Source organism: Panulirus ornatus, chromosome 1 (assembly GCF_036320965.1).
Source record: "Panulirus ornatus isolate Po-2019 chromosome 1, ASM3632096v1, whole genome shotgun sequence".
In the NCBI taxonomy this organism is placed as follows: Eukaryota; Metazoa; Arthropoda; class Malacostraca; order Decapoda; family Palinuridae; genus Panulirus; species Panulirus ornatus.
The window spans coordinates 89,783,784-89,838,478 of NC_092224.1; the positions used below are offsets into that span (position 1 = coordinate 89,783,784).

At 40.3% G+C, this 54,695-nt stretch overlaps 2 protein-coding genes across 4 annotated transcripts in view; one reads left to right on the plus strand and one right to left on the minus strand.

Moving 5' to 3' along the window:
* The window catches only part of LOC139750355 (uncharacterized), a 722,120-nt gene extending 710,773 nt beyond the window's left edge, over nt 1-11,347 (minus strand). The window contains exon 1 of the mRNA XM_071665103.1: nt 10,932-11,347. The gene's annotated coding sequence lies outside the window, so the exon portion shown is untranslated. The remainder of the gene's footprint in view (nt 1-10,931) is intronic.
* Nucleotides 11,348-19,069: 7,722 nt separating this feature from the next.
* LOC139750784 (small ribosomal subunit protein uS5) lies at nt 19,070-53,828 on the plus strand. Of its 3 annotated transcripts, none has more exons than XM_071665539.1 (5): nt 19,070-19,075; nt 43,980-44,193; nt 45,870-45,977; nt 48,218-48,391; nt 53,468-53,828. In XM_071665539.1, exons 2-5 carry the CDS (start codon nt 43,981-43,983, stop codon nt 53,789-53,791), a joined length of 819 nt encoding a protein of 272 aa, XP_071521640.1. In that variant the 5' UTR covers nt 19,070-19,075; nt 43,980; the 3' UTR covers nt 53,792-53,828. The 3 variants fall into 3 exon arrangements, with proteins under 3 accessions (XP_071521640.1, XP_071521633.1, XP_071521623.1); XM_071665532.1 differs by lacking the exon at nt 19,070-19,075 and adding an exon at nt 38,184-38,324; XM_071665522.1 differs by lacking the exon at nt 19,070-19,075 and adding an exon at nt 38,625-38,795.
* The last annotated feature ends 867 nt before the right edge of the window (nt 53,829-54,695 follow it).

Consider the following 54,695-nt stretch of genomic DNA (forward strand, 5'->3'; position numbering starts at 1 on the left):
CCTTCGAAGAATTGTTAACTCTCAAAGTCATCAGTCTGGTTTAAACCCTTCAAGGTCGTGAGTGGGTAACTCATTACTGGAGCCATTCCCTTCAAGTCAGCTTTTTTTGATTTAGCTACCACCTCTGTTGCCCTCCTCTACACCTCCTCTACCTGGCTGAGGTTAGTGTGTGTGTGTGTGTGTGTGTGTGTGTGTGTGTGTGTGTGTGTGTGTGTGCCCAGCCGTGCACTGGCACGCTTCATCTGGTGCCTTCAACATCAAGACGTTTATCTCGTCTTCCACGTAAGAGCAATCCAAGGGTTGCTTACAATCTCTCTATCTTATCTAATCATCTCGTCTCTAGAGTCAGGATCCTATCATGTCTGTCATTATAAAAAAAAAAAAACTTCACCGGCTTAATGATCAAGTTTACTGAATTGATTACAAGATTCTCAGCCAAGTTTGACAATGATATTTCTCGTGTTTACATCCCGCCAGAATAACCCGGATGTTGTGGTTACGCAGGTCTACGGACCGAGTCCTCCAGCAGCATGATTGAACAAAAGCGCAGCAAGCCAACTTAGTCCCAAACCGAACTGGTGACGCAAAAGACCTCCAAATCCATGGGTATTTGTAAGGTAAAGTAAGGTCCCAGGCCCAGCTGTGGGGGTAGAAGACCTCCCAAACCATCGTAAGCTATACGTAAGGTTAGGTAAGGTGCCAGACCCAGCTGTGGGGGTAGAAGACCTCCGAAACCATCGTAAGGTATACGTAAGATAAGGTGTGTTCCAGCCCCAGCTGTGGGGGTAGAAGACCTCCCAAACCATCGTAAGGTATACGTAAGGTAAGGTAAGGTCCCAGACCCAGCTGTGGGGGTAGAAGACCTCCGAAACCATCGTAAGGTATACGTAAGGTAAGGTAAGATGCCAGCCCCAGCTGTGGGGGTAGAAGACCTCCCAAACCATGGTAAATCCTACGTAAGGTGAGGCAAACCCCATAACCTGGCTGTTCTGGTACACTGTAAATACGTGTACTTAATCAGTCCTCTTACATTTCTCCATCGTCCACCCCAAAGTGTTTCTGATGGTTGTAGGCGATGTACTGGAAGGTCTTTGGGGTCAAAATATCTCTCTTTTTCTGTGCTTTTCGCGCCTTTATATTACAGGGGTAACACCTACCAGCTGCTTGACCACTTTGACAACACTGTAAACGCTCCGGCTAACAAATATAAAGTTGATGTGTTACGATACAGCCTTTGCAAAAAAAAAATCTCTAAATATGGCAACATAAAATGCAAAAGACGGGGAAAACCGGTAAGATCGTAAGATGTGTATACAGCTTTTCACATAACTGACCACAGTACGTCATTGTGAGTCGGGCCATTTTCAGCGCCTCCACAGTAAAAAGCTTAAGTCCTCCAAGGGAGTGTGCTTGCGCCCCTCCTGTTTCCTCATTCTTTCGTCTGACATTGACCTAAACAGGCGTCACGTTCAACTGCAGAGAATACGAGAATAAGTATGAAAATGTCTTCTCAGTAGTAGAAGACATCGATAAACTACAAACTGATATAAACCAAGTCTTCCACTGGGCCACCGAGGACAACATGGTCTTCACTGGGGATAAGCACCAGCTCCTCCGGTGTGGGGAGGATGAAGATATCAAGGGCAGCACAGAACACCAGACGGACACACACAGAGACACTGTCATATCAACGACTGAACAATGTGGAAGACCTGGGAGTAATAGCAGTTATCTCTTCCAAAATCACGGTACGTCGGATCTTGCGGTCTTTCAAAACGAGAGAGGATAAGCCAATAATGAGGCTCTTCAAGGCAGTAATACCCTCACAAATGGAATACTGCCGAAGTTGCCCGACAAGGAAGGTGAAACCGCAGAACAAAAGTGTTCAAAACACTTTCTTGGGCCGTCGTGATACGGTGAACGAACTGAACTAATGAGAAGGACTGGAATCACCTGAGGCTATACTTTCTTGAGCGCTAACGGGAGACGTGTATAGGCTAGGCGGCTTGGCGCCCCCAACCTCAACAGACAAAAAAATAGTTTCCCTACTGGCACGACAGAACAATTACCCCTCAAATTAAAAGGTGACATAAACACGAAAAGAGAAAAATCCATGGCCATCCCAGTCCACGACAAGTGAGCGCATTCCTTGCACCCGTCTGAAACATTCTGGGAGACACAGTAGGGAAATCTACGGAGGCCATGCCAAACCAGCCAGGCTACGCTGTTTACAAGTGTCGGCCGAGGTTTCCAACAGTTTGGTCGACCAACGACCCAACCCCGCAGCAGCTTGGGACCAGCCCGAGCTGTCGGGGCAGTAAACCCCGACGTATACGCCAGGTATACAGTGTCCTGGGGACTGATAATACTTAAGTCACAGTCCCGAAGGACTCTAGACACCTGTCACAGTCTCCTGGGGGCTCCTGACACTCGCTAATCTCACAGGAGGCTCCAGACACATGTCACAGGCTCCTGGGGACTTCCGACACTTGTCACAGTCCCCTCGCGACTCCCGAAACTCGGTCAAAGTCTCCTGGGGACTCTCAAAATGTGTCACGGCCCCCTGGGGACTCCCGACACTTGTCAAGTCTCTTAAGGACTCCTAAAACTTGGAGCACTTTCATGGGGACTCCTAACATTTGTCTGGTGAATACCTGAAGTCTTCGGAGGTCTTCCTCCCGACAGCCCAGGCTGCTGCACTGGGTCGTTGGTCGACCAAGCTCTTGGAAGCCAAAGCCCTCAAGCCTACATAGCCCCCCACAACCAAGCTGGTCCTGTCCAGCGCAATCTTGAACTTCTCTACTGTGCATTCCATGCTGTTTCTCATGGTAGATGGCAAGGTGTTGAAGAATCTTGGGCCGCAGATGTTTAAGGTGCTCTCTCTTTTTGTGCCTATCGCACCTTTGGATTTCAGAGCCAGTATTCAACAAAAGTCTACCAACCCTGCAGTGCCAGAAGGGTGTTATTTCCGAATGTAAGGAGGGACCCATACCTTGCAAGGATTTTTCAGGTATAGATGGAGAAATATCTCTCCCGTCTGCGCTTCAGGAAGTATAGCCTCAGAGGTTTCAGCCATTCCCAGTCATTTAACTCCTTTGCCACATCAGTATGAGCCGTGAGAGATCTCTGAACACTTCCTAATCCCGCAAGTTCGCCTGTCTTGTCAGAACTCAACATTAATCAATTCGTGAAAGAATCACAGCCTTGAATAATATCATCACTGGCTTTTCATTTCTTGTTTTGAAGGTCCGCAGGATCCAGCCTGCCATCCTTCTGCATGAAGCAACCGTTGTTTTGTTGTGTTCGCCGACTTTATTACAACGCAGTCTTGCACAATAATCAAGCAGTTTATGATAGCGTACGTCCCGTATTCTACGTTGATTTTGATTTCTTCATTTCCTCCATGCCGGAGGAGTCCAAACTTATCTGGGCAAAAGACTGTGTATATATGTCTCTCTCTTTGTAGCCTTTCCGAATCTTCTCTTGGTGTGATCTTCACACTTACTCTTGTATCACGTGCAAAAAAGACGATATGAAATTGTCTCGTGTCTGCATCAATGTCAGATATAAGAGTGGGGGACAGGAAGGGTGCAAGTACAATTCCATAGGGCCTGAGCTTTTTACCTTGGAGGAACTGAAGAGGGCATGGCTGCGAGTTATTAGTTAAAAGTTGCATATCCATCTCCCCTGGGAGCTCCTGACACTCTGGTAGCGTCTTCTGGGAACTCCAGACACTTGGAGGAGTCTTCTCGGGGAATCGCGACACTTGGCACGGGTCACTATGAGACAAATCTGAAACTTTCAAAACTTTCCGAAGTTCAAGATTCCTGCAAACATCCCCACCTCCCCTCTCCCAATACACTCCCCCCACACACCTACTCCCCAACCCGTCTCCTTCCACACCCCCCGACCCATCCCTCTCTCCTTCTACTCCCACTTCCCGTCCCTACCCCACCCCACCATCATCTTCCCTTCCCATCCACCTACCACTCTCCACTCCCCCCCCTCCTCCAGTTCCCATCCACCTAACACTCCCCTTCCCTTCCTCCCCAAGCACCGTAAATACCCAGCGCAGACCAGGTATATTTAGTGCCTTCCCAGGTACCACCAGGATGGAGGGAGGACGAACTACTTGGGCACTACTACTACTATAGCTTGAGCTGGGCTTGAGCTTAGCTGCCTCGCCCTCTGTTCTAGGAGGGGGGGAGGGAGGGGGGGGAGGGGGGGTCCTTTCCATTCTTATCTCTCCCCCCCTCCCTCCCGATCCTCAACCAACCCCCTCCCCCCCCCAACAACATCACCCTCTACCTAAACTCTGACGTGGAGCCTAAGCGCCATCTTCGAAGCCGCTGCTGGTGTGAGCGGCGATGATCGGAGACCAACCTGTTCATGGCGGCTGCGGTGGCTGCGGTGTCTGCGGCGGCGGCGGCGGAGCCGCAGCCTGCACGCCCGTAAGTCACAAAAGCTTAAAAGAAAAAAAAGAAGTGTTTGGGCTGTGTACTTCCAAAGGGACGTCATGCCAAACCAAAGGGGTAACCTTCGCTCCCCAAGTCCGGGTAATTCGTGACTCAAAACATCGTCTAGGTAACTCGCGCCCAGGTAACTCGATATTCAAGGTCAAGGTACCTCGCTACCAACACTGTGGTCCAGTAACTCGCTACCAAATCCTGGTCCAGTAACTCGCTATCCAAGTCAAAGTAACTCGCTACCCTACATCGTGGTCCAGTAACTCGCTGTCCAAGTCGAGCTAACTCGCTACCAACATCCTGGTCCAGTAACTCGCTACCATCATCCTGGTCCAGTAACTCGCTATCCAAGTCTAGGTAACTCGCTACCCACACCGTGGCACCAAATAACCCAACCGGAGGTAACTGCCGACCCAAATTCGGGTAATTACTTACCCAAATCAAGGGTCGTACCGTCGTGCTCAAGGGTCGTTACATCGTTGGCCATGTTCCTACTGTCGTGCTCAAGGCGTAACCCCTTGCTCACGGGTCGCTAAGTCGTGCTCACGACCTTAGACATCTATGGCAATATGACCGAGCAATCAATATAATTACTGTGGTAAATGCCGGTCACCAATTATGACACTAATTGCATATCAGTTAAAATTTCTAAAGAAAAAACAAAAAAACAAAAAAAAAAAATATATATATATATATATATATATATATATATATATATATATATATATATATATATATATATATATATGTATATATTGGAAAGGATCACAATTTTGAGCGTGCTCAAGATATTCCTAAAAGTCCACGGGGAAAATGAAACACGATAAGTTGCCAAGTGCACTTTCGTGTAATAATCACATCATTTTCCCCATGGACTCATAGGAATATATATATATATATATATATATATATATACACGACACCTAAGATGTTACGATACCACCAGTGATGTAACGACAATGATACACCTCTGCAAATGACAGATGCAAGAATGAGGAACAGGAGGGGTGCACGTACAGTTCCTTGGGGGAACAGAGCTTCATACCGTGAAGACGTTGATGAAATGACCTGAATCACATCATTATGATATATATCCATCTTACCAATGTCACAGGTTACTCCCATCTTAGGCATTTTTCATCTGCTATCACACCATGGTCACACTTACGAAAAACTTTCGCCAAATCTACTGTGTTATTTCTCAAGAGACTCGACATACTGGTCAAGCAATAGAGAGACAAGATGTTCCCGCCCTGTAACCATGCTGCCCTGGGTTACGTAGACTGTTCACTTGAATAAAGTCAGGTCAATATGCCTAGGAAGACAACTCAAAGATTCTGATAATGAGTGTGTTGGTTGCTTTGCTTCCAAACCTGTGTGTGTGGAGCTGGGCGATGAGAGTCATTCTCAAACTTTAAGATGATGCACAAAAAAAAAAAATCTTTGACCATAGGATATTCATTGTTTACACATGAGGTGTGTGGTCTACAATTCTATGGACGCAATTCGATGAGTTTGGCCCACGGGGGACAGAGCGCATGCGCATGTTCTCAATGACCTTCTCGAAATGCTGTGGCGAGGGCGGGGATGTTCGTTCTATGCAACACACAAGTGCATTACTCTTTTACGGTGAAGTCGGTCTGGGTCGTGAGCTGTGTGGTGATTTTTGCCTCTGGTCGATTACCATTTCCTATTGCTATTCTGGTACAGAGCATCCCGCTCATTTCCTTGCCATCATCCACGGATGTGTCATCTGGGATCATGCCGGACCAGCGGGACTTGTGGGTCTCTGTTTGCCACACGATCGAAAGTTATTTTGCGTTTCATGTTGTTTGACGGATGGCTCTTTCTTCTTCTTCCTGTTCCCGAGTCTCGTAAGATATTCCGAATCTGAGCTCTTATGTCCGTCAGTTCGTCTTATCTTTCCACAGCCAAGTAAGCCGATTCTTCACTAGATGAGTAATGTGTTTACGCCTCCTGTGTAAGGAGACTCTGATTCATTCTCCGGTAGACCTTCTGTGTTGTGTACGTCTTGGTGTACGTCTGTGGCATGTCTGGAATGCTCCGGTGGTCATGCATCAGACAACACAGTCCCCTTAATAATTTCTGGTACTCAGTAGGGTTTCCCATCGTTTCGCAGACCATCTCGTCGATAACATCCTCCTATTTCATTCACATTTTATCGATAAGATAATTCACCTCAATGGCTACGTATTGGCTAGGACGGTTTTAGCATCCATAATTGTTTTCTTTCAATCAGGTTGTGATCAGTGCTTAGGGCGTTTGAGAAGGTGAAGTCATGGGTTAGGTGCACATTCTTTGTAAGGAGGAGTTTGAATGCGTTATTGTTTCCGGATGATTCCGTTGTTTGTCGACTTGAAGGATAACTTGTCTAAATAGTTCTCCTTTTTGCAGCCAGCCAACCTGTGAAAGGCTACGGGATCCTGCGAGCTGGGACTTCCCACAGCTTGCTCGACCAATAACATCGTTCAGCAGTCTTGCCCCATCCCGAGGTGAAGGGGTTTAAGACATCATAAGACCAGCACACATCACCAACACTTAATCCGAGCTGCTTCCAGTAGAATTTTCAGCTATTACGTCTGCCTATCTTCATCTTGGGTTTGGTAAGTCGAAGTTCCCCAGGGACAATTATGTTTGCGACTAAGTTTTGAAGAAGGTCAAGACAAGAATCTATAATTCTTCCGTAAATTCTCGTGGCCTTCTATTTGGTGGCCTGCATATCAATTGCGATGGCCAGATTTTGGTTTTCACCCTTGACGATAAAACACATTCACTGCATCATTTCAAAAAGTTCAAGAAAAATTTCAAATGGTCTACGACAAACACCTGTACTCTGTACCAAACCAGCCAACAAAAGTGGTTGGTTACGTGGTTATGCAGACCTATGAATTGCGTCCATCATCAGCCAGACGAGGGAGAGGAGCAACAAGGTAGCTTTGTCCTTGGGGGAAAGAAGACCCCCAAACCATCGCAAGGTATACGTAAAGCAAGATAGGGTCCAAGACCCAGCTGTGTGGGGGTAGAAGACCAATGAAAATATCGTAAGGTGCACGTAAGGTAAGGTAAGATCCCAGACCCAGCTGTGTGGGGGTAGAAGACCAATGAAAATATCGTAAGGTGCACGTAAGGTAAGGTAAGGTCCCAGACCCAGCTGTGTGGGGGTAGAAGACCAATGAAAATATCGTAAGGTGCACGTAAGGTAAGGTAAGATCCCAGACCCAGCTGTGTGGGGGTAGAAGACCAATGAAAATATCGTAAGGTGCACGTAAGGTAAGGTAAGGTCCCAGACCCAGCTGTGTGGGGGTAGAAGACCAATGAAAATATCGTAAGGTGTACGTAAGGTAAGGTAAGGTCCCAAACCCAGCTGTGGGGGTAGAAGACCAATGAAAATATCGTAAGGTGTACGTAAGGTAAGGTAAGGTCCCAAACCCAGCTGTGGGGGTAGAAGACTTCCAAAACCATCTTAAGGTAATCGTAGGGTAACATAATGTCCCAAACCCAGTTGTGAGGGTAGCAGACTTCCGAAACCATCGTTAGGTATACGAAAGATAAGGTGATGTGTTTCTAGTGCCTCTACAGTAAAATGTTCAGTCCCACAAGGTACTATACAAGCACCTCTTCCGTTCTTCATTCTCGTATCGGCCACTGGCGAGAGCACGTGTCACAGTTTGACATCATCCTTAGCAGACGATATACTAAGAGTTACGTCACTTCATCAACAGGAAACAACGAGAAACCACAGAAACATGTATATAAACAAACTCTTCCGCCAGAGTGCTGAAAACATGCTTTTAAACAGAGAAACCTTCCATCCCTGGGATGTGGCCAGTGAAGAAACAGAACAATCAGTGAAGTAGAGATTATCGTCACGTCACGGAAGAACACCCGTAACAGACCGCGGAGTAATACCGTCAGACGACCTAACGTTATACTTCAGAGAACACAAGATAACAGTCGCCTCTTCCAAATAGAAAAAGAAAAAAAAAATGGCAGACTGGGTCTTCTGGAATTTCAAGACGGTAGAGGTAAATCCAGCGATGACTCAATTAAAGACACTAACACTCTCACCAGTTGAATATTGTTCTGCGCTAACGTAACCTTTCAAGAGAGGTCGAAAATGGAGAGAGTATGTTTGCACAGACATATCACCACGGCCCACAGTGACGCTGTAAATACTCCCTGGAGCGCGGACAAAAGATTTACGTCATTACATACACCTGGAAAATCCTGGGAGGTATGGTGACCTACCTACACTCAAAAACGTTCCCCCTTGGCACGACAGGCATGGAAGACGCTAAAACAGTATTACTGAAATCAAAATGTGCGATAATAACATGAGAAAACGGCTTGAAGGTCCGGGATTCCCAAGACAATACAACGAGAACCATCAGCAACACAATATGATGTGCAGTGGAGAAATTTAAGATGGTTCTGCAAACGCATTTACGAAGTATATTAGACCAGCCAGGTGGAGGCGGGCTGCCTGGGGTATGTGGGACGTGTTCTCCAACACCTTGGCTGACTTACAACCCCAGCTCAGGATCAGAGGAAAAAAAAATGACCTTTAAAGTGACACATGACCGAGCAGTGGGTGCAGAAGACCTTTTAAGCCATCGTAAAGAGTTACTTTAGGTCACATGCTACTAAACCATCTTATCATCAGAAGTAACTGATCCATATCATCGTTCGTACCCTGATAACTTCGCGGCACAATATATTTCACATGAACATACTATTATCATTAATGTAAAAGTCGTCAATAAATGATTACAAAGCCCTTCACTGCAATAGGCAATAGAATCCTTAGCTGCACATTTACTTACAAAGGTAATTTTTTTTTTTTTGTAACCCCTCATCTCTAAAGTTTATAACCAGATATACATATATATTTCCCAAGAAGTTGCCATCCTGTTTCACGTACATGTTATCACTGAGCAGACATCTTTTATATTTCGCTCTTTACTATGCACTACTTGACGTTTGTATCTGAGCTCAAAAGAAATTTAAAAAAAAAAAAAAAAAATATATATATATATATATATATATATATATATATATATATATATATATATATATATACATATAAGCAATCGATAATGTTTCGTGCGTTTTCACGACACCTGTCGGGCTAAAAATGAACAAAATTACGCGGTCGAGATATATCAATGTGTGACCTGATACAACCTAACCTCTTGTGTAAACGTTACTGGAAGAAAAACGACTTCGTATCACGGAGTAACAACCATTTCTCAATAACAAGAAATACAAGAAATATACATACTTAAACATGCACACATATAATGAAGAATTATAATGGGCGCAGACAAAGTCTTGAGCCGAACGTAGCAAATGTCAAAATACCTTTTATCACAGAGCTGCATTTCTCTTGGAGGTAGATGTGGGGTGCTAATTCTTGCTTTACCACGTCCTATTGTTACTAAATTTCCACTGCAGAGCTGCAGTATAATAAAGTTACATAGGGCAAAAAAGGGGATGGGGAGAAGGAGAGGAGACTTAGCATATGAATATATATATCTATATATCAACTTTTTAATATCATCATACTCAAAGGTTTAAGTCATCGTCCTCAAATCTTGCATCGTCGCACAACACAGATGCAAAGTCTACAAAATCAAGGGTTAAGTCCTTATCAAGGGGGTTCGGTCGTCCTACTCAAAGTTGTCATCGTGTTCAAATGGCAAAAATCGTCGAGCAAAAGGTGCTATTGTTAAGTCAGGTGGCCATTTGGGAGACCGTCAATCGCCAAATTTAAACTCAAACAATGTGGCACTAAATTTAAATGGTTTACATCATTACCAGTACTGTGCACATAGTTTCAATTTGTTTGTTTTCTTAAAAGAAAAAAAAAGTTCTTATCAAATATCCATCTACGCACAACAGTACGACTTCTGATGAGGTCAAAGGTTAAGCCACCACACCAAAAGGTCGTATCGTCGTGTTCAAGATGAATGTGATAACAGGTTTTTCTACCAATGCTTCATCTAACTACTACGACTAAATCTTTCCTAACCTGACCTTGTCTTTCTAATTTTACCTAACAACCTAACTTAAACTGCTGAGACACCGGAATGGTGAATAAAAATAAAAAATTGCAATTGTCTGACATAAGTACACAGATAAATGAGTGGCTGTGTGTTGGTGCATAACTTACAAGAACACATATACTGTACATGTAAAGTGACTCTCCGTACGACTTATTCTATCCCAGGACTTTACTTGCATCCATGCTTGAACAACTGTCCTTTCAAACATTCCTGTCCCATCCCTTCCATCTGTTGCCTTGGTAACAGTACCTGAATGATACAGTACCGAAACAACGAACCATTCGAAAACTTAATAACTCACTCATACTTACCAGGGATTGCTTAAGTACATATGTAACTCACGTGACACTTAATAGAGACAAGAAAGTGGTATACTCACCTCTTCATAATGCAACAGGAAGATGTATTTCAAACGCTGTTCCACGGTAGAATGTCCTCCTTACTCGGGAGGTTTTACAGCAGCCTCGTTAACTTTGACAATGGTCAGAATCACAGTCACAACGAACCAGGTATCACGTGCTATATCTTAATTTTGGGATGTTATTCCCGTTAACAGGGAATTTAGACAGCTGGCCTATGAAAAAATACAAACATATCCTGATATTTCTGATGAAAAGCAAAAATGGATCTCAACAGTATTATTTGTATCTAAAATAATACGTTATGTGGTGCAACTGTTACTCAAAGGCCAAAAGATTATTCAAGAGAATATATCTGATTAGGAAAAATTTCGATTGAGCATTCACATTAACTACACGACGGGAACACGACTCACAGTAACACTCTCACACAAAGGCTGAGCGACAACTGGGGCCCCCGACGGCGGCCGCCAACAACAACAGTTCCAATAATATAGTATATTCATTATCGTTGACGATTCACCTTGATTTTATGTAAACAATAATACTATATGATAATGTCTTACTTGTGTCATTTATGTTTATTCAAAAACATCGGAACTTATGGGTATAAACGAATGAATATAGACTTTCAGAGGTTTTATTGATACCTGCGTGGAAAGCTGTGTGTAATATCTCATTTCGTGTATTTTCGTCATGAAAGTTACAAAAAGACTAGTTCTGACATTCGCCTACTCGTCATAGCAAACCAGCACACAGCAAAAGATCCAAACTGCACAGGTAGTCTTTAAAATAAATTAAAGAAGGGAAACTAAGGACGGCATTCCAGAGCAGTTGCCAGTTAGTTGCTTTTCAAACAAAGCGGACAGCTGCAGCAGGTACGCCTGCCCTTTCAATTTCGGTTATGGTGTTTCCAATGCTATAATCGCTTCTACGATGCCTCTGAATAATCACCATCTCCAACACTATAGACTTAACACGTTACATCACCATCTCCAACACTATAGACTTAACACGTTACATCACCATCTCCAACACTATAGACTTAACACGTTACATCACCATCTCCAACACTATAGACTTAACACGTTACATCACCATCTCCAACACTATAGACTTAACACGTTACATCACCATCTCCAACACTATAGACTTAACACGTTACATCACCATCTCCAACACTATAGACTTAACACGTTACATCACCATCTCCAACACTATAGACTTAACACGTTACATCACCATCTCCAACACTATAGATTTAACACCTTACATCACCATCTCCAACACTATAGACTTAACACGTTACATCACCATCTCCAACACTATAGACTTAACACGTTACATCACCATCTCCAACACTATAGACTTAACACGTTACATCACCATCTCCAACACTATAGACTTAACACGTTACATCACCATCTCCAACACTATAGACTTAACACGTTACATCACCATCTCCAACACTATAGACTTAACACGTTACATCACCATCTCCAACACTATAGACTTAACACGTTACATCACCATCTCCAACACTATAGACTTAACACGTTACATCACCATCTCCAACACTATAGACTTAACACGTTACATCACCATCTCCAACACTATAGACTTAACACGTTACATCACCATCTCCAACACTATAGACTTAACACGTTACATCACCATCTCCAACACTATAGACTTAACACGTTACATCACCATCTCCAACACTATAGACTTAACACGTTACATCACCATCTCCAACACTATAGACTTAACACGTTACATCACCATCTCCAACACTATAGACTTAACACGTTACATCACCATCTCCAACACTATAGACTTAACACGTTACATCACCATCTCCAACACTATAGACTTAACACGTTACATCACCATCTCCAACACTATAGACTTAACACGTTACATCACCATCTCCAACCCTATAGACTTAACACGTTACATCACCATCTCCAACACTATAGACTTAACACGTTACATCACCATCTCCAACACTATAGACTTAACACGTTACATCACCATCTCCAACACTATAGACTTAACACGTTACATCACCATCTCCAACACTATAGACTTAACACGTTACATCACCATCTCCAACACTATAGACTTAACACGTTACATCACCATCTCCAACACTATAGACTTAACACGTTACATCACCATCTCCAACACTATAGACTTAACACGTTACATCACCATCTCCAACACTATAGACTTAACACGTTACATCACCATCTCCAACACTATAGACTTAACACGTTACATCACCATCTCCAACACTATAGATTTAACACCTTACATCACCATCTCCAACACTATAGACTTAACACGTTACATCACCATCTCCAACACTATAGACTTAACACGTTACATCACCATCTCCAACACTATAGACTTAACACGTTACATCACCATCTCCAACACTATAGATTTAACACCTTACATCACCATCTCCAACACTATAGACTTAACACGTTACATCACCATCTCCAACACTATAGACTTAACACGTTACATCACCATCTCCAACACTATAGACTTAACACGTTACATCACCATCTCCAACACTATAGACTTAACACGTTACATCACCATCTCCAACACTATAGATTTAACACCTTACATCACCATCTCCAACACTATAGACTTAACACGTTACATCACCATCTCCAACACTATAGATTTAACACCTTACATCACCATCTCCAACACTATAGACTTAACACGTTACATCACCATCTCCAACACTATAGACTTAACACGTTACATCACCATCTCCAACACTATAGACTTAACACGTTACATCACCATCTCCAACACTATAGACTTAACACGTTACATCACCATCTCCAACACTATAGACTTAACACGTTACATCACCATCTCCAACACTATAGACTTAACACGTTACATCACCATCTCCAACACTATAGACTTAACACGTTACATCACCATCTCCAACACTATAGACTTAACACGTTACATCACCATCTCCAACACTATAGACTTAACACGTTACATCACCATCTCCAACACTATAGACTTAACACGTTACATCACCATCTCCAACACTATAGACTTAACACGTTACATCACCATCTCCAACACTATAGATTTAACACCTTACATCACCATCTCCAACACTATAGACTTAACACGTTACATCACCATCTCCAACACTATAGATTTAACACCTTACATCACCATCTCCAACCCTATAGACTTAACACGTTACATCACCATCTCCAACACTATAGACTTAACACGTTACATCACCATCTCCAACACTATAGACTTAACACGTTACATCACCATCTCCAACACTATAGACTTAACACGTTACATCACCATCTCCAACACTATAGACTTAACACGTTACATCACCATCTCCAACCCTATAGACTTAACACGTTACATCACCATCTCCAACACTATAGACTTAACACGTTACATCACCATCTCCAACACTATAGACTTAACACGTTACATCACCATCTCCAACACTATAGACTTAACACGTTACATCACCATCTCCAACACTATAGACTTAACACGTTACATCACCATCTCCAACACTATAGACTTAACACGTTACATCACCATCTCCAACACTATAGACTTAACACGTTACATCACCATCTCCAACACTATAGACTTAACACGTTACATCACCATCTCCAACACTATAGACTTAACACGTTACATCACCATCTCCAACACTATAGACTTAACACGTTACATCACCATCTCCAACACTATAGACTTAACACGTTACATCACCATCTCCAACACTATAGACTTAACACGTTACATCACCATCTCCAACACTATAGACTTAACACGTTACATCACCATCTCCAACACTATAGACTTAACACGTTACATCACCATCTCCAACACTATAGACTTAACACGTTACATCACCATCTCCAACACTATAGACTTAACACGTTACATCACCATCTCCAACACTATAGACTTAACACGTTACATCACCATCTCCAACACTATAGACTTAACACGTTACATCACCATCTCCAACACTATAGACTTAACACGTTACATCACCATCTCCAACACTATAGACTTAACACGTTACATCACCATCTCCAACACTATAGACTTAACACGTTACATCACCATCTCCAACACTATAGACTTAACACGTTACATCACCATCTCCAACACTATAGACTTAACACGTTACATCACCATCTCCAACACTATAGACTTAACACGTTACATCACCATCTCCAACCCTATAGACTTAACACGTTACATCACCATCTCCAACACTATAGACTTAACACGTTACATCACCATCTCCAACACTATAGATTTAACACCTTACATCACCATCTCCAACACTATAGACTTAACACGTTACATCACCATCTCCAACACTATAGACTTAACACGTTACATCACCATCTCCAACACTATAGACTTAACACGTTACATCACCATCTCCAACACTATAGACTTAACACGTTACATCACCATCTCCAACACTATAGACTTAACACGTTACATCACCATCTCCAACACTATAGACTTAACACGTTACATCACCATCTCCAACACTATAGACTTAACACGTTACATCACCATCTCCAACACTATAGACTTAACACGTTACATCACCATCTCCAACACTATAGACTTAACACGTTACATCACCATCTCCAACACTATAGATTTAACACCTTACATCACCATCTCCAACACTATAGACTTAACACGTTACATCACCATCTCCAACACTATAGACTTAACACGTTACATCACCATCTCCAACACTATAGATTTAACACCTTACATCACCATCTCCAACACTATAGATTTAACACCTTACATCACCATCTCCAACACTATAGATTTAACACCTTACATCACCATCTCCAACACTATAGACTTAACACGTTACATCACCATCTCCAACACTATAGACTTAACACGTTACATCACCATCTCCAACACTATAGACTTAACACGTTACATCACCATCTCCAACCCTATAGACTTAACACGTTACATCACCATCTCCAACACTATAGACTTAACACGTTACATCACCATCTCCAACACTATAGACTTAACACGTTACATCACCATCTCCAACACTATAGATTTAACACCTTACATCACCATCTCCAACACTATAGACTTAACACGTTACATCACCATCTCCAACACTATAGACTTAACACGTTACATCACCATCTCCAACACTATAGACTTAACACGTTACATCACCATCTCCAACACTATAGACTTAACACGTTACATCACCATCTCCAACACTATAGACTTAACACGTTACATCACCATCTCCAACACTATAGACTTAACACGTTACATCACCATCTCCAACACTATAGACTTAACACGTTACATCACCATCTCCAACACTATAGACTTAACACGTTACATCACCATCTCCAACACTATAGACTTAACACGTTACATCACCATCTCCAACACTATAGACTTAACACGTTACATCACCATCTCCAACCCTATAGACTTAACACGTTACATCACCATCTCCAACACTATAGACTTAACACGTTACATCACCATCTCCAACACTATAGACTTAACACGTTACATCACCATCTCCAACACTATAGACTTAACACGTTACATCACCATCTCCAACACTATAGACTTAACACGTTACATCACCATCTCCAACACTATAGACTTAACACGTTACATCACCATCTCCAACACTATAGACTTAACACGTTACATCACCATCTCCAACACTATAGACTTAACACGTTACATCACCATCTCCAACACTATAGACTTAACACGTTACATCACCATCTCCAACACTATAGACTTAACACGTTACATCACCATCTCCAACACTATAGACTTAACACGTTACATCACCATCTCCAACACTATAGACTTAACACGTTACATCACCATCTCCAACACTATAGACTTAACACGTTACATCACCATCTCCAACACTATAGACTTAACACGTTACATCACCATCTCCAACACTATAGACTTAACACGTTACATCACCATCTCCAACACTATAGACTTAACACGTTACATCACCATCTCCAACACTATAGACTTAACACGTTACATCACCATCTCCAACACTATAGACTTAACACGTTACATCACCATCTCCAACACTATAGACTTAACACGTTACATCACCATCTCCAACACTATAGACTTAACACGTTACATCACCATCTCCAACACTATAGACTTAACACGTTACATCACCATCTCCAACACTATAGACTTAACACGTTACATCACCATCTCCAACACTATAGACTTAACACGTTACATCACCATCTCCAACACTATAGACTTAACACGTTACATCACCATCTCCAACACTATAGACTTAACACGTTACATCACCATCTCCAACACTATAGACTTAACACGTTACATCACCATCTCCAACACTATAGACTTAACACGTTACATCACCATCTCCAACACTATAGACTTAACACGTTACATCACCATCTCCAACACTATAGACTTAACACGTTACATCACCATCTCCAACACTATAGACTTAACACGTTACATCACCATCTCCAACACTATAGACTTAACACGTTACATCACCATCTCCAACACTATAGACTTAACACGTTACATCACGATCTCCAACATTCATAGACTTTAAGAAGTTACATCACCATCTCCAACACTATAGATTTAACACCTTACATCACCATCTCCAACCCTATAGACTTAACACGTTACATCACCATCTCCAACACTATAGACTTAACACGTTACATCACCATCTCCAACACTATGAATGTACCCTGACATCAATGAAATATAGTGAAGCTTACATAAATCAGACCATCTATGGAAATGACTGGATGTGTTCTGAATAGGAAAGCTTCCCTGAACAGAGACGTGGTCTGACCAGTGAAGGGATCAGATTAATTTGGCGGTCTGAACAGAATTGGTCTGAGTCGAGAGAAGATCAGAATACATAAACACGACACCCCGAATACCACCACTCACACTTCCATTCAAACTATGTCTTTTACGAAATGCTGTGAAACTAAATTCACTGACAGATTATCTAAGGAAATATATATATATATATATATATATATATATATATATATATATATATATATATATATATATATATGTTGGTGAAAAGTCAAGAAAAGGAACCTAAATATATGTAATTTTTTACTGTCATCGACAGTACAATGTTCACACACTAGCTCACAAAATAACATCACAATATACTACATCACTTTGTCTAAACCAAGTACTGACAGTTTACTTCAGGAGTCGTTCATGTTCCTACCGACACTTAATGGCTAGCCAGTATGACCATATCCTGAGTGGGCAGTACAGCTGTTATCATGGAGAGAAAAAGAAAAAGAAAAAGTTATTTTTACATTAATGAAGGACAAAGCTACCGCCCATGAAACAAGCCACAGGAGGAATGGTCATAAGTACCTTAAACTATCCTCCTCACAGAAGCCAAGGCTCTGGGCTGAATTGTCATAGACCTTTCATGTACACAAAATCAATCTTGACATTCATGTAGAAACGTTGTTAGACGTACTCAGGATTAAGTCAAAAAAAAATTCAAAGCTTAGAGGACAAACGAAATAGGTTTACAACGACGTAATGGAAATACTTCTTTAAAAACAAGATAAAAATATATTGGGATGAACTGCCAACTCATGTAATGAATAGAACAACACACACCACAAAGATTCGACGATCATTTTTGCTTGTTATGTCCGAACCTTTTCAACACACCTGCTCCAACTCTCCCAGTCATACACCCGTTATTATCCCAACTCTCACGTATCCTTTGATTTCTTACTGGATCAACTCCCTCCCACACCACAGATTGTCCTCAAGCACTTCATTTCCAACACATTCAACATCCTCTGTCCTTTCTTTATCTATGGCCAAGGCCCCTCATCCACACGTCACCGTCGAGACATCCTTTACCATCGAGCATACCCACCTTTGCCCCCACAGACAGTGACCATCTTGTTTCCACACACTCACCAGTGCACCCGGGACCTTCATCCCGTCACCTATGGTTTACTTCAGCTCCCACGGTTTCGTCCACTTCCTTGTATCTCAAGTCCTCCACTGCCTCCATATTCTCTCCATTCAGATTCACAATCCAACCAACCTGTTTCTTCCCCGTGCTACCCTTTTGTATTCATATTAATTCTCAACTTTCTATTTTCGCACACACTCTCCAAAGTCAGACACCAGCTTCTGCAATTTCTCACTAGAGTCTGACACCAGAGCAGTGTCATCAGCATACAGTAACTGATTCATCTACCGAGCACCCTACGCCTTTTACCTCCCCCACCACCTCATCCACAAGTAGATAAAACAGCCATGATGACATCACACACCCTTGCCAGAAACCCACTTTTCACCTAGAACCACTCACCATTCCCTCTTCCTTCTCGCACGAACGCCTTACTCCCCTGGTAGAGAAACTCAACACCACTTCTAAAAGCTCTCCTTCCCTATCTTATATTCGTAACATCTTCCACAAAGCATCTCTATCATCCCTCCCATGCGCTCTCTCCAGACCCATAATTGCCACATGCATATCCTTCCGCTTCTCCCATTATTTCTCACACGTATTCTTCAGAGCAAACACCTGATCCCACACGTCTTAAAAACACTCCTGAAACCACAATGCTCCTGCCAAGTCTGATGCTCTGAGCATACAACCGCTCTCTCAGTCACCACTCCCCCCCATACAACCACTCTCTCAGTCACAATCCACCCATACAACCGCTCTCTCAGTCACCACTCCCCCAATACAACCGCTCTCTCAGTCACCACTCCCCCAATACAACCGCTCTCTCAGTCACCACTCCCTCCATACAACCGCTCTCTCAGTCACCACTCCTCCTCCCCCACCATACAACCGCTCTCAGTCACCACTACCCCCCACACAACCACTCTCTCAGTCACCACTCCCCCCATACAACCACTCTCTCAGTCACCACTACCCCCCACACAACCACTCTCTCAGTCATCACTCACTCCATACAACCGCTCTCTCAGTCCCCACTCCCCCCCCCCATACAACCGCTCTCTCAGTCACCACTTCCCCCATACAACCGCTCTCTCAGTCACCATTCCCCCATACAACTCATCCCTAACAGTAGGGGAAAGGAAGGGTGAAGTATGGTCATAAGACTTAGTGAACATAAAGCTGACACACGTCAGCACAAGACACCAAATGCGCTTGTTGTCCACATAGATAAGTATGGACACCTGCTAAGGTGGCTCAAGGGGCTTATATAATGCATGGAGGATTAAACAGATAAGTGAGGAAAGCCTTTGATACTGTCCACAAAAACAAAGAAGAGATTACCAAAAGTCTTGACGATTTTCTTACATTGGGCAAAACCATTTGTGACTGATTGTATGGGGACGGAGCCGGGGGCTCAGATGATGCACAATGGATTGAACAAACACGTGAGGAAAGCCTTCGAAGCTGCCCACATATGCAAAGAAGAAATAACCATGAGCCATGACGGTTTCGCACGTTGGGCTAAATCAATTACGACGGATATTAGGGGCACGGAGGCGGGGACAGGGTGAGGGAGGGAGCCGGTCGAGGGGAAAAGCGGTATGGCTGAGGTGGCCGGACGCCCTACCCAGGATTCGGATATATAGCGTAAGGAACTTATGACTGAGCCTTTGAGGGAAAAATCCTCACTTGGCCCCCTTCTCTGTTCCTTCTTTTGGAAAAGTAAAAACTGGAGGGGAGGATTTCCAGCCCCCCGCTCTCTCCTCTTTTAGTTGCCTTTTAAGTCAGGCAGAGAATGAGTGAAAAGTATTCTTTTGCTCCAATCCCCAATGATGATATATATATATATATATATATATATATATATATATATATATATATATATATATATATATATATATATATATATATATATATATCAGTGATGCCATTTCCGCTGTCATGTAAATCTTGTGTATAGGTTCCTCTCCGTCCTGGTCGATCTGCTCCCGGCCAGCGGGACGCCTCGCCTGCCCAGGATACTGTCATCATTTCCTATTCTCATTTTCTTTTGCTCCTTGACAGGAGAGAGAGAGTCACCTGCCTCACTTTTCTGATAACACGACCAACCTGATGAATTCCCTAATAGAAGTTTGTCTGATGTTGAGTTTTCCACAGATTCCATCAGTGGAGACAGCGGCAAAAAAAAAAAAAAAAAAAATATATATATATATATATATATATATATATATATATATATATATATATATATATATATATATATATTAACGGCACTTCCATTGGGCACGACGCTACAACCCTGAGGAATGATGGTTTAGACCTGAATTTGACTCTCAGGCGTCGTAAATGAGCGTCGTGCATGTGGGACCGACGCGTCGTGCTCAAGACGTCAACTGTTGATCAGAATGCGAGGCTGGGTAAGAGAGCGTATCGACTAGGCTACGTGAAGCATTACACCTAAGTCTTGTTATCGGTGAATCTCAACTCATGGATTTCTTGTGAAATGAATGGCAGGTGTATGGAAGACATGAGGGACATGTTTAATTCGTTTCTGGAACAGAAAAAAAAAATATTTGAAGCAAGTATGACCAGGTTAGATAAAGGTATATTCAAACATAGGTTGATAATACGCAGACCATCGTTTTATGATGAGGGATGAATCATCAACGGGAGAAGCAAAGACGCGTAAGATCATAGACGTCGAAGAAGAAAAACATGAGCCTGAAATTTCAGGAATATTTTGGAGGGGAAGCAGACTGCTATCCACGAATTACTTGGAGTGGGAGGCTTGGAGAGGCTGGATGTATGTATGGTCGCCTTCCACAGAAGGGCAAGAACAGAGCATAGGCCGAGGAAGCATTAGTTATCTCTGATTTTTATGTTTCAAAACAGGGACACAAAGGCAGTCTAAAAATCCCTTCAACAAGAGACAAAGGAATACCAGCAATACACATTATACCTTGTGAGTTCCCAGTAAAGAATAACTACTGTGTTGTGTGCAGTTACAGTCTGTTGCGTCCAGATTATACGGTGAAAGATGACAATCCTAGCGCGCTACACCATGCATATACAAGGTGCCATTGCAAAAGTGTTACAGTTTATATAACAAAGATTTTACTTACCTTAGATTTAATAACTTGTTTTAAACGTTTTGGAATGGATTTGTAGAGGCCCTGAATAAATTCTGGTGGCATTTCGGTCCAAATGTGACGAATGGCATCCACAAGTAGAAACACGACTGATGATGTTTTCCGTGTGTTTTTTGAAGCTGGCACTTTATTCTGTGCCATACATTCTCAATGATATTGAGGTTTGGACTCTGAGCTGGCCAGACAATACCACGTAACTGATTTTCCTCCACGTATTCCTCGACCACAGGGGCATTGTCATCCTGGTATATGTAATCATCGTTCGCAAAATGGCGTTATAACGGGCCAAACAAAGTTTTCAACAATTTCAGTATACTTCACAGCACTGGTATTCCCTTGCACAACAGTTAAAGTACGTACACCTTCATATGTTATGCAGCTCCACATCATCAAACTCAGTCGTACCCCACGACCAAGATTCAAACACTGTGGAGACCACTGTTCACCAGGCCGTCCTCCAAATAACCACGCGATTATCCACGTCTATTTCAACATTGCATTCATCACAGCAAATCACTTTCTTCTAAAAATTGATCAACAGATCTGTGTCTGTACAATTTAAGCTAGGCCAGACGTTTTTCATATTTTCACTACGGATCCGGATACTTTTGAGACAGTTTCAGTTCTAAACTCATTGAAAATGTTAGTAATTTCATAAAGAGGAAGTTTTCTGTGTGATGTTACAACACTGCAAAGTTTACGAGTATCACAACGGGTGGGTAAAGAGAAAGCAGGCCTCCCTGATCGCCCATCATTTTCCACGTTCATTAAAACGTCTTACAGTTCTATAAGTTGTTGGAAGAGGGTGTCCTGTTTGTCGAACAATATCGGGTCCCTTCATTCCTGGTTTGTGTAAAGCAATAACCACATTTTTCTCCTCATCGATCGACAGTTCTTTGCGTTTGGGGGCCATGTTTGCAAACCTCAAATATTTGTAAACAAATGCATACACCTGAAACTTCCGGTGACCTTTAACATAAACCCGGATCTCTTAACTTTCAATCTTTTTGTCAAAAGAGAGACAACTCGAATTCTATTCGTGTAAAAACAGTTTTTCCAACTTTTACTTCAAACCCGGAAGTGACATGACGTAATCCGCGAGCCAACGATTCCATGAAGTTCTTTGATGTTGCTCCCCGTTACCTTACGTAAGGCTTTTGCCATGTGATCCACCCCGCGTAAACAGGACTAGCATTACCTGAATTAACGTTACTCTCAAAAGATCAATCTTTATCTGATCACGGGCTTGTAAACACTTATAGTAATGACATGGACACAAAAGTGGCGGAGTAATGGTGGCTTAGCGAGAGAGAAAAAAATGTGACGGAGTCTTTCTGTTTGACTTTTAGTGAAAGATTATCTCCTGAGCATTAGGAATGCAAGGAATACACAGGAATATAAAGGTAATCAAAACCTGTAACAGAACACTGGATCCTTTCGAGGCTGTTTGTGATAGGGGAAGAAATCAGAAACTCACAGTTTAGTGTGGCAAAAGTTATAAAAATTATACAGTTCATTCCAAGAGAATGACCTGCAAATCATCATTTTGACTATGAAGTTAAAAAGAATCATACAGTTCACTCCAAGAGAATAACCTGCATATTATCATTTTGACTATGAAGGCTCAAATAATAATGATCGTGGACTTGAAACGAGATATTTATCAGGTGTATTCTTAAATGTAACTCCGGTGCTGCTACCAACCACTCTACTTGGCAAATCGTTTCATACGTTAACAATCTTGTAGAAAAAGTACTTCGCTTGGTTCGAGGCGAAATCGTTTGCTCACGAGTTTGTATCTATTAATACGAGTAAAATCAGATGAATCAGGTCTAAGGTAATCTGATAGATCATCAAAGCCTTCATATTGGTTACTGGATTCTCGTGAGTTTCCCATGAGTTACTTTCTTTGACCGGAGGCAGTTCTTTATTTCACTGTTCCTCCGTCTTGGTTTTGTATGAGAGATACACCGTCTACGATGCATTGGTGTGTTATGTTTCCCCTGCTGCTTTGAAGGTTTTTTGTGAAACTTTTCCAAGCAATGTTCAGGTCATTTTTATTGACTGTATCATCCTAGGTTTGCCTATCAAGAGCAATGCGAAGATCATTAAACTTTGCAGGTTTGAAATCGGGCATATATTTTTTTTCCCTCGACTGTCATGCTGACCAACATTGATGAAAGCGACCTCAAAAGCAATTTGCCGTTGATCATTTGTTACAAACTTTTCTCCCCAACTTCAACATTATTAACAATAGCCTCATTTGTTGTAAGAAGTAAATCTAATATATTCTAGTCGCAGCTAGGTTTCTCTACTAGTTGCATTAGGGCACTATCAAGCAAATTTAGGTAGAGCCCACGCCCGCAGCTACTGGAAAGGGATTCTCCCCATGTATATACCGGCATGTTAAACTCTCCTTCTGTGATAGTATCTTGTTCAGGTGTAGTCCATCCTTCATACACAAACCAGACTGCATGTACAAGTGCTACCACTAGTTTATATACCCAATTCCTCCCTGTAAACAGAGGTTTACTGATCTATTATTTGGATTGAATGCCTTACTATAGATGGCGATCCCGACGCCGCCGATCATAGGTAGAACTCCTGCCTGCCTGTGTGAGGGATATAGATGACGTGGGATCGAGTATTGGTTCATTTTTCTCGTTATTGAGGAGACTTACTCCTCTGGATGATACCAATACATCGTTAGGTTCGAGAAATCAACAGTGAGTTCAGATATCTATCAATACATTAGAATCTGAACTTGTCTAGGATACATCCCTTGATGCAGTAATTTGATCATATCATATTTAGAGACAACTGAATTCACCTAGCATAACTGACGTTATCCACTAGATGGCGTTATCCAATAGAGTGTGTCGCTTTAAAAACAAGGCAAAATAGTTATAGAGTTATATCTACAGGTTATTTAGTTTGTGAATCGATTTACAAACCGAACGAAACTATACAGAATCTGAAAAAAGCGCTAGGTGGATGAATTGTTGCAGCTGTCCGCGAGACATTAGCAAATTATTTGGGACGAATTTTTTGTTGAAATTCCAACAGGCATAAACACCACCTTTGGAGCCAGGTCGATGATAGAGATTAAAGTCAGGGATCTGATAGTGCAAAGGTGAAGCAGACTTGGACAGTTGGGCTTCAGAACAGAGGGGGAAGTGGACGAATGGTGTTCCACAGAGGGAAGGTTTGATATGAAGTCACAGATGTTGCAGAATTGAATCAAGAAAGAGCCACGTCCGAGAGCTCCCATGTAATTTCCCAGGAATACTCAACAAACGTATACCTCTGTAATTTGAGCACTCACTTTTATCCCCTTTGCCTTTGTACAATGGCACTATGTAAGCATTCCGCCAATCCTCAGGCACCTCACCATGAGTCATACATACATTAGATAACCTTACCAACCAGTCAACAATACAATTACCCCCTTTTTTAATAAATTCCACTGAAATACCATCCAAACCCGCCGCCTTGCCGGCTTTCATCTTCCGCAAAGCTTTTACTACCTCTTCTCTGTTTACCCTAATCATTCTCCTTAACCCTCTCACTTTGCACACCACCTCGACCAAAACACCCTATATCTGCCACTCTATCATCAAACACATTCAACAAACCTTCAAAATACTCACTCCATCTCCTTCTCACATCACCACTACTTGTTATCATCTCCCCATTAGCCCCCTTCACTGAAGTTCCCAGTTGTTCCCTTTTCTTACGCATTTTATTTACCTCCTTCCAAAACATCTTTTTAGTCTCCCTAAAATTTAATGATACTCTCTCACCCCAACTCTTATTTGCCCTCTTTTTCACCTCTTGCACCTTTCTCTTGACCTCCTGCCTCTTTCTTTTATACATCTCCCAGTCATTTGCATTTTTTTCTCTGCAAAAATCGTCCAAATGCCTCTCTCTTCTCTTTCACTAATAATCTTACTTCATCCCACCATTCACTATGTCGGTATTTTTCGCAAAAAGTTGAATTTCCTTAAAAAACTCATTATAAAAAGTATTTTTCATTGTGAATAAAAATATGGTGCTAAAACAGCTTTTAGGTCTCTTAATGACACTCAATTACACTGTTAAATGAAGACAATTGTAAATTTTTCTGTTACATTCAATCATAATTACTGATTATGTACCGGTAACTGAAAGCATTATGATATATATTCCCTGATTATTTCAAGTATAGAAGTGTTTAAATATTCTCTCTTTAAATTTCTAAACAAATAGTTTTTGAAGCCAAAAAATAACCTGAAGTATTACCTTCAATTTTTGGCATTTTTCAGAAAAATAGATTTCCTTTAAAAACTCATTATATGACGTACTTTTCATACTGAATACAAATTTGATATTAGAATATCGTTAAGTCGTCTTTATGACATATATTTGAAGCTATTAAATGAATTTGATCTCAAATATTTTCTGATCTCTTCCATCATATTCACTGGGTATGTATCGGTGACTAAGAGCGTTATGATATATTTTCCATTATTATTTCAAGTATAGAAGTGTTTGAATATCTTATCTTTCAGTTTTAAAACAAAAAGTTTTTTGAGCAAAAAAATACCCTGAACTATTACCTTCAATTTTTGACATTTTTCTCAGGAAAACAGAATTCCTTTAAAAGCTCATTATAAGAAGTATTTTCTGTGCTGAATACAAATCTGATGTTTGAATATCGTTTAGTCGTCTTATTGACATTCATTTAAGCTGTCAAATGAATTCAATTCTACATATTTTCTCATCTTTTGCATCGTATTTACTGGGTATGTATCGGTGACTAAGAGCATCATGATATATATCTCATTATCTTATCAGGTATAGAGGTGTTTGAATATCGTATCTTTCAATTTGAAAACAAAAATTTTTTGAGCTAAAAAAAAAATACCCTGAACTATTACCTGCAAATTTTTGCATTTTTCTCAGAAAAATAGATTTCCTTTGAGCTAAAAATTTCCCTGACCTATTACCTGCAATTTTTGGCATTTTTCCTTAGAAAAATGGATTTCCCTTAAAAACTCAGTATAAGAAGTATTTTTGATGCTGAATTCAAATCTGATTTTAAAATACCGTTTAGTCTTTATGGCATTTAATTAAGCTGTTAAATTAATTCAATTCTAAATATTTTCTCATCTTTTGCATCTTATTTACTGGGTATGTGTCGGTGATTAAGAGCATTATGATATATATTCCATTATCATTTCAAGTATAGAAGTGTTTAAATACCATATCTTTCAATTTTAAAACAAAAAGTCTTAAGATAAAAAAAAAAATCCTTTAATTTTTGGCATTTTTCTCAGAAAAACAGATTTCCTTTAAAAACTCATTATAAAAAGTATACTTCACGCTGAACACAAATCTGGTGTTAAAATATCGTTTAGTCGTCTTTTTGACATTCATTTAAGCTGTAAAATGAAGTTGATTTTAAGATATTTTCTCTTCCTTTGTATCGTATTTACTCGGTATGTATCGATTACTGAGAGCATTATGATATATTCAAGTATAGAAGTGTTTAAATATTTCATCTTTCAATTTTGAAACAAAAAGGTTTTCGAGCTAAAAAAAAAAAAAAATACCCTGAATTGTTACCTACAGTTTTTGGCATTTTTGTAAGAAAAATAGATTCCTTTACAAACTCATTGTAAAAAGTATTTTTCCTGTTGAACACAAATCTGGTGTCTCTCAATATCGTTTAGTCGTTTTTATGACATTCATTTAAGCTGTTAAATGAATTCAGTTTTAAATATTTTCTGATTTACATCATATTTACTGGGTATGCATTCGTAATTAAGAGCATTATGATATATTTTCCATTATCATTTCAAGTATAAAAGTGTTTGAATATCTCATCTTTCAATCTATAAAAAAAAAAAAGCTAAAAACTACCCTGAACTATTACTAGCAATCTTTGGCACTTTTGTCAGAAAAATTGATTTCCCTTAAAAACTCATTATGAAAAGTATTTTTCATACTGAATACAAATCTGGTGTTAAAATATCGTTTAATGGTGTTGATGATATTCATTTAAGCTGTTAAATAAAGTCAAGTCTAAATTATTCTCGCCTCCTTTGCATGGGATTTACTGGTTACGTACCGGTAACTGAAGGCATTATGAGATATTTTCCATGATTATTTCAAGTAGAGAAGTGTTCAAATATCTTGTCTTTAAATATTGAAACAAAAAGTATTTGGAGCTTAAAAAAAAAAATAGCCTGAACTAATCATTACCTTCAATTTTCGGGATTTTTTTCCTCAGAAAACGTTTAGCCTTCTTAATGACACTTAATTAAGCTACCTGCCCTACCTGCCATACCCTAGATACGCCACTGCGCACAGTAAAGTACTGTGCGTTTTTCTCTAAAGGTGAACAAGCCTGAAGCTACCGAACCTACACTAGCTTTCAGTCCTTATCCCAGAAAACTTAATCGGTGACACTGAAATCCATAACAACACCTACAGTGTCCTTTGTTTAAGGGAAGCTTGCGCTGCCCCTCTCCTTGATTCTTATTGCAGCCCGAGCCATGCTCTCACCTTCAGGTAGACATACGATGAATTTTTGATACCATCGGTGCCACCGTCTCACTGGAACACGATTAAAATTTTGACATCTCATCGACTGACTGCTGCACTGAGGTATCTACTTCAGACTAGCCAGCAGCAGGAGTGCTGGAGCTAATTCAACTTGGCGGTTACTAAGGTCGCTCACTTGACGTAGACAATGGCAGGATTCAGAAGTTTGGATCGAGCAGTCCATGTTTCTTCCCGCCTCCGTCCTTGAAACTTCTTCACCCGTTCATCTCCTCAAACACAGTCATGTTAGGATGACCAGCCATGCTTGTCTTGAGCATGATGCATACCTCTCAGACTGGTCTGCCTTAGATACATCAGTGGTAGGTCTCAAAAGCATGCAAAAGTTAGATATCGTCATAAACAGCTTCCACGATACGCCAGGAAGAACAACATGGCTAAGGACGAAAAAGTTTGGGGTGTAAACAAGAAAGGAGAGACCAACCCCGAGGGTTCGACTAAGTCAAGGAGACTACTGGAGGAGTTAGTGCCAACCTAACAGAGGAGGGGGAGAATAGGATGTTCCATCCCCCGGCAGCTAGACGATTCACCACCAAGAACTGGCATTCAGGATTTTGTTCAATAAATGATAAAGTGATCAAAGAGAATAAACCAGGTGATAAGAAGAAAAAAAAGGTGATCCAGAGGGAGATAATAATGGCGTGAATCATTCAGGAATGTGTTTTATCCTAAGGAGCTGACGGGAAGTCTGCTTCCACGACCGTGCTAGGCTGTGGAAGTCTGCTTCCGCTACCGGGCTAGGCTGTACAGAAGTCTAACCTACGGCATCCGTGTCTGGGTGGAGGGTCGGCCTGAGAAGACTAGCATTTCCGGATGAGGGTCTACCAAGGTTATGTTTCCTCTCTGGCTTCCTCAGGCCCATCGCTCTAGACTGATCTTAGTTGTGCAAAAAATAAATAAATAAATAAATAAATAAATAAACACTGTACGTAGACAGTTTCGCTGTCTTTGAAATCATATTATACTTTCCAGAAGACAGAATTAGAAAATATCCCATAACAACGAAGACAGTGTAACGCAAAGATTGAAGACAGCATTTGGAAAGCTTATCAACTGAAAGAGATGAAAAGCGTATATAAGAATAAAATAAAAGGATACTCCAGATAACTGCCATGATCACGATAATCCTCAAAAAGTAATTTAGTTGAAAATAAGAAAATAATTCAAGGAAAGATAATTGAAAAAAGAGAATATAGTAACAACGCACAAATTTTACACATATATGTCAGCCCCACGTCAGCTACGGTTGGATATAAATGCTCTCAAACGATGAGATTCAAACCTGGAATCCTGGTCGAGTCTGGCTCGACCTGATGACGGGACGGGATGCTTGGAATGGGACGATAAACAAGAGACGTGCTTTCTTCAGATTCTCCTTGGGTGAGTGTATTGTGACGTTTATATAAACCAATGTACAGTATTGGCTGAGGATAACAAAACTATCTCATCCTTTTTCACCTGTATATCTTATAAATAACAATGAGATTAACTTAACAAACACCTTAAGCAGCAGTAAAAAAGACGTGTAAAAGAAAGTGTAAGACCTTATTGGTAAAAAAAAAAAAAAGAAAAACTCGGATATAACACAGCTAAGGAATCTGAACTGAAAAAGCCTTCACTATATCATACAAAGCTGAGGACTATTTCAATGGTACTAAAGCCACATTTCCATTTTCACAGGGCGAGATAAACACTGCCAAGGGAAAATGGACACGGAGGAAGTGGTTCATTATATTCAATAGTCATATCCAAACAGGTCAATAGAGCCAGTTGACCCGTTACCTCGGGTTCTGAATAATTGTGGGAAAGTTTTATTCCGTTGTTAGGACTTAGAATTATCCTGTAAATCATTGTGAGAGCGGAAGATGACCGAGGACTGAAACCTATATATTTCATTTTGTCTTTTTTAAGTTGGAGGCTCCAGTCACGTACAAACGTTTGTCCATGTAGAGGGGTTCATGAGAGGGAAAAATACGAATTTTGGAGGATGTGAAAATGTTAAATGAATAGATAAATATATATATATATATATATATATATATATATATATATATATATATATATATATATATAATCATACAAACTTCCAACAGCCAGGATCGAACCCTGAACCCCTGCGTAGCATGCGGGAGCACGACTGCTAGGCTATCCTGCCTGGCTTTTGGTTTGTGGTTCTGATGGCATACATCCCCGTGTACTGAAAGAGTGCATATCTCTGAACTAGTACCTGTGCTAGCTCGTCTGTTTCTTTTGTAAAAACCGGAACTTTTCCTTCTTGGAAGCATACATCGGTGCATCCCATCCCTAAGAAGGGTGACCGTTCTAACCCCTCTGACTCTAGTTCTGTTGCTTTGACATCTACCATTTGCAAAGTCTTTGAATCCCTCCTCAACTTCCATATTCATAGATATCTTGAATGTAGCAGTCGTCTTTCTAATCACCAGTAAGGCGAGATCCACTAGAGATATTCTCTCCCATCTTACTAATATCTGGTCATCATCCCTGAAAGTTTTAGGGGAATCTTGTGTAGTTGCCCTTGACATATCCAAAGCTTTTGACAGGGTGCGGCATTGGGGTCTCATCTCCAAACTCCCCTCTTCTGACTTCCCTCCCTCACTTTGCTCCTTGACATCTTGCTTCCTCTCCGGCCGATTTATTTCTGTGGTTGTTGATGGATCAGCCTCCCCGCTTTTCTCCATCCACAGTGGTGTCCATCAAGGTTCTGTCCTATCTCCGACACTTTTTTTCTCCTATCAACGATTTGGTTAGTTCTACAAATAACCAAATTCATTCACACACTGACGACCCAACACTACATTCCTCCACATCTTTCACTTCTGATCCCTCTTCTCTCACTCGATCTGCATCTCGTCTTAACACAACTCCCTCAGCAAATTCAGACTTGGGCAGGGCATATCAGCGGGGTGGACCAAATCTGGTTAAGTTTAATGCCTCGAAGACCTAGTTTCTGCCCATCTCTCTTTCGAAAATTCCTTACAACTTCCCTTCGTCCCTCTGTAATTCCACCTCTTGACTCAGTGAATATACCTGGTACTACTGTTACATTCACCCTACCTTGAAACCCCCACAACACAGAACTATCTACTGTAAGTCTGCCTCTGAGAAACTGGAGGTCCTGTTCAATCGTCGAAATTTCTTTTCGTCTGAACAGTTGCTCTGTTTATACAAAGGGTTCATCCGTCCTTATATGGAGTACTGCTCTCACATCGGGGGATGGTTCTAGCTCTGTGTTCTTACGTGATAGAGTCGAGTCGAGAGTGGTTCGAATCATCAAATCTCCCAGGTTAACTTCAAAACGTGACCCACTTTTCCTACGCCGCAAAATGTGGGTCAGCAGTCAATTAGACATGACGTAGTAAAGCAGCGTATGAGGGAAATGGTATGTACGAATATCGAATACTATGAAAAGTGCATACAGAAATCCGATGAGATATATCGGACTTGCAAGCAATAATAGATAGAAACAAAATATAAACATATTTGCGTTGGTAATGTCCAGCCACAAGATAAGTATAGATTAAAAAAAGCTGATTAGTTCGCAAGACTATGTGTACCCTGACCATTGTCTGCTGAATACGTGTGTGTCTTATGGACTTCCCAACTGCAAGCACTTCCTGAGTACCAGCACGTATAGAAAATTAGTTTTTCTAATCAGTATGCAAGTTGTGCCATAGCTCGGCTGCCTGAGCGATCCAGAAATATTACATCAGTGAGTCATTGCCACACGGGGGTACCTATGGAGTCGGTATGAAGTTTTTTTTTGTATCCTGTGTTGTGGTTCAAGTGTGGCGCTAACAGGAATATTTCCAGACACACACACACACACACACACACACACACACGGGTCATCGTGGTGTAGAGGATAGAGTTCATATCCATGAGTCAGCACGGACCCCGCTCGAGAACGGGCGTGGCAATCGGCTCACATCCTAACCTAGGTGTTCGGGGTTGGTCGATAAATGGGTACCTGGCTTAAGCTTAAGGGGGGAAGGGGGTGTATATATATACACACACACACACAGGAATACAGACCTGATACATATATACAAATGACGGGGTAACACAAGTGTGAAACTTTCTCCCCGTGCCATACACATGGTAAAGACGAACACAGAAACAAATTGACATATCAGCCTCTCTCTCTCTCTCTCTCTCTCTCTCTCTCTCTCTCTCTCTCTCTCTCTCTCTCTCTCTCTCTCTCTCTCTCCACCGCTTTCGCTATGAATAGCGGTGTATCTCAGGGTTCTGTTCTGTCCCCTACATTTTTTTTTCTCATTTTCATCAACGATTCCCTGTCTTCCACAAATAACCAGTTGCACTCCACATCCTTCAGTTCTAATCTTACTCGATCTGCATCGCAACGTTTGCGACATTACTTCCTCAATAACCTCAACAGACTTGGACAGGATATCTCAGTGCGATAGACGAAATCTGGTTAAGTTTAAAACCTCCAAGACCTATCAGTCAGTCGAAAATTCCACACAACTTTCCTCTCTCCTTTGACGGTTCTGTAATTCCACCTTTGGACTCAGTAAACATGCTAGGAACATCCACTCTGTCTTAAAAACATCACATTACGAAAATAGCTATGTCTGCCTCTAAGAAACTGGGTGTCTTGTTTAGATGTCGAAAATTCTTTTCTGATTCGTCTTAGTGTACTGTACTGCTCTCACATTTGAGGTGGTTCTAGCTTTGCATCCTTACTTGACAGAGTTGAGTCGAAAGCGGTTCGACTTTAAAACTCTCCCACGCTAACTTCGAAACTTGAACTCGCATGACCTACCCAGCAATGTTAGTTCACTTTCCCCTCTTCTATAGGTATTACTTTGGTTTTTGCTCCCAAGAGCTGGCTGCTTATTTGCCCCCCACCACTAGCTAGACCACGCGATATACTCGGTTAGTTGCTGCGTTATATAATGACTTGTGTGGCCGTTATCAACTCAAGAGTGGGCCGTTTTGATAACTGTTTCTTCCCTACACCTTGAAAATTTGGAACTCTGTGCCTTCTCATATCTTTATCAAAATCTATAACATGACACATTTTAAAAGACAGGTTTTTCACTTCCTTTAAAAATCATTGAGAATTGTCCGTGTCTCTCCTTTTTCCCTTTCATAATTCTCTTAATAATGTGGACTTGAGTTCGTGACTAGAGCCTCCGTCGTACAAAAAGAACAAAAAAATGCAGGGCCGATGTGATAATGTGCCACACTATGATATTCATGGGACATGAAAATAGAACTACCGCTCTGATCCTAATAGTAAAATGCATAACAAAAAGCCTATCATACAACATCAGACAGTTATAATTCCCTTCATACCTAACTCGCTGGTAAAACTACATGTAGAGTATGCGATACAATATTGGTCTCCCAAGGGCCAAAAGAAATCAAGATAGGCTTGTAGAGTTCGGAAAACGGTGATAAGACTAACAATATCAGGATAAATTAAAAAAAAAAAAAAAAAAACATGAGCCATGAGAAGTCTAGAAGAATTGAAAAAAGTTCACTCAGTGGTGACTTAATAAACCAACGAGACAAAAAGAATACCATGAGTACTTACGAGATCCGGTGAACAGAAGGCTAAAGGAAAGTAGCATAACACTGATGTTAAAGAGTCTATTGCAGTTCTTGGAAAATACGGTTGTTGAGCACGAAACCTCCCGCTAAGGCCACAGTATTAATCCATTTAACAAGAACTAGCATTCATCCTGTCGATACGTAACCAGGAACTACACATGGATAAAAATATCCTGTTTCGTCCACACGTCATACTTATCCTGTTTGCCCTCCGTCTGGAGGAAGCAGCCCGCCAGCCAGCCGTCATCGTACCCTGAGGGTGGGTCTGAGGAGGCGGTGGAGTAGCCTATGCTAAACCGAGAGACTTGAAGTCTTCAGCGTCTGACTCCGTCCCCTAAGCGAGGAGGTCGCCAGCAGCTGAAACTAGGCTGTCCTGCTTTGTACACTGATACGTTTGATGCCAACAGGACAACCAACATGTGTGTTCTGCACACACACACACACACACACACACACAATGCATCTTTTTTTTTCTCACACTTAATCGCCATTCCATTCTTCTTCCATTCTTCGAGTTAAAGAGGTGGCGCCAAAAACAGGCGAAGAAAGGCTTCATTCGCTCACTGCCATTCTCTACTTATATCTGATTTTCTTAGCCGAGACAATTTTCTCATGTGACACACCATAGTTCATTGATCACTTTCGCCAAGCGGTGAGTTGATGGATATATCGCTTATAAATTCTTCGTCAGTCGTTAAATACTGTTTATGACACTTGAATTATCTGATCCTCTACCACGTGTTGGTGTAGTAATATACTGATACATATAGCATCATGCACTGTTTTTATAAATCTAAATTCCTTACTCTCTACAGAACCATTTGTTACGTCAATTTTTTTTATCTGTAAGTACATCACACAGCTGCTTAAAGTTATCTTCAGATGCATTAGGGCTCTTGTATAGTGACCCCACTAACAAGGTTTCACTACTACTATTTCACAGCAGATTTTCTTCAGAAGTTATATGAATTATACCATAGGGAGAATACTTAAGCAAGTCTTTAATATACGTATATCAGCATTCCTCTTCCTGGCGAACATCTACTAAGAGTTACAGATAAAATCTGCTATCCTATGTTGAATTCAGATTGTAGTATCTCACGCTTAAAGTTCGGTTTTACTTCTGTTGATATCGCTATGACTGACAGTTTCCTATATACAATTCTCAGTTCTAGTTTCTGTAACTTATTTTGCGTAAAAGTGTCTGATTATGTAAACAAAAATTTAAAACTATTTACATTAAAAAAAAAAAACTATATTGTCAATTGTTACTTGGTCGTCGTTTTTTTTTGGAAGCCTTCTTGGTTGTCTAGCTCCTGCTGGTCCTTTTCCCATTGATTTGTCTTTACTTATATTTTGTACATGCCTTCCCCAAGGCATTCCCCTGACCACGTCATTAAAACTTTCAGTTTCATTATTTTCTTGTTTTTTCTTAGTCTTCCCTTAATGCTTTGATCAGATCTCGCTCTTCCTTAGTTATAAAGCGATATGGCACCCCCGCATTTCTGAGTTTATACACATTTATCATAACCTTGTGTTTTGAGTTCTCATTCAAAGCTGTTAACAGTGGTCGTGGGACTTTTTATTCACCCTTAATCATTCGGGTCTGAGTCTTCTTACCAATTCGTTTCATGTTTACAGTGTCTTCTGATTGTATTTCAATGTCAATTTTTTATACACATTTTTTAGAAAAGTATCTGAATCCTATCACTTTAGGGTACATTGATTATGAGGATAATATTTCTTTCATTTCCTTTGGATATTATGTCATTGGGACTAGGGGGTTTCATGCCATCTTTAACTTCACTCATGTTCTCTTGACCTAATCTGATTTCATCCAAAACCTGTTTTAAATTAGGTAACTTCACATCTATATGACTCAAAATTCACTTCTAACTTTTCAATCCTACTTGTTATTTCATTTTCAAAGTCTTTCGATAAACTCATTGCACCTGTCCTTGATGCTTTTCGCTTCTTTCAGACAGATTAAATTTTTCTTTTGTTATTTTCCTAAATGGTAATTTCAAAACCATGGGAAATCCTGTCTACCACTTAGACCTTTATAAGATGCTGCAGGGAAGTCTAGGTTAATATTAAGTACACATATTTGCTTTGGTCGGTTGAAGAGCATTTGAGCAAGTGTCTCAAGTCCAAGAATCATATGTTGTTTTACCATTAAACTTCAAGTTTGCAGCTGAGTTATCATTACTAGAAACAAAACCCTTTCTAGGTCTACATCTACTTCTGAACTGAGAAAGGGGGAACTGATTATCATCGTTTACACATCCGCCATTATGAGTGATGATATTCATTGTCTTAGTATCTATTTGAACATTTCGGAATGACATTTTGTGATTTTACCTCTAATCATTAATATATTTTGATTTCACCAACTTTTCTAACAAATGTTTATATTTTCCACACAATGAATATGGATCACAATGTTCAAATTATCACTTTTGGGTGGAGCTCGTCAAAAACCTTCTGATTCTAAACAAAATTATTAACCAAACAGATAAGGACAGCCAGACAGACAAGGATTACTCTGTTCTATAACCACAACCCATGGCGGACATACCTTATGCAGCAAAATTGTTGTCTCCTTAGAAAACACTGCCATCCTAAAGGCTCCAGAATTTTCTTGACAGGTCGATGATATTTCATTTCCATTATGTAAAGTTATCCCTAAATTTCTTTTTAACAATTCTGTATGAGTAATTGACAGTTCTCGCAACTTTTATCAAAATACAGCGTCAACATACCGTTTAGGCATTGCATGTACTTTTATATGAAGTTTGTTCAACAATAGGTTCTAAATTATAAAAAAGAAAAATTGATAGTGGTGTATATAAGCGGATGAGAACGCCTATACACTTTAAAGTAATATTTCGGTGAAGAATTTTCCAATCTGTAGGAGTGGTGTCCATCTTGCTTCTCTTTTCATTTCCAGTCACAGTTATATTCTCAGAGCACAGCTGTGGATAAGCTTAGGAATTGCTGCAATGGCGCTTGTAAGCTTTCACTGAAAGTACCTAAGCTCCTCGATATTTGCTGCGTACATTTTAAAATTCTTGTACGTGGTGTGAAATGTTTTGTAGCTAGTTCCACGAATGAGGTTTGAAGCTTCCAGGACTACTCAGTCAGACTTACAGGGTGGAAATCTTAATTCTTGTTACAGTGGGAACATAAGGGTACCCACGTCGTAATTTTGTAGATTTTTCATCATCAGAAGGATGTAGCGGCTAAACGAATCTATTCACAAATAGATGATCAGTTGGCATATTTACCTTCACCTTTGTCATTTTGTTAAAACGTTCCTTGATTATTTATATGCATGAACGCTTAAGAAATAGAAATATACAATCATCTACTGTCATTTTCATGGTTGGTCGGTTATTTCTATTAGGTACTAGGCCTATCGGCTGCTTATATCACTATTAATCGGAAAAAAAAAACTTAAACACCCTTTTCTGGTCACCTCAGATCATACACACTCTCCCTGCATACAGTGGACGAGGGATTTATATTGATATCTCGTTCGTTCACCCTCAGCTAGTTCTCTATGTTACTGTATGCTATTTCTAATTGCACTTGTTTTCAAAGTGCCTTGAACTGACTACGAAATTCCCATTCAATTACTCGAACTGGAGTGTAGATTCTTGGTGTAAGCAGAGCAACTGAGGGACTGAGAGTTATAGATAAGGTTACCATATATAATTCTTCGTTTTCTTTAACAAGCTGTTGACGTTCCTTTACTCACGACAAAACGTAAGGAAAAATGAAAATATGAATGTAACTATTAACGAACATGTTTATCTTCTTAAATCAATGAATATATATACATAGATCAACACGATGGATTTATCAGAACAGTTATAGTTTGGAGACAACTTTTTTTTTTCAAAAGACTGTACATGTAAACATACAAAACTGAATTTAAGTCACCTCCCTCTTCAGTCTTTCGTCCGTGACTAGTCCTCTACGTAAGTGCATGCTTCACTTTATCGTCGATAATCTAATGTCATCCGTTTTGTTGGAAGCTTTATTTGAATATGGTGCTTTAGCTAGATGCAGGAGATGTGGCGTGAATGGATTGATAATTACGGTTATCCAATTGAACAGACTTCGTATATTGAAATGTGTATGTATATACCATGCTGAATACTGCTCAGTGTTTGAGGTTTTATAGCAATTTTACTCGGTATTTGTTGATTAAGGATTAATTCGCGGAAACAACTGTTACGATTTACGGACATTTGTAAGTTTTAATGTTGATTATTGATGGTGTAATGTAGGTCTACAACAAATGTTTACATGTATGTCATCTTTGCATTATCTTGTTTAGGTTCAGTGCATGATGAACTTGCCATTAAACATGTTTCTGTGCCCCATTCACAACCCTATCAACTACGATTTGTACGATACCGCCCAAGGTCTCACTTCCTCGTAGTAGTGTAATGTATTGAGAGAGATTTGTATTGATTTTGTTACGGTTAAAGGTTTACGGAACTTTGGTAAATGTGCCGGTTCATTTATCATTGGGGTTTGGAAAATATGCTTGAAACCAGAGCAGCCGGGCTTGAAACTGGGATTCTCCTATCATAGGAAAGCATAATAGAGATCCACTTGGGCTCACATGACAGCTCTCATCAGTTGAGCAATGTTTCTCTTTGACCTAAAGACCAGCTGTGGTGGTGTTTCAAGATGCTTGTAGTGACGGTGTGTTTGGCTGCCAACTGCCATGTTAATACTTGCCCTGTGTTATATGGTATTAATGGGCAGGTGGCTCTGTTTGCCTCCAGAGGGCAGTCCTTACCTTCGAAGAACCTCACGTTAAGTACTAGAACCAGAATCACACCTTGTGGGTCACATTGCCTTTAGAAAAAGGTTTGTGAAGTTTCAGAATTTCTGCATTGGGTTTAGATCTATGTTCTGTTCTTTTGAAATCTTTGTTGCCACCTTGAAGATTAATATGTGTAGAATTTTCCTTTTTCCCTGTAAAACTGATGTTTCCTTGTTAAATAAGACATTAGGGGTAAAGTCATGAGGGACAGAAAATGGGTTTGGTATTATGTAGTTATATTGGTGAATACAAAAATACATGGATGACGTGCCTGTTTTGATGCTAAAAATGTCTTGTGTATTATTGTATTGGTTATCAGAACATGGACTCCACTGATCTGTGCCATGATTTGTTTGACTTGGACGATATATAGTTTTATGTTTATGGATATAAAGGAATGTGACAGTTGGTGGATAGATCTTGTAAGCATTAATTCAATCCCAAAATCTGTATAAACATACGAACATCCCGCTCATTTGCAACACTTGGAGTTATTTGTATTCAGGTATTGATACATGGTGCCATTTATTGAAATGCATAGATGTAAAAGGAAATTTGGCATTTCTAAACTCTGAAGACACTTTTTCTACTGTATTTCAGCTTCATGTATGCATATAGATATATGAAATGAATAAAGCTCCATTGATGCTGAATAAGTGCTTGGTGAATGTCTTTTGTCACTGAGTCACAGGACAATAATTTTTCAGGGATCTTGTGCATACCAAGAGGACATTAGAAAAGGACTTTGGGACGTAGTTGGATTCTCCCTGTTTGTTTACTGTTTGTGAGTGTTGGACATAAGTGTTATAAATGTATTACACTCGGCGTTTATATATAAAGTTTTTACTGCGGAAATTTCCTCTCCTGTCCACTTTTAGACTTTAGAATTGATGGAGTTGGAGGTTGTACACATTATAATCCTGCAGTGTATCTGTGCGTTGTAAGGAATCCATTGATAGCTAATGTAAATTTTTATCATTTAGTAACTGGGTCTATTGAGGAATTTTACTAGAAGGATGGTGGTAAAGTACCAGTCCAGAGGCACCATTGAATTAACGTTATTTGGATAAAATGCATTTGTGAAGTAACACAAAATTCATTACTGTGTGAACTATGTTCATGACAAGGTTATTTATTCACTTAAGTGGGCAGGGATTTGAAATGGCAGGTACTTGTGGGATAAAAGTACTTTATATGAAATGTTCACTGTTTAGAAAATTCTTTGATATCGTAAATAGAACAGGAGGGACAACGGTGTTCCAAAGTACTTTTTGAATATCTCTGCATTGCTGGAGGACATTTGAAAATGACTATCCTGCAGATAGGGGAAAGCATACATATCTGCTGGGTGCTTGTTTAGGTTCTGTAAAGGTCTGTTTAGTTTGTAAAGAAGAATTCCTAAATGGTCTTCCATAATTGTTAAAACATGCATTGTTTATTTGTGGTCTTTCAGTGTGATAAGAGCTTTAGACTTTTCCCACACAACCACAGCAAAGACCCAGACCAAAAATGTAGGTATTTACATTTTACAAAATTAAGTACGGAAAAATTTCATAAAGGAAATAAAAGTAGTAATTTTTGAGTTATATTTGTAATTCTTTTTCACTCCTTTCTTCCACCTCCAATTTGGTCTCCCACTTCTCATTCCCTCCACCTCTGACACATATATCTTCTTTGTCAATTTTCCCTCCCTCATTCTCTCCATGTGACCAAACCATTTCAATACACCCTCTTCTGCTCTCTCAACCACACTCTTTTTATTGCCACACATCTCTCTTAACCTTTCATTACTCGATCAAACCCCCTCACACCACATATTGTCCTTAAACATTTCATTTCCAACACATCCACCCTCCTCCTTACAACCCTATCTATAGCCCATGACTTGCAACCTTATAAAGTTGTTGGAACTACTATTCCTTCAAATATACCCGTTTTTGTTTAGAGATAACATCCTCTACTTCCACATATTTTTCATTGCTCCCAGAACCTTCTAACCCCCCCCCCCCCCCCCCCCCCCCCCAGTGACTCATTTCCGCTTCCATGGTTCCATTCGCTGCTAGGTCCACTCCCAGATATCTAAAACACTTCAGTTTTCCTCCATTCAAACTTACAACACAATTAACTTGTCCAGTCCCTCAACCCTACTGAACCCTATTGCTCTTATTCACATTTACTCACAACTTTCTCCTTTCACATACTTTTCCAAACTCAGTCACCAACTTCTGCAGTTTCACACTCGAATCACCCACCAGAGCTCTATCATTGGTGAACAGCAGTTGACTCTCTTCCTAGGGCCTCTCATCCCCAGTGGACTGCATACTTGCCCTTCTCTCCTAAACTTGCATTTACCTCCCTAACCACCCTGTCCATAAACATGGGGACATGACACACCCCTGCCGCAGACTGACCTTGACTGGGAACCAATTATTCTCCTCACTTCCTACTTGTACACATGCCTTACATCCTTGGTAAAAACTTTTCACTGCTTCTGGCAGCTTACCTCCCACACCATATACTCTTAAGACCTTCCACAACCCTATCATATGCCTTCTCCAGTTCCATAAATGCTACATACAATCCATCTCTTTTTCTAAGTATTTCTCACATTCTTCAAAGCAAACACCTGATCCACACATCCTCTACCACTTCTGAATAACCACACTCCTCTTCCCAGATCTGATGCTCTGTACATTCCTTCACTCTCCATACCCTCCCATATAATTTTCCTGGAATACTCGACAAACTTATGACTCTGTAGTTTGAACACTCATCTTTATCCCCTTTACCTTTGTACAAAGGCACTATGCATGCATTCTGTTAATCCTCGGGCACTTCACCATGATCCATACATACATTGCATATCCTTACCAACCAGTCAACAACACATTCAACCCCTTCCTTTATAAATTCTACTGCAATACCATCTAAACCTACCTCTTTGCTGGATTTCATCTTCCACAAAGGTTTCACTACCTCTTCTCTCTTAACCAAACCATTCTCCCAGATCCTCTCACTTCACACACACCACCTCGACCAAAACAACATATATCAGCCACTCTTATCATCAAACACATTCAACAAACTTTCAAAATACTCACTCCATCTCCTCATGTCATCATTACCTATTACATCCTCACTTGCCCCCTTCACTAACGTTCCCATTTTTTTTCGTCTTATGCATGTTATTTACCTCATTCCAAAACATCTTTTTATTCTCCCAAAAATTTGATTTTACACTCTCGCCCCAACTCCAATATGCCCTCTTTTTCAACCTTTGAACCTTTCTCTTGGCCTGCCTCTTTCTTTTATACATCTCCCAGTCATTTGTACTCTTTCCTTGCAAGTATCATCCACAGGCCTCTCTTTTCTTTCTGAGAGAGGCCTTTACTTCTTTACCCCACCACTCACAACCCTTTCTAATCTGCCTATCTCCCACTTTTCTCATGCCACATGCATCTTTTGCACAAGCCATCACTGCTTCCCTAAATACATCTCATTCCTCACCCACTCCCCTCACGTCATTTGCTCTCACCTTTTGCCATTCTACACTCAAGTCTCTCCTGGTTCCTCACACAAATCTCCTTGCTGAGCTCACTTACTCTCACCACTCTCTTCTCCCCAACACTCTCTTTTCTTTTTTGAAAACCTCTACAAATCTTTCCCTCCAGCTGCCACTCTCAGTACATTAACATCCATTAATGCCCTTTGGCCACCTCTCCTACTCACATATGTATACTTATGTATGTGTCTCTTTTTAAGTCAGGTATTCCCAATCACCAGTCTTTTTTTCTGCACACAAATCCACAATCTCTTCATTTCCATTCACAACACTGAATACCCATGTACACCAATTATACTCTCAACTGCCACATTACTTACCTTCGCGTTTATATCAGCCATCACTAAAACCTGATCTCCTGCATCAAAGCTGTTGACACACACTCTCAGCTGCTCCTAAAGCACTTGCCTCTCATAATCTTTCTTCTCATGACCAGGTGCATAAGTGCCAATAATCACCCATCTCTCTCTATACACTTTCAGATTTACCCACTTCAGTCTAGAATTTACTTTCGTGCACTCTATCACATACTCCCGCAACTCCTATTTCAGGATAGTGCTACTCCTTCCTTAGCTATTGTCCTCTCCACCAACTCCTGACTTTACACCTAAGACTTTCCCAAAGCACTCCTCCCCTTTACCCTTGAGCTTTGTTTCACTCAGAGCCAGAACATCCAGGTCTCTTTCCTCAAACATACTGTCTGTCTCTCCTTTCTTATCTTGGTTACATCCACACACATTCAGACACCCCAATCTGAGCGATTGAGGAGAATGAGCACTCTCCGCTTGACTTCTCCATCTGCTTCCCTTTTTAGAAATTGGAATACAAGGGAGCTCTCTCCTCTCCTCTCCTCTCCTCTCCTCTCCTCTCTCTCTCTCTCTCTCTCTCTCTCTCTCTCTCTCTCTCTCTCTCTCTCTCTCTCTCTCTCTCTCTCTCTCTCTCTCTCTTCAATGACATTTGGGGAATACGTGGGAAGTATTCTATCTCCCCAATTCCCATATATAGACACATGAATACAAACATATGTACATAGACCTTTGTATTTTAGAACTTATTAGTTGTTTAATACTTTAGTTAACCTGTAGCAAAGCCCAATACAGTTAGATAGTTATTTGTCTTTACATTAATTTCATTAATTTAACCTTTTTGTTTTTTATTACATTATGATGTATTATTTAACCTCTCTGTTTTTCTGTGTACATTATGATGATTGAAGTCTTCTTTTCCTTTTAGAATGGCAGACTCTGGATCTGGCCGTGGAGGCTTCAGAGGTGGTTTTGGCTCACGTGGACGAGGAAGAGGTCGTGGCCGTGGCCGTGGACGTGGACGAGGTCGTGGCAAGGAAAATGAGAAGGAATGGGTTCCTATCACCAAGCTTGGTCGTCTAGTTAGAGATGGAAAGATTAGGAGTTTGGAGGAAATATATCTTTTTTCCCTTCCTATCAAGGTAACAATTATATATTTTGACCAGGACATCTTTTGATGTTCTTTTTAATTATTTCTTGGAATTTCATTCTCATTCTTGTAGTTTGATATTGCTAGAAAAGTCAAACTGGAGGCTTGATAATGTTTTAAGAAAGTGAGTAATGGGTTGCATATCAAAGTTTACACTTTGTGAACTGAGCTCAGCTCATAAATTCAATGTGGCCATAGACTGCTTCCTTCAGGCAGGTTACATTTCCTTTAGGCATGAAGTTTGGTGTTGAGGTAATTGCCACAATTCTGCTGAGGCTTAAATGAAAGAATCTTTGAAGGCACTAATAAGCAACTAATTAAGTATTGGCTTCACAATTGAATTCTTTTTATATTCAGATTTGTTACATTTCATAATTGTGAAGTATATATGCTCATGTTTGCAAGTATGTATCATATGTACGTTCGTGTTTGTACTTAACATTAAGGAAACTTTACACTCGTGGGACCTCATCTCCTGAACATTTACTATCATACATCTTTTTATGATGATTATTTGTTGTCTGCTGTAACCATGTCCTCAGTCATGTTATTCCATTCATTCACCATTGTTCCTTGTTCCATATAAGCACCTCTAACATTTTTAAAAAAGTTTGTAAATTTCATGTCATTTCCTCTGCACTATCCTTTCCATGGCTCCATCCGCTGCTAAGTCCACTTCCAAATATCTAAAACTTCATTTCCTCCAGTTTTTCTCCATTCTAAATTATTATTATTTTTTTTTTATTATACTTTGTCGCTGTCTCCCGCGTTTGCGAGGTAGCGCAAGGAAACAGACGAAAGAAATGGCCCAACCCCCCCCCCCCCATACACATGTATATACATACGTCCACACACGCAAATATACATACCTACACAGCTTTCCATGGTTTACCCCAGACGCTTCACATGCCCTGCTTCAATCCACTGACAGCACGTCAACCCCGGTATACCACATCGCTCCAATTCACTCTATTCCTTGCCCTCCTTTCACCCTCCTGCATGTTCAGGCCCCGATCACACAAAATCTTTTTCACTCCATCTTTCCACCTCCAATTTGGTCTCCCTCTTCTCCTTGTTCCCTCCACCTCCGACACATATATCCTCTTGGTCAATCTTTCCTCGCTCATCCTCTCCATGTGCCCAAACCACTTCAAAACACCCTCTTCTGCTCTCTCAACCACGCTCTTTTTATTTCCATTCTAAATTACCTCCCAATTTACTTGTCTCTCAACCTAACTGAACCTAATAACCTTGCTCTTATTCACATTTGCTCTCAACACTCTCCTTTCACACACTTTTCCAAACTCAGTCACCTACTAATGCAGTTTCTCACTCAAATCAGCCACCAGAGCTGTATCATCGGCAAACAACAACTGACACTTCCCAGGCCCTCTCATCCCTGACAGACTGCATACTTGACCCTCTCTCCAAAACCACCCCATCCATAAAAGATTAAACAACCATGGAGACATCACACACCCTTGCCGCAAACTGACATTCACCTTTGATAGAGTTCAAGGAAAACTAAGTAGAAGGTAAGATTGTAATAGGAAAGACACATAGTAAATAATTATGGGGGTTTTAATGGTTAATGTTCTTACCAAAATGAATTGGAAGGTGCCTGTAATTTTCAGGTGTTATTAAATTTAATTTTTGTATCCCTTGCAGGAGTTTGAGATCATTGACTTCTTCTTAGGACCACAACTGAAGGATGAAGTGCTGAAAATTATGCCTGTCCAGAAGCAGACACGTGCTGGACAACGTACGCGTTTCAAGGTAATTTGAGTATGTTCTTTAGAAGCATAGCTTGTGATAAGCTGGCATCACCTTTTCACAGTTGCTGGATTTATGTTTAGATAGGAAGTAAAGCGGTTATACGCTGAAGACACTTAAAATTTACTGCTCATTTGCCCTGCAATCATCACATTGAAATGTCATCACACATTATGACTTCTGGACTCTCCATGTGGATGTGATCCATTGTAAATGTTCGTGTTACCCTATTCTCCCTATACAGCTAATGTAAGACAGTACTTCCAGTACAATAACACTGTCAAATATAAGGCTTGTAAAGATGTATACATTGGCCAAACCAGAAAAACAGTAATTGAGTGATGCTATTGGAACCATCATTCAGTTTTCAGGGATGACCACAAAAATCTGATTGCTAAACACTGTCATGAAAACAGTTACCCTATAGACCTGAAAAGTCCAGTTATATGATACCCCTTTGCTGATTATGCCACCTATAACGTCATTGAATCCGTCTTAATTTACCCCCTAGGCAACTTTAAATAAAGCCCATCCTATTATCAACCAAATCATTATGAAAGAATTAAAAAGAAGCAAAACCATGAAAATATTGATCCAAGACACATCTAGCAACCCATGCCAACCCCCCTTAACCACATGGCACTCCCCACTCTCCCTTTAACGGTCAGTATTGGTCGGGCCAGTGTGTTGTTTGTGATGGTAGATGCCAGACAGTGCTGCTTTTTTGATGGGATTTGAATAACTATTAATTATTGGCACTTGATGAGGTTGGTCATCTCCATGAAACATGATGTGCCACATGTATGGAAAAATTATTTGAACTTCTGAAGTGTGATTTCACCATGTATGAATTTCACCATTTTTTCATCACACAAATCACCATTTCCCTGTGTTAGTAAGGTAGCACGAAGAAGAGAGAACTGAGCCTTAAGAATGAAAATCCTCTGAAAATCCTCACTTCCCCCCCTTCTCTGTTCCTTCTTTTGGAAAAGTGAAAACTGGGGGGGAGGATCTCTAGCAGTGAGCGACTTACATCAGTTTATTATCTCGAGTAAACAGAAAATGACTGATAAATATCATGTACAGTGACTGAAGCATTTCCAATTAATATTCTGCAAATAGCTTCTAAATCAGTCATCATACACAAAGATTTTGTCGATAGGACAACATCTTCCATTACTAACTGTTCTCTACAATATTCCTTACTTTCAAGCAACTTCCCAAATATTACTCTAAAATCTAATTTACACTCATGGGCAACTTTCAAATGAGGTGAAGTATTTTTTCATCAATAAGAATTAACATTTGGAATGATCTACTAGTTAGAGTAATTGGAAGAAGTCTCCAGATGTGGTATACTGGAGTCGACGTGCCGTCAATGGATTGAACCAGGGCATGTGAAACGTTTGGGGTAAACCATGGAAAGGTGTGTGGGGGTGTATGTGGATAGGGAGCTGTGGTTTTGGTGCATTTCACATGACAGCTAGAGACTGTGAATGACTGTTGCCTTTTTTGTCTGTTCTCCAGGCACTACCTTACTGAAGCAGTGGGTAGTGATGCTGTTTCCTGTGGATTGGGGTAGTGCCAGGAATGGTTGAAGGCAGCAAGTATATGTACATGTGTGTATATGTATTTGTCTGTGTGTGTATGTATATGTATGTATATGTGCTTGTATTGGCATTTATGTACTTATATGTGTATATGAGTGGATGGACCGTTCTTCATCTATTTCCTGGCACTACCTCACTAACATGGAAATGGCGATCAAGTATAATGAATAAATAAATATAAGCCTCTAGTCTTCATTCCCATTTCCTTTCTAGTCCTTTGTTGAAATCTTTATGATATGCCATTCCTTGCCCATTTTTTTTCTTCCTTTTTCATCCACCCTCTTTCCTTCAGCTTTCCTTCCTTCCTTTGCCTGTCTTTATACTTTTCTTCTTCAATCCCTTCCCTTTCTCACCATCATATCTTTCTCCCTCTTGTATACCTTCCTCTTTCACTTTACTTTGCAATTTATCCCTTACTCCACTTGCCATTCCCTTTTTACTTCATTCCCTTTCCCATACCTTTCTGTACCCAATCCTTGCTTGCTTTTCTAATCTTTTCCCATCAGCTGATTTCCCATCAGCTGATCCCCACTGCAAATCCTCACCACCTCCTTTAGTATCGATAGGTAATGTATGTGCAGTTGTCTTTATCGTGATCATTCTTTACATTTCATAATATGAATATTTCCACAGGCCTTTGTTGCAATTGGGGACTTCAATGGACACATAGGTCTGGGTGTGAAGTGTAGCAAAGAAGTGGCCACTGCTATACGTGGTGCCATCATTTTGGCCAAATTGTCCATTGTACCAGTTAGGCGAGGTTATTGGGGTAACAAGATTGGCAAGCCTCATACGGTACCTTGCAAGGTAAGAACAGCACTGGACTCTTTTCAAATAGTTTTTAAGATGTTTGATTTGTAAATACTGAGTATGGTAGTGCTTTCTTGCCAAAATGACTGGTAGAATCATCCACAAAACCCTGAATGTCATACATTTTAGTCTTATCAAGGTAAGTTATGGCTGGATAAGATTTTACAGTGGCACTTAACCAAAAGTTCCAAGATGATAGCTTATGCACAGTATTCTTCATGTGTCATAACTTTGATTCATCTAGATAGATTCCTGTGACATTTTCCACCCTTCATATAAAAGTTAATGTTAGTGCATCTTTCAGAATTGATCTTTGTTTTCTTCATTTGTGTCCTCATAATCAAATTATTCAGTACACAATTTTTCTTGTTATTCCTGGTCTTCTGTATGTTTCCATTCTCTCTTGATTATGAATCACTAATCTTAATGTTAGTCCTTGCACTTATCACCATTGTATTATTGCTGATCTCTTACTCTTTAGATTTTGGGCTCATGGAAGCAGCTTAATACCTGAATTAGGATTTCTATACCATTACCTCCATTCACAGTTCCATGGATGGAGCAGGTACATGTGGCCATTAAGATCATTCAAACACTCTTATCAATCCATGCCCAGTGCTTTAAAGCAAAACATAGATTTTACACTTGTGCTTGTTTTGATTTTCACTGGAGTACACCTTTTTGCTTTCTCTAGGGTGACTTTCCCTCCACGCTACTACTATTCACAAAATGCTTTCATTGCATATGATTCTCATTCATTCCTCTGACATCCTAATTTTGATCATTCTTACATTAGATATCTCTTATTCTTGGTCTGTGTCTCCCTCTTGTATTTTCAACTACTACAACATGACCATCATGTGTGCTATAATGCATTCCATGGCCTTACCGTGCTGCATTCTGTTTCGCTATTCACCACAGCCTCATTCTTAACTCTCCTTTTAAATCCAGCTGTATGATGCAATTTTTATCTTAACTGCTTTTACTAGTTTGCCTTTACTACCCACCGTGTCTTCATGTGTGTGCTCAACATACCATCATCAAGTATTGAGTTAAGAATTCTTTCTTGGCCCCAGCGTGATGTAGTTGTGTATTATGTGCAAGTGCCTATTGATGAATGCCTCATTTAGACATGGCTGACAAGTGTAAAATAAAGAAATTAAAATGCAACTGAAAACGTAACAAACGGACTGGTGGGAAGATAAGAGGATGGATGGTTGGGAAATGTGGCTCACAAACAGATTTTTTTTAGCAAAACTGATCACATAACGAATTATAATATGCATTTAAACTATGCCCACAGTCATTGCATGTATGTTTTCCATGAGGCAAAGCATTCCTTTATGCAAAGGATGTGCTTTAACCTCTACTAGTATGTCTTTTTGGTCTTTAGTTAAGGAGATCAATAACAGCTTCTGTTAATCTTCCTTTCCTCCATTTTTCTGTTGTGTTGGTACTGTATCTCTCTCTCCCATAGACAAAACTCTCTTTGGTGTTTGTTTCTCTCCTGATTTTACTTTAGATGATTTTAATGTTCCTTTGCCCCTTGATGCTTCTCTTTTTAATTGTATTCCCCTCCTGCAATCTCTTCATACTTTCCGAAAAGCACTTCTCTCTCTGCACACAAGCAAAGCTTATGATCCTTATGGCAACCATCCCTGTGTCCTGCAAATGTGTTTCTCTGAACTTGGATGTGTGCTGCTCATCTGTTTCATTTTTGTTTAGAAATCAGAATTCTTTCTTAGAAGCATGTGTTGGCACATCCATTCCCCAAGAAGGATAATTGCTCTAACCTCTTTAACTATTGTACTGTTGCTTTGATGTCTACCATTTCCAGAGTGTTTGAATCCTTTCCCATTTCCCATACCCTCAGAATCTTGAATCTCAAAGTCTCTGTGATCACCTTTAGGTGAGATCTGCTGTTGATATTCTTTCTTATCTTACTAATATCTGGTCACCATCCCTGAAATTTTTTTGGGAATCCTGTGTAGTTGTCCTTGACATACCCAAAGCTTTTGAGAGGATGTGGCATTGGAGTTTCATCTCGTAAGCTTCCCTCTTTTGGCTCCCTCCCTCACTTTGTCCCATCATATCTAATATCATCTTTGTTTGACAGATCTATGATTCTTGATGGATCAGCTGCTCTACCCTTCTCCGTCAATAGCAGTGTCTCAAGGTTCTGTCATATCTTCTACATTTTTTTCTCTGATGATTTCTTTTCTTCTACAGGTAACCAAATGCGCTCATACCCTGATGACTCAACACTGCATTCCTCCACATCTTTCAATTCCCCAATTTTAACTTTACGCACACCTCATCTTGACGCAACTTCCTTAAGAAACTCTGTCTTTGACAGGATATTTCAGTGGGTTAGGGAAAATCTGGTTAAGATTGATGCTTCCAAAACCCAGATCTCTTTTATGAAAATTCTTCAACTTTTTCCTTTGTTGCTTTTGTAATTCTTCCTCTTGACTTAGTGAACATACTTGGGATTACTGAAACATTCACTCTGTCTTGGAAACCCCACATTACCAAAATAGCTACAGTTGCTTAAAAGAAACTGGGAGTTCTCTTTTGATGTCAAAATTACTTTTCTTTCAAACAGTTGCTTTGTTTATGCAACGGATTAATCTTTCCTTGTATGGAGTACTTTTTCACATCTGGAGTTGTTCTGGCTCTGCATCCTTACTTGACAGAGTTGAGTAGAAAGTGGCTGTTAGTTATAAACTCTCCCAGGCTAACTTCAAAACTTGACCTGCCTGCCCTATGTTGTAATGTTGGTTCACTTTCCCTCTTCTGTTGGAGCTTGTGAGAGCTGGCTGCTTGTGAGCCACTACCACAAGCAAGACCATGCAATATTTGGCTAACAGGTGCATCACATTATGATTGTGTGGCCATTGGTGACGCAAGGGTGGGAGGTTTTGAAAACTTTCTTTCCTTACATCCCAAACTTTAGAACACTCTTCCTTCATATGTCTTTCCCAGTAGTTGTTATGTGGCACATTTTAAAAGAGAGATTTTTCATTTCCTTCAAAATTAGTAAATCCTTGTCTTCTTTTTCCTTTTCAATAACTGCTTTATACATGAGTTGAGACCTTCCCTTGATGTGGACTTCTGTCTGTGACTGAACCCCCTGTATATCCATCTGTCTATCTATCTATATCTCTGATGCCTGTTCCAAAGAGGTGGCTACAGCAAAAGAGTCCATAATTAAAGAACTCCAGTGCCACTTCTTAGCCTTTAGTGCCTTACCCTTCACAGGCTACTGGCAGAGGGCAAGTATAGTGCAGTGTTTGTAGAGGCTCTCACCTAATATTCATAATGATTTCTTTTATCTAATGCCCTTACCTAGTACAACTGCCTAATGTCACTACTTAATGCTCCTTCCTCAGTCTTCCTACTTACTACTTCTATCTGCTGCTTCTACCGTTTTGCCAAAAGGCACTGGGAGCACGTAGTGCTCACTGTAGAAAAATCGAGAGTTATGAAGAATGAGCTGTGTGAGTTAAGGTTGTCAAGAGATTGTATGTTTGTGGACTGAGTGCCAGTAGTCCACATGTTAGTGAGGCAGAAAGAAAAGACTGCTACTTTGGTCAGAGGAGTGCAACTTGACAACCACTAAAGTGCTGGTTCACTGTGCAGATGTCACTAACCCTCCTGATACCCAGGTGGGTAGTGCTGGTGATATATCTCCCTGGTCATCGGCAGGAGCCTCCTTTGTTTTAAAAAAAATTGACTTGCATTCAGTCATATGACATATACATGATGATATTGAATGTAAAGAATTTAACACACATTGCACAAGTCAGTGTTAAGAATTTGGGAGTGTATGTGAAAGTTTTGAATGTGAACGAAGTTGTCCAAAGTACATGGGAGTCACCTTGGCTGCAGATGTAACTGTGGTGGCTAAGGGTCAGGATAGGAGAGGGGATTAATGAATGTCCTGAGTAAGGTTGGTTAATGAAGTGAAGGAGAAGTTTGAGAGTGAGACTGATTGGAGGAGGACCTCGAAGAAGGGGAGTGCTTTAGGATATGGAAGTGTGCTAGGTAGTAGATGGAACTGTGGGGTCTTAAAGTTTTAGAGTGGGATAGGGGATTAATGTCCAGAGTGCATTGAGGAGTGTGTAGTTGGAGAGATTGGTGTCTGTTATTGCAATGATGATTATTTTTTAAGAACTATATTTTCTTGGCATTGTATGAGCATGAGTTTAAGGCCTTGAATGCAAAATAATGGATAAGAGTGGGTGTGCTGGAATTGATATGCCTGAGGATGATATTTGGTGTGAGGCAGATTGATGGTGTTAGTTATAACTCTTAATGATAGATGTGGTCCTTAGTACTGTATGATTGAGAGCTGATGAGGGTATGCTGAAATTGGTTGGACATTAGGAAAGGGGAGGGAGAGAACAAGAAGCAGGTGGAGGGACAGAGTTAGAGGCTTTGGAGTATTGGTGCCAGAACATTTATGAAGGTGAGAGATATACAGGGGTTACAATGAATTGGACTGATGTGGTAAGAGGGAGGCAAGGTGCCTTTTATTATTATTAATATTTTTTTTTCTTCCTGAAATTTAACTCTTGGCAGGATATTGGGTGAGCAAAGTATCTTTAGTTTAAATCTGTAAATGCTGCATTCTCGGTGCATCTATTATTTCCTCATTGTCAATGTAATGGAGTGATCTGGTCCATACAGTCTCAGCCCATGACTAGTTTTTGAAGGGTAGACTTTCACATTTTAAAGGTGCTTCTTACTTTTTCTCCATACACACTTAGATTGGTTCAAGTCAGACCATTTCCATTCACATCACCTTGATGCAAAAGGTGCTTCCATTGCATCTTATCCCATATTCCTATTATGTGAAATATCCCAAGCCCCAAACAATTCTCACTGCATTTTCCACTATGTCTGTGTTCTCTCAACCTCACTCATTATACATTCTGCTTCACTTCTACACATCTGCTGCACCAGGCCACCTTCCATACACGTATTTAAGTATTGTAAATACTGTGTCATGGTTTAAAAGTTTGTTAACTTGATACTTTGTTATGGACTTGTATACAATTTATTTTGCAGGTGACTGGTAAGTGTGGGTCAGTTTTGGTACGACTCATTCCTGCTCCCCGTGGTACTAGCATTGTGGCTGCATCTGTTCCCAAGAAACTTCTGCAGATGGCTGGTATTGAGGATTGCTATACCAGTGCTCGAGGGCAAACGGCCACATTGGGTAATTTTGCGAAGGCCACATATGCAGCAATAGCCAAGACTTATGCTTATCTCACGCCTGATTTGTGGAAGGAGACTGTCTTCACAAAGTCTCCATACCAAGAATTCACAGATTATCTAGCAAAATTCCACAAGATCAGCTCTGAACAGCGCCAGGAAACAAAACTGTATTAATGGGCTATTGCGCTCAAATAAATGTGCGCAGGTAAAATGTGCTTTTAATTATTCACTTGCTCTTGATACTGATGTGAATTTTTATCATTGATACCCTCAATTCCTCACAGATAAATGGGTCTATCAGTGTGTAATGACTCACTTTTAACTCTTGTGTTGTTTTGAAGTGTTTTGACACCTGTGAATTAGAAATCCTCCCCTCCAATTTTTACTTTTCCAAAAGAACAAAGAGAGAAGGGGCCTAAGTAAGGATTTTCCCTATGGGGCTCAGTCCTCTGTTCTTGACACGACTTAGCTAATGTGGGAAATGGCAAAAATGTATGGAGAAAAAAGAGATAAGACCAGACTTAAGATAGCTGAGTTATTGGGAAAGGCTAGAGACTTTAAATTTGCCTCCCATGGAAGAGACAGAGTGAGGGGTGACCTGATAATAACCTTTGTTTTTAAACGTCAGTGCTGTAGACAGTCAACAGTTGTTTTTAAACATATCAGTGCTGTGGACAGTCAACAGTTTTTTGAGATATGTAGGGATAGAGCAACCACAGTACTTACTGTAAAGTTAAGAAATATAAAAAAATGTAAAGGAGTACTTTTATTGTATAGGAGTAAGGTATGGATGGAATGCAATGAATTGAGAACACTGTTATTGTAGACATTATAGAAAAGTTTAAGATGTATGACAACAGAGAATGTTCAAAGGATGGGGCCCCATGATTTTATAATTCCCTCCCCACACAGTACAAATAGATAATTACAAAAGAGGATGTAAGCAAGGTGGGTATTATGTGGAAACCATGCCGGTTCCACAAAACACCATATGTTAGTTGTCAATTGTAAATATTTGTTTGCACACTGCAACTTGGATATTTGTATTCTACAGTGCAGTCAAGAACTGGAAGAATTA

Excerpts from the sequence above, each read along its gene's own strand:
- LOC139750784 (XM_071665522.1), top strand. The coding sequence starts at position 38,656 with ATGTATGTCATCTTTGCATTATCTTGTTTAGGTTCAGTGCATGATGAA. Across the intron at positions 44,194-45,869 it reads TTTTTTCCCTTCCTATCAAG|GAGTTTGAGATCATTGACTT; the intron begins GTAACAATTATA and ends TATCCCTTGCAG. Across the intron at positions 45,978-48,217 it reads GACAACGTACGCGTTTCAAG|GCCTTTGTTGCAATTGGGGA; the intron begins GTAATTTGAGTA and ends ATATTTCCACAG.